Genomic DNA, 72,089 nt, shown 5'->3' on the forward strand with positions numbered 1-72,089 from the left:
GAAAATATATATATATATATATATATATATATATATACAGAGACGCAAGGAAAACACAACAGTTACCATTCTAACAGCCAAGCAAGACAAATAGAAAGTTTGATCGAATAAAAACTAACCCTTCTCAGAATGAAAGGAAAAAGTGTGATTTCTAACGCGTCCAAGTCTGAACTGAAAATGTCAGCGAAAAAATCTCTCTTTCACTTTCTCTTTCTCTTCTCTCGAATAAAAAATCTGTTCTGATCCTTTTTTTTCCCTTCTTTCCTTTATCAGTCCATAAAGTTTCTTTTGCTCAAAGAAGAGTTAGTGTATGATTTTGCTTCAGCGATGTAAGTGTAAAAACGAGGAGAATAGAATTAGACGGACAGATGCACAGAGGACGTGAAGAAAAATATTAGAACTCTGCGACTGACGGCAAAAGTTACAGGTTCCGAGAGTAAACCGCCGACACCACCATTCGATGCAGACTGTGGGACCCGAGAGTACGAGATATGTTGGGCTCCACTTTTGCTACTGTTAGATCAGAATCTAGGAGCGCGAGATATTTGGGTTTTTTCCGTTTTCGTTTTCACACTAATTGCACTTCGTGACGGTGATAGAGTGTGACGCAGCGTAACGGCATATCCATTGCAGGAAGCTGTCTATTTATTTGATGGGAGGTTGCGATGTGACGTGGGGCATATCTTTGTGGGTCCCCTGGGGGGACCAAAACGTAAATGTCAGAGAACTGGGGTTTGTATGATTGATTGATACAAATTTTAAAATGATAAGCAATGATGGAGGGGTCCAGTCAATGTGGAATCAGATCAGAGTGAATGGATCCACGGAGGTACAATACACTTGCGTAGCTGCAGCAAGAAAAGATGTGTAAAGAGTAGTAGTATTTAGACAAGAAAACACTGAAGATATGAACTACAAAAAACAACGCTCCTTCAGTTGACTTGTTGGCCTTGGATTTTACCCCCTTTCAACAAAGTACTTGCCAAACACTCTTTTGTTGTCATTCTCTAACTTTCTAGGCGCAGCCAGGCATGTGCCCATGTGGGAGGGGGGGACCATTTATATGGATGGCTCTGATCTATCCACAGACGTGTATATATCCCTTTAGATTGTGCCACGTATTCATCAGAGATTAGGGATGCTAGATTACTAGAGAGAGAGAGAGACTCTGTCTTGGTCCATGGAGACAGAAGTCACAAAATTTGGAAAAAAAAAAAAAAAACTGGGAATTCAAATAACAACCCACAAGGCCATACAAAAATTAGACTTCCATTCTAGTGTTTGTAGTGTTTCACAAGGCAAACTGTTTTGAAACCTTTTTTGTCCACATGTTGCTACTTGCTAGAGTTTCCATCTCAACTGCTGGGCTTATTGATGGGCCTACTACAGATGTCAAGCTACAAGGACCCATCAATCAACCCAAAAACGAACGAACACTTGTCCAATGGTATAGTGGGCCCATGCATTCTAGTCTACTAAACATTCTTCATAGATAGCAATTGAACAAAGGGAAACCCATTTATGCACTCTCTGAGAATTCATCCTTCAGCCCCAAACACAATGGAACCAACCCAACAGTATTCCAGAGCTTACTTCTTTAATATAAAAGAGTAAAGAGGAGTGTAAGCATGTGCCAGTGCCACCACTACCCCATTTATTAGAGAGAGAGAGATTGAGAGATGGGCAACAGAGAATAAAATAATATGAGATTACACGCTCGGCCCCACGCGTGCATGCTGGATCCTCTCTGGAAAAGTGGTTAGCAGAAGTGAGAAACCAAATGCACAGTCTTCATTGCTAATAATGAGAGGCAAATCCCTTTGAAATTTCCTAGTGTTTTCCTCATTAACATCTAATTTATCAAATCATGTAGCTTAATTAGGGTGATAAGGCTAATAATAAACAAGATTATAAGGCTTAAAACTTAAATGATAGGAGGGCACGAGACCAACTCTTTGAGCAGCCAGTAAACAAACAAAGTGAGCATGTGAATGTTACTTTTCTAGGATGCTTTAGTTTCTTGGGTGGGGTTTAAAAAACACAAGAGTGAAGCATTATTATATAAATATCTGTTGGACTTGTACATGTGGGAGTGCATATTACCTATGCAGTAGAACATGCCAGGATGGTTTTAATATTTGGGCAAAACCTTTTGTCCTTATCTCTTAGGGCTTTATTTAACTCAAACAAATCCGGGTACTTAACAGTTGTTTGGTATATCAAATTTGTTTATTTCTTAAACAGATTGCCTTCTCTTTCTTTCTTTCCTTTTAGATTGGATTTCTTTCTTCTTTCAAGTTTCAAATAAACAAGAGATCTCTCAAAAGAAACACCAGAGGATATTTGAGTTTCTTATCTCTCTCTTTCAGCTTCAATTCAAATTCAGACAAGATAGGGGGCCATCCTTGAACCCTTTTAGTCAAGCTGATTTTTATCAGTATATATCTGTGGGCGTGGGAGAGTTTCAACTTTCAAGTATAAAAGGACCTTTCTTTTCTGAACTCTTCTTATTCTTTACCAAAGGAAAAAAAGGAACTCTTATTGAGTTGGTTTTATATTCTTGCCAGATGTGCCAATTATGTGCACGTTAGTTATGTGATAGCTTGATTTAACATTAATCAATCACAATCATTGAAGGTAACTCAGGAAAAAATAAAAATAAATAAGAAAGAGGAATAATGATTTGGGCTTACTCTCTTTCTTAATCTAACATGGTACATCCCTCCTGCTGAAAAGACATATATATCCTTCATCAAACTGGCATCATATGAATCTTAATTTGTCTTTTCATGCTCACAATCATAATCTATTGGTAAAGTTTCAAACTGATTGTAGTGGAGAGATAGGATCAGTCCTGTATTCAGATGTGTTGGAGGAACTAGGGTAGGCGTGTCAATTGGACTGGAATCCAGTCCAATGGGAGTACATTACAAATGGATCATGTCCAATTCAATCTAATAAATATTTTGGACCATCAAATTTATTTTAATTTAGATTGGTTTTTATCTTTCAATGGACCAGATATTGACTTAGTCCAACCCAATTCAATATAAATTCATTACGGGAGGATCGGGTCCAATCCAATCCAACAAACGCTTTGAACCATTAAGTCTGGACTGGTCCAATTAAATATGCCTTGTTGGTCTGTCCAATCTGTCCAGATTGATTTTGGTTTAAACGGGGGTTCAATAAAAAAATTGGTCCATTGACAGCCTTAGTCTATGGGTTTGGGGGAGGAGGGCTACCCCTATTGTGTAGCCTATATGCCTATCCAAAAAAATGAATATATATACACTTAAGTGTGTGTATATATATACACTTAAGTAGAATGATGCCACATCATGGCCTGAGTTTTCTCCATTACCCCAATGGAGAGCTCTCAGTCCCTCTTATTTTTAGGGGTGGTCACAAGCCAAGCCTTTCACGAGCTATTCGAGCTCAGCTCGACTCGGTTTAAACCGAGTTTCGAGCCAAATTCGAGCTCGATATATAAGCTCATTTTCTAATCGAGTCAAGCTCGAGCCTAGTGAAGCTTGGCTTGTGAGGCTCGTGAGCCTAGTATTAAATAAATAATTTTTATTACATATACACACACATACATACATACATACATTCATACTGAGAGCTCTCAATCCCTCTTATTTTTAGGGGTGGCCACAAGCCAACCCTTTCACGAGCTATTCGAGCTCGGCTCGACTCGGTTTAAACCGAGTTTTGAGCCAAATTCGAGCTCGATATATAAGCTCATTTTCTAGTCGAGCCGAGCTCGAGCCTAGTGAAGCTTGGCTCGTGAGGCTCGTGAGCCTAGTATTAAATAAATAATTTTTATTACATATACACACACATACATACATACATACATTCATACGGAGAGCTCTCAGTCCCTCTTATTTTTAGGGGTGGCCACAAGCCAACCCTTTCACGAGCTATTCGAGCCGGGCTCGACTCGGTTTAAACCAAGTTTTGAGCCAAATTCGAGCTTGATATATAAGCCCGTTTGCTAATCGAGTCGAGCTCGAGACTAGTGAAGCTTGGCTCGTGAGGCTCGTGAGCCTAGTATTAAATAAATAATTTTTATTACATATACACACACATACATACATACACACATACACACATACATACATACACACATACACACATACATACATACATACATACATACATACATACATACATACATGCATACATACATACATACATAAATATATTTATATAATAATTTTATTATATATATAATAATATTTTTATTTTTGATTTATAATAGTAAATAATTTTTATAATTATTAATTTTTGTCTAAAAAATAAAAAAAATATATATTTTATACATATAATTTTTATTTTTCAAAAAAAAAAGGCTTATTGTCGAGCTTGAGCCAAGCCGAGCTCAAACTCGCAAGCTATAAACCGAGCCGAGCTCGAGTTCAAGTCTCTATCTAAATCGAACTCGAGCTCAAACTTGCCAGCTATGAACTGAGCTGAGCTTGAGCTCAAGTCTCTAGCTCGAATCAAGCTCGAGCCAAGCCGAGTTCAAGCCAAGTTGCTCGAACTTGCGAGCTATGAACCGATCCGAGCTCGAGCTCAAGCCTCTAGCTCAAATCAAGATCAAGCTCGAGCTCAAGCCTGATACTATTCTTGTGAATCGAGCTTGAATATCCAAGTATTCTGCTTGGCTTAGCTTGAATCCACCCCTACTAAAATTAGTAGGGGTGCTCATGGCTCGGTTAACTATGGGCCTTTTTTTGTAACCAAACCGGTACTACCGTTTTTTGGAAAACTGGTAGCCGAAACCAAACCGAAGCCAATTGGTTAACCATCGGTTTTTTAGTTTTTTAATTTTTACAATATATACTATAAATATATATAAATATAATAAAAATTATAAATATATATAATATTTATATTTTAAATAATAAATAATATATCATATATTATAAATATATATTTATATACAATGCATATTTATTAATTTATAATATAAATAATATACATAAATAAATAAATATATATATATAGTATAGAAGTATATGTATACCATTGGCACCCTTAGTCTACAGGTTTGGGGGAGGATGGCTACCCCTGTTGTGTAGCCTATATGCCTATCCAAATAAATTGAATATATATACACTTAAGTAGAATGATGCTACATCATGACCTGAGCTTTCTCCATTACCCCAACGGAGAGCTCTTAGTCCCTTTTATTTTTAGGGGTGGCCACGAGCCAAGCCTTTCACGAGCTATTCGAGCTCGGCTCGACTCGATTTAAACCGAGCTTTGAGCCAAATTAGAGCTCGATATATAAGTTTGTTTGCTAATCGAGCCAAGCTCGAGCCTAGTGAAGTTTGGCTTGTGAGGCTCGCGAGCATACATACATGCATACATACATACATACATACATATATTTATATAATAATTTTATTAAATATATAATAACATTTTTATTTTTGATGTATAATAGTAAATAATTTTTATAATTCTTAATTTTTTGTCTAAAAAATTAAAAAGAAATAAATTTATACATATAATTTTTTTTTCAAAAAAAAAAGGCTTATAGTCGAGCTTGAGCCGAGCCGAGCTCGAGCTCAAGTCTCTATCTCGAATCGAACTCTAGCTCGAACTTGCGAGCTATGAACCAATCTGAGCTTGAGCTCAAGTCTCTAGCTCGAATCAAGATCAAGCTCAAGCTTGAGCCTGATACTATTCCTATGAATCGAGCTCGAATAGCCAAGCATTCAGCTTGGCTCAGCTTAAATCCACCCCTACTCATTTTAATAGGGGTGCTCATGGCTCGGTTAACTATGGACCTTTTTTTGTAACCAAACTGGTACTACCATTTTTTGGAAAACTGGTAGTCGAAACCGAACCGAAGCCAATTGATTAACCATCGGTTTTTTAGTTTTTTAATTTTTACAATATATACTATAAATATATATAATAAAAATTATAAATATATATAATATTATATTTTAAATAATAAATAATATATCATATATTTTAAATATATATTTATATATATAATGCATATTTATTAATTTATAATATATAATATATAATATACATAAATATATATATATATATAAAATATATAGAAATATATGTATTCCAGTCAGTTCAATTAACCATCAGTTTTCTATATCGGTTAACCGAAACCAAACCGGTACCTTCGGTTTTTTAAAACACTGAACCAAAACTGAACCGACCGGTTTGGTTAACCGATTTTTCGGTTCGGTTTCAATTGTTTTTTTGTTTTTTTTTTTTATTTTTTTGCTCACCCCTAACTGGATGTAAATATTTGTCAACAGCTAATGAAGATGTAATTTTTTCTAAGGGGGGCATTCATTTTTTGGATTTTGAGAGGGGGTAAAGTTGGTTAATGTGATTTTGGTTCTTATTTACTGAGTAACGAGTAACCCATGTTCTTCTTTCAAATTTATATAGGCAACCAGAGAAAACTTATTTTCCTGGGGTAAGTGATACCCATCTCCTAAGTGGGTAAATAACTTTCCCACCCAGGGGAAAGTTGCCAACACTTGGACTGGGATAAAAATACCCCTTTTAATAATTGATTTTTATGACTAAAATGGTCATTACCTTATTTACTTGAAAAAAAAAAAGAATAAATGCACTTAACTAGATATACCTAACTAAATAACCAAAAAGCGAGCGGGGACTAAATACTATTTAATGGTTAAATTTAATGTGTTACTGTATTTATTTTGTATTTTTTTGAAGGTTTTTGCCAGGGTCCACCTCTATCATAATCTGCTCCGAAATCCAAAATCCACTCTCTCTCCTTGGTCCTTTTTATGTATCTACTCATACCTGTGCAAATGTGTGGCTCTCCAGCTAGGTGTTTTTAAATTAAGAAAATTTATTTAATCTTCTTTCTTTCTTTTCAGAGAGAATATTAGCCGTCTAAAGAAAAAAGTACCCTTAGAGGAACCCATTTGACTACGTTGTTTTTATGCAAATTCTAGTAGGAGAGCCAATGCATCTATAAGAGAGAATAAAAATTAAAAATTAAAAGTCCAATGAGTTTAACAAATAAAGAGTACAGAAATAAGGAGGATTTAGCTGAAGGAGCTTCACTTCGAGCTTTTTTTTTCTTCTTTCCTCTACCTCCCAAAAGTAGGAAAGCAAATTTTTTGCCTTTTTTTAGTTTGGATTTAGGGAACGCCATCTAAGGGGCCAGTGTTCACATTGAGATCGGCTTCGGTCAGGGCAAGTCCATTCTCACACCGTCCCAACAACCTCTTGAATCATTATATCGGAAATATCTCCCCATAAAATAAAATACATGAATGTAAAAATATTCCCAATGCAAGGCTGTAAAGACTGCTCAAATGAATATTGCTCTGATGGAAGCCGAACTCGTTCACATCAGCCCCCACAACGGGGCGCCCCACAACGTCCCACAATACATCTCAACCATATATTGAGATGTGAACTCCTAGGGCCAAAATCCGCTGATCGTGACATACCCAAAATCTCATTCACGTTATCTTATCATCTTCCCAAATTTATTTAGGGCAAGGAAAACACAAATGGAGATTATGGGCTACGATGATGTATTGAACAGAATAAGCTCAATTTCACTTGTACAAACCACAAGAGCCACTACATCTTGCACCTTGCACCTAAAATTAATACGAACAATTTTTTTTTTTTTTGCTGTATAATTATGTACACTTCGTATCATATTATAATTGGCTTGGTCTTCTTTTACCAGCATCTGTCCTCATTTTCTTTACAGGCTTCGCCCAACCCTGACTCCCGCCATCACCATTGGCTTGTGGTGTTTTGTGGGGCCACCCATGCTGAAGGGTAGAAGACTGATTCAACCTCACGTCCTTCTGCGTTGGAACTGGGCCTGGACCTGGACCCCTAACATTGCGGCCCATGTTGGGCGGTGATGCTGAATCTGATGCAGGGACAGTCCTTGACTTCGACAGACACTTGTCCCTGTCTTTCCTCTTCTTCTTGCATATGACTAACTCCCCTGGATGAGTAAATGTCATTGTCTCATCCGGCTGCTGCTGACCTTGCTCCCGTCCACTACTGATTACAAGCCACGAGTCCTGAAACTTTGACATATGGCCTCGAACCCTTGTGTCATCATCAGCAGAGGTTGGGGCATATGGCAATATCTTCGAGAGAGGATTCGTATCGGGCCCCACGTCAATGATCAGTTTCTGACGCTTGCTTTGGCCAGTGACACCCTGTTTCGGAGACAGGACTGGGGAAGCTCCCGGTCCAGAAAATGAGATCGCATTCCTCGCTTCCCGTAGATCTGCATCTGGGAATGCAATCTTCATAATGTCAAAGAAGAGATCTTGTACTTTTCTTGCTTCTGACCTCACCTGTCAAGTTACGGTTTAGTCATCACTGATCCATGGGAAAAAAAAATGACCATCACAGTTTTACATTGTTCCTCCTATGTTGTTAAGAAGATACACACCCTAGAATGTCTCTAGGGAGACATCCCATAAAATGGAAACCATACTAAAGATTACCCCATAACAAAGGAAAATCTAGGATTCTTCATTGTTCCAGTCAGCAGAATACCCAGTATTCTAAACTACAATTTTGAATTCCATACGTGGCACAATAGCTGGGAAACAAAAGGGCTCCACGTGTTCCCCACTATTTCAGCCCAAAAACATGAACCAGTGCAGAGATTCCTCTATATGATGGGTCATGGATTACTCACATCATACCCTTGTACATGGCTACAGAAAGGTCATCTGTGGTGAGGTGCCCCCAAAATTAGGTAAACTGAAAAGATCAAGGATAAGCCCACCTATTACCATCACATAGGGGATACTCTGGTTTGCAACATGTTTAAACCTCCAATCTACATCAGCCCTATATTCCACTTTGTATTCAAGTTTCACAAGGGATGTTCTATATCTTAATTTTCGTTTTTGTAAATTAGATATTGCTCAATGAAAATGGAAGACAGTAATATGTGGTAAAGGCCTTTCGGCTGAAATTTACCCCATGAACAGCTAAACATTACTCAAGGAAAACACCAACCTTGGTGGATATGGTGCTGATGTAGACTCAAGGATTGAATGCCCCATCCAGAGGGCCCAATCTTGAGGATGGAACCACCTACCACCCAACCTGCATAAGTGCGCCCCTTTTTCTTTTCATTTGGATACTAATGCCCCGTTCGCTTTTCAGTAAGTTACTTACCCAGTAAATGCAGTTACTTGCGTAAGTGTATTTACCCATGTTCTTTTATTTGTCATGTAAATAAGGCAATGACCATTTTAGTTATAAAAATTCATTATTAAAAAGGGCATTTTTGTCACATTCAAGTGTTAGGCAACTTTCCCCCTAGCTGGAAAAGTTATTTACCCATCTAGGAGATGGGTATCACTTACCCGGGTAAGTGTTACCCGGGAAAATAAACTTTCCCTGGTCCCCGTATAAATCTGAAAAAAGAACATGGGATTCTTGGTCAATGGGAACCAAAATCCCATTGACCAACTTTCCCCCCTCTCAAAATCCGAAAAAAGTACACCCCCAAAGAGTTCCAAGAGAATAATTTTCTGTTGACCAAACTTATTCAGTAAAACCTTAAACAGTTATAATCATTCTTTGGGACGGTAATTGGCCAAGAATGTCCCCAAAGTGGGACATGTTTAAGTTGAGTCTAGGTGACATGACAAGTTTTGTGGCCCCTTGGCCCCAGGTCCAAGCTTTTCCCAGATACAAGTATGCCAGTTTGTTCTAAACAACAACTTAGCAAATCCAAGGCAAGGGATTTACAAGGAGAAGCTAAAGTCAATAATCATACCTCATATGAAAAACCAAAGTACTGCATCGCATTCTTCAACATGGACTGAACGTCTGCAACAAATTCCATCACCGCATTATACTCTAATCTGTCCACACGTTGATCAATTTTCCATAGATCCAAGAAATCAGTCCCTCCATCATTACTGTTGTGACTGGAGTTGTCACTCCTTTTCCACAAATCCGTTAGCAAAGGTACAATTTGATGACCATCTTTATCAATTCTTCTCTGAAGCTTGCTGATTACATTCTTGTACTGAAACAAGAAAAGCGGCATTTATACATATGCACAATTATCATTTTTCATGCATGAAAATACAGGGTAAAATATATATTGCCCTGTCAGTGTTTTATAACAAAGATTGAACCAGCTGACAAGATTAAAGAAACCAAGAACCATTTGAGGTTGCTTGCTGACAGATGTCAGCTGGTTCAAGTTAATCATTGAAGGAGATGGTCAGATAGCGATAACGTGGTTCCTACGAGGGACAGAAAATCTATGGATCATAAGATTCCTCACAAGGGAAAGGAAGGCATGGACTTCCAACTTTAACTGCTCACTCAAGTGGAGTCCCAGGTCTACCAATATGCTGACTGACCTTTTAACAAAGGAGGGGGTAGAGAAAAACATGTTGGTATTGGGGGTAGGTACCGGGCCCTGGGATGACAATGTACTTCTGCTAGTACTACATCGTTTAGTATACATGAGCTTTTTGTCTTTTGACTTAGCGCCTACATCTCTAAAGACATGAGTGTAGGTAATGGACAGGTAGGACTACAACCTATAGATCTAGGGGTGGGCTTTCTACGGTGAAGGAGGGTAATTTGAGTGATAAATGATGCAACACAGGCAGAGAATAAAGTAGATAGCTTTGCTTTCTACCAAAGAAAAAAGCAGGAAATTAGATTCTAGCAAGGAAGAATAGAAGAAGATGAAAGATAATTCCGGTTGTTAGAAAATCAGAGAGATATATTGCTTAAAAGAAGAAACCGGGGGAGGGCCGGAGGGGGGGAGAGAGAGAGAGAGAGAGATTACAATGAACCTATTTCTAGAATCAATACGAGGGCTTGAATCTCCCTTTGTGGACTCCAATTCCAACTACGAAATTGATAAAAGATTACTCCTAATCACATTAGAGTTTTAGAGTTAAGGTAAACCCATATAACTCATAGGAACACCAAACACTCAATAACCTAATGACACCAAAATCATGTAAAACAAAATATTGACCCCTTAAAAATAGGATAAAAGAAAAGTTACGTTGTTTCATCTTCACCTATTTCAAAATTATAAAAAAAAAAAAAAAACTCTTGCAAGACTATTCAAACTAATTTGACCGTTAAATAAACTGGAAAAAAAAAACTTTTAGAAAATTTAGATTAACAAAATTGTCAAAGAAAGCGTATGACACAAGATGCAAAGGAGCCCATATTCATAATCATCTCTAAATTAGGATCTAAAGCTAGAGGGAAAAAAAAAAGTATCTCAAAACCATCATTCTAATTGTAGCAAAGATTTGGGTAGGCAAAACCTACATAATTGCATTGATATTAGTATCATTTAATAGATAATTTCATAATCCATCCAACAAAGCCTTGCCTCTTTTTGCTTGTATATGATGCACAATAACTTTCCTTTTATGATGTGATCATTCAACGTCTCATATTGGGTTTGCTGTGACTCCAAACCTGATTTGTGAATATGTAATGCCTATATTATGTAAATAACTTTTTTTCTTTTCCATTGTAATGTTCTTTATCTTTGAGAGGTTTGTTCATCCCAAGGCTGCCCCATATATCAGCCTATCCCATTGTACGAGGTAGTTACACAAGGGTATATCAACACAATTTCGACTTAGCCAATAGCCACGCTTCAGACAAATCTTATTATCCAATATTCTAGTTTCTAAAAGTCGACCACTCGTCTTACAATAAGACAACTACAGGACAAGATAGACTGTTCTTACAAACATAATATTTTCTATATAATTAGATCAGATTGGCCGTGGATTAGATGGACTCCTCTACCATCAGGCTTTGGTGTTGCTTCAGAGGTCATGAAACTGAAGCCGTTCTTGTTTTCTCAGGACCTGCAATCATGGTGGATAAAGGCCATTTTTAGAGCTTTGCTTGTATGTCTGATTCATTGGTTAGGTTGATGACATCGGGGTGTAAGCATGTCAAGGTAGAGGGGGATTCCCAGTCTAATTTGTTGGTTATGTAGATAAGCAGATGGTCCTCCTCATTGGAACCTAACCTAGTTTTTTTTTTTTTTTTTTTGACAAATGATAAATGAACCTAGTTAAGAGAGGCCTTAAGAATGGCATTTAGAGTGAAAATTACATTTAAGTGGATTCCTAGATTTACTAGCTACTTCATAGATTTTTTTATTATCAATAACAACATTTCATTAATTAAACAAAGAAGCAACTACATGGAGGAAGATAAACTTTCTTATCTTCCTAATGGAGTTTGAGCTCCCAAGAGCAGAAAAAGGAAAAAATTACACTTGTGCCCAAAACATTTACTCCCTCTCGACCCCTTGCTTAGCTAACCCATCAGCAAAAGAGTTAGCTGATCTTTTTACCCATTCAGCCACCCTACCACCAGCAACAGAACTGGGGGACTGACTTAAGACTTTGAAAAAAGAGGCACAAGAAAATGAGCCGGTGGGGGTGGGGGTCCAGATTCTAGAATCCAACTTAGCAAGGTCCAAAAAAACATTATCAAGGATACCAAGGAGGCTCGAAATACTATCCAAGTCTAAATCTCTCATAGCCCTTCTCAAGCCCAAATTCCACCCAAACCCAGAAGAGGAAGATGAGGGGGTAATGAAAGAAGAAATTGGTTCATTTTTTAAGTCAGAAAGGGCATACAAGGAAGGAGACAAGTCCTTAAGAGGAGGGGCATTTCCCACCCATGTTTGTTCCCAAAATTTTATGGAGTTATCTGAGTTCAAATCATACCTAATGAGAGGGGAGAACGTTGGAAGCAGATCATGAATGGCTTTCCAAGGTGACGCACTTGTGGTCCTAGCTCGGATCCCAGCATCCCATCCATTTTGCTCCAGCCCATGTATGCATACCACTACTTTAGCCCATAGTCTCTGCTTTTCTATTGGGAGTCTCCATAGCCATTTCCCCAAAAGAGCCAAATTCCTTTTCTTGATGTTCCCAAGCCCCAAGCCACCTAGATTTTTGCTCCTAGTCACCACCTCCCAACTCACCCTATGGTCCCTTTTGTCCTCTCCCGGCCCCCATAGGAAATCCCTCATCATCTTCTCCAATCTGTTAGATACCTTTGCTGGGATTTTGAACACTGAAAGGAAATAAATGGGTAAGTTGGCTAAAGTAGCCTTTATCAGTGTAATTCTCCCTCCAAGGGAAAGGTAATTCTTCTTCCAAGAGGCACGTCTCTTTTCAAATCTTTCCACCACCGGATTCCGGAAACTCTCTTTCTTTGGGTTGTCACCCAAAGGCATCCTTAGGTAATTCAATGACCATCCTAAAGCTTCACAGCCCAACAATTCTGCACTTTCCCTGATCTCTCCCTCCAAATTCACACCCACTACACAACTTTTCTCAAAATTCACCTTTAGGTTGGACATTTGTTCAAAGAGTTGTATCACCAATTTCATGTTCTTGATGTACCTCAAGTTCCCTCATTCACTTAACAGAATTGTGTCATCTGCAAACTGTAAGTGGGCAAGGGGAATCTCCTCCCTCCCAAGTCTCCAACCCCTTAAGAGGCCCCTAGAATCTACTCTATGAATCAGTTTCCCCAGGACATCAGCAACCAGAGTGAACAAAAAGGGAGATAGGGGGTCCCCCTGTCTTATTCCCCTAACGACTGGAAAGAAACCCACCATTGTCCCATTCACTAGCACATAATAATGACAGTTCTGAACACACCCCATGATCCATTTACACCATCTACTCCCAAACCCAAATTTGGTCTAACTTTCATCAAGAATGAGCACTCCACCAAGTCAAAAGCCTTTTCCAAATCCAGCTTACAAACCACTCCCTTCTTCCTATCCTTCCTAAAATTCTCCACACTTTCATTGGTAATTAGGATTTGATCAATAATTTGTCTTCCACTCATAAAAGCTCCTTGATTTGGAGAGATTATTACTGACAATACTTCCTTCATCCTCAAAGACAAAACCTTTGCTAAGATCTTATACAAGCTATTCACCAGACTGATTGGTCTAAAGTCCTTTGGATGGGATGCATCTTTCTTTTGGAACCAATGCTACGAAAGTGGAGTTCAGACCCAGGTTAACCACACCTCTTCTATAAAATTCCTAAAACACTAGCAATAGGTCACCTTTCACGTATCCCAACAATCTTGATAGAAAGCACAGACTCCTTAATCTCCTCCAATTCAAACCTTCTTTCCAATCTCTGCCTATTGTCCGCCCCTACATCTAGCCAATCTAAGTCCTTCTAGCCACATCCCCCTACTTGATGGCCTTCTTAATATGGACTTAAAGTGTTCAACAAAGGCCCCTGCTATTTCATCCTGTTGTGTTAAAGCAACACCATCCACTTCCAGTCTTGAGATAAATTTTTTCCTTCCCCTCCCATTTTCCACAGAATGAAAAATTTTGGTATTTCTATCTCCCTCTTGCAGCCATTTGCATTGAGATTTTTGCCTCCAATTTATTTCCTCCTTATGTAGACAATCCTCTAATTGCCTTCTCAGACCTCTTCTTTGTTCCTTATCTACCTCTCCAAATTCTCCCCTTTCTTCTTTCGAATCAAGGAACTCAATTTGATCCGTCAAGGTGCTTTTCCTTACTTCATAGATATTCTGTTTAAAGATAAGTTTGAAAGGAGAGAACTGTGAAGAGGTGATAATTTTATTGTGTAAATTCTTTGAGCCATGTGATTTCTCATTGTTGTTGTTGTATTTGTTGCTTTGGTCTTTTTAGTCTCTCTTGTGGCAGTGGGACTCTTTGACCCTGCGATAATAATTCCCTTGTTGCTATTAATGAAGTTTCAGTAAGTCAACAAAAAAAAGCATTTTTATAACATATTAGTAGAAAATACTTTGAGGCATTAACCATGTAAGCCAGATCTCTCAATATGCCCTCATTCAAAATCAAGATCACATGGTGAAGAGCTGGAATGACCCTAAGGCTTCATTTGGGAAGAGTAAAAATACAAATATGTTCAGTACAAATGCAAAGTTTAGAAATACAGATATAGACTGTATGCAAGGTTTTGCACTGAACATGTATTTGCACTCTTTCCAAACAGAGCCTAAAGAAAATCTAGAACTTACCTTCTTTCAGATCATCAGAGAAAAGTTGACAGATCTCACAGAATACCAAACCAGGTCGTGTTCTAAAGCATATCAAGCAAAACCATACATTCCAAAGCCCATAAATGTTCAAAGTTACCATTAAAAACATCCCTTACCCAGTTATTTTCACAAAATAGAATTAATTCGAAAATAGTTTTTTCAGTGAACCAATTTCCACAACCAAAATTTAGCCAGAAATGGAAGAATATTTGAAAAAATAGAAAAGAGGGAAAAAGACATTTTAAAAACTCTAGGGGGAAGAATATACTCTTTGGTTGCAGCTCACAGATTCTTCAGGAACACTACATATAATCTTTTTATTTTTTTTTTGTCCATGATATTTTTTGTAAGTAAAACAATTTGATATATATTATTGGGCTGCACAGCTCCTGGCTGTGCTGGTTGTAATGGCTGATTAAGTTTTTGTTATTCTTAATACAACACTTTACACTTTTCTCAAAAATGGGGGGAAAAGCCATGACTGTACATGGTACATTAAAAATCAATTGATTTTGTTTAATTTTTCAAAATTAGTAACTTTTGGTTTATAATTCTTAGAATGAAATTAACCAGATCATATCCCTAAGTATGCTAATAAACCAATCCACAAAAAGAAGCACCCCATGGGAAGGGAGAGTTAGAATATCTTATCAGTAATATCACAAAAAGACTCAAATATTCTTCATGTACTGCCAAGTCTAGATAGAAACAACATGACAGAGACAGTTTAAAAACTGCATACCTTTCTCTGCATAATGTCAGACATCTTTGAGCTAAAGAAAGCAACACTATTTGTGTTCATATGTTTACTATCCCAACTTTCTTTAGAATGTTCAGTGTCATCCTCTGTGGGCCTCAATGTACCATTTAATTTGCTACCAGATTTTGGAATAACATGCAACTTCAAAGAATTTGCAACTTTTCTTGCTGGCAAACTCCGCCTACTTTTCAAAATTGAATCATTTGGATCTTGCCTGAGATCAACAGGGTCTCCAAATACCTCTAGTTTAGGACCAGTTCTCAATTCTGCTTCATAGTCACCATCCACACAAAATGCCAACTGAGAAGAACTTCCATGCTGGAGAAAAGACTTTTCATTGCTAAGCTTCTCTTCACACCTCTCCAAATTATGTCTGGGGCGAAGACGAATGCTACGCTTCCGTTTTATTTTGGGTTGCAAAACCTGCTCATCTTCACCCTCATCACGATCATGAGCCCAACTTCCAGATTGTTGGAGGTCCATGTGAGAGTCACCTGAAACAGCAATCTCTCCCTCCTCCAGTTCATCTGGCTGGAAAAATTTTAAAGAAGGTCCATTAGCAGATACAATAGGCTTATTCAATAATAAAGAACCAATATAGCAGTCATAACATATACCCAAAGAAAGAAGCCATACCAGCCTTTTTGAAAGAGAACCTGGCCTTGCATCCAATGCAGAAAGAGATCCAAACTTCTGGGAAGATATGGAAGGAGATAACATCTGCACAAATCTTCGACTCTCTGGGGACGACCTTGATGAACCAGCTTCTTCAAAGATATGGTTATTTCTAGCACCTTCTGATGCCCGGGAATACTCATAATCACCATCATAAACTGGGCCATCTTCTGCATGGTCCTTATCGCATGGTGGTATACCAACAGCACCATTATATTCTTCATCTTCAAATTCACCAATCTCTCCCTCTTCTTCATGCAAAGAATATCCATTCTTCTCTTCTGAACTTGCTTCTGAATATTCCCCATTTTCATCATCCAATTCCCTATAAATGGGGAGCTTTTTTCCATTTGATGATCCCTTTGGCCGTCCCCTTTTCCTCTCTGTTTTGCTATGAGATAAATCGGAAACCAATTCACTGGATTCCATGCCAAGACTGGCAGACAAAATATTCTTTGATGGCTTCTTAGATAAATTAGCGAGAGCTGCATTTACATCTTTAGAGCTGGCTCGAAGCCATTCTGGTACCTGATCATACCTTGTCATCTCCTCAGTCCAATCCAGTTCTTCATCCATTTGATCAAATAGCTCAACCTCTTCTTCACTACGGGCAATCATGCGATTCACCTGTTGCAGCGAGGGAACATCATGCACAGTTTCTTGATACCTCTCCTCATCATGCAATAATGTCTCTAAGGTCAAACGTCTCTCTTCATGTGTTGTCCTCTGATCGAAACGCCCAGCATTTATGACCTCATCCGCCATGTCAATCTTGTATTGTTGAATATTATTACGTATAAGGCTTTCTATTGAGCCCATATATCGATTTTTACCTGCAAGATCATCTTCTAGCTCAACTGTACATCCACTCCTAAATTCATCTTCTTTCTGATGGCTTGAAATTTTGTCAACAACTGCTTCCATGTAGATGACTTTGACCTCTCTCTTCTGTCCAATACGGTGGGCCCTCGCAACTGCTTGTTCTTCATTTTTAGGATTTGGGTCAGGATCATAAATGATAACTGTATCTGCAGATTGTAGATTTAGACCTCGGCCAGCAGCACGTATGCTAAGTAAAAAGATAAAACAATCAGAATCAGCACAGTTGAAGTCGACAATAGCTGATTCACGGTCTTCTAGGCTAGTTGTCCCATCAATTCGTCTGTACACAAGCCGTCGCCATTGCAGGTACTCCTCCAGTATATCAAGAAGCTTTGTCATAGTACTAAATAGAAGCACACGATGTCCTGTTCTCTGAAGTTTTATCAGGATTCTATCTAGGACCCAAAGTTTCCCACAAGACCGGACAAGAAACTCTTTGGAGAAATCACAAAAATAAGGATAATTAAGCGAAGGATGATTGCAAGCTTTACGGAGCTCCATACATCTGTTATTGAGAGTCTTATATACTTTAGGCTGATACATTGGGTTTTTTTGAACTCTTTGCATCTCATCCTCAGGATCAACCTTAAGGGTCCCTGTGGATTTAATCCAATCATATATGGCACCTTGAATGGCTGACATTCTACATCTCAAAACAATGGACACCTGCAATACAACCCATACCATTCATACATAACCCAACCCATAGTAGTTAGATGAATCTTCATAAAGTGACTGAAGCATGGCAAGCACATAACAACTTGTAAATGCCAAAATATTATTTTAAATTAAATATTGTACCTTGGGTGGAAGTGACCCTTCCACATCTTCAACACGACGTCTGAGCATAAAAGGTTCCAAAATCTGATGAAGTCTATGGATAATGATCACCTTCTTTTCAGTCTCGAGCCAGTCATCCTCCACATTATGTGGAGGTCCATCCCTCTGAAAGGGCTTTGAGAACCAATCATGAAATGCTTTGTGATTATCAAATACTTCTGGAAGGAGTAAATTTAGAAGTGACCAAAGCTCCTTCAGATCATTCTGCATGAAGGGAGAAAATCCAAGTTCAGTTCAGCCATGCATAATATGCCAGGAAAATTTGATAGGAGGAAAAACACCCTAAAGAATGGCAATGAGAGGAAAAAAAAATTAAGTGAATAATATCTTATGTATATAAAAACAAGTGCTTAGAAGCAGATATCATCATAATTTTATGCACAAGTTAACAAATACTAAACCTATTAAATTTCTTTTTATGCTACCAGTTACCACTATTCATAGCACTGCAGAAATTATAACCAAAGCCATTACCTGATTGAAAAACTCCACATTACAAAAATAAACACTGATATCATACAGTTCAGAGCTTTCATTTATAGAACAAATCTAATTGATTTGCCTCTTGAGGGGACAGAACTCACTTGGAGTAACCTCCAAGAATCCATCCCTCTCCAAGGTGGACAAGTTTCTGATTAGCAGCAGTTCTGAAGATTTATTTTCAGACATAGAGGTAGCACTCCTAAGGATGACATCTGATCAAACAGTTCTCCAAACTGCTGTATAACATCACACACCAGGTCTATTCAGATTTGAGGTAATGTATTTCAAAGTGCCAAACTTTGCAGAGGAGACAGCAGAATGGTGGAAGGAAGCTTCAGCTTCAGGGGCACCTATGTGAAAGTTTTCTGAGAAGGTTAAAAATTTTGTATGGGGGAAATTAGGAGGTGGAATAAGGAGGTGCAGGAAAGTATCACACTCTTGCAAGGAAGGACGTTCAATCAAATACAAGAGTTAGATGCCAAGGAAGAAGGCCACCTTTCAAAAGAAGAGTGTATGCAAGGTATTTGACAAAAGAGGAGTATATATGGTTGGTGCAGATGGAGATCTCCTGGTGGTAAAGTCAAGGATTCAATGGCTGATGGCAGGTGACAGAAACACACATTTCTTGAATCTAGTAAATTCAACTTTTGAGCTTAATTTCAAGAATGTGTTAAGATGTAGGTGCCACCATCATTTTGGATTATCAGAGCTAAAAATGCAATATGGGCATATAGTCATGAATCATGATAATTAACAGACCTATAAATCAGCACTTATTCTAGTGATACAAATGGATCAGATCGGATTCGAATCAGGGTATATCTGAATCCAATCCAACACTGTTAATTGCAGATCCGATCTGATCCAAAGATCTGACCGGATCTGAATTCAAATCCGATCAGGAAGTCGGATATTCGGATATGATCCAATCCGATTTGTCTTCTTTAAAAATTAATAAATTATTAAAAGAAAAATAAAATCTTCCAATTTAAATAAAGAAAAACAAAAAGTACAAGTATTTTTTTAATTATTTTCATTGTATATATACATGTTTTTATAAATAAATAAATAATATAACAAATTTACAAAAACACAATATAAATAAACAAATAACATATATATGTATTATATATTTATATAAATAAATATATAGCATATATACCGGATCAGATAGGGGTGATTCGAACCCGATCGGATATCTTATCGGATCCTATTATCCGATCTGATCTGAAGAACTGAATTCGACCAAATAGGATCGGATCATGATCCGATCCATTTGCACCCCTAACTTATTCAACCAAGGATAAACATGCAGCCTTTCATATGAGAGGAGTAAGGAATAGACATCTAAAGATAATATTATTAGGCCAATTGACAGACCTGTAATGGAGTGCCTGTAAGAAGTAGACGTCTCTGGCAGCGATACCTATCAAGATCACGTGCTAGAACTGATTCCCTGTCCTTCATCCGCTGTGCTTCATCAATTATGATGTACTTCCAATCAATTCTTGATAACTTTGAACGATCATACATGATAAACTCATATGTTGTAACAAGTACATTAAATTTTATTGCAGAAACCTCCTGTATGGAAAGTATCATCAAAAGGCAGTCGAGGAAAAAAATAAGTATCTACAAGTAAAATATCAGTAAAAGTAGCAAAAGATTGTCCCTTACTTGAGAAAATAACTTTGACCTTTGATCCTTCCCCCCAACATAAAAGATGCATGACACAGATGGAAGCCAGTTATGCAATTCACTCTAAAATAATAAACGTGTCAAGTTAGAAAAGAAAATTCCAAAAGAAACATACATATATCAAAGTTTGTAACTACAAAGGGTTGAAAACTGACCTTCCAATTAACCAAAACAGCATTTGGAACAATTATAAGATGTGGCCCATAGTTACCTTTGAATTCCATCAGATAAGCAATCAACGCCATGACCTGTTTAGGCAACATACCATGTATTCAGTTTCTTCTATAGCACTAGGTCAATATCAGAACATTCTTTTTCCCTCTTTTTTTAAAAACAATAACAATATAAGACAGACATGATAAACTCTAAGTTTAGAAATTTCTACATAGAAATAAGTTTATTTCTTGTTTATGTAGAAAGAGGGAGGAAAGAGAGAAAGAATAAGGATGAAGGGAAAATTGAACAAAATTTCTTAAACAATAACCAGTATTAACAAAAGATAACCTGCACAGTCTTTCCCAAGCCCATCTCATCAGCCAAAATCCCATTTAATTTATTGTTGTACAAAGAAAGCATCCACTGCAACCCAACCTGAAGGGAAGGGAAGGGTACAAACAATTAACTCAAAATGCTAAATTAAAACATGAGATAATGAAAATGGCAAAACAGAGACAGATAGAACCCAAAAAAGGGGGTTGCAACATACAAGTTGATAGTCACGCAAAGTTCCAGCCCGTAACATTGAAGGTTGCCTTGTGACCTTTTCGTTCACAGCATGTGCAAGATTGTAATACCTGATGAAAATACAAATACAAGTTAAGCAAGTAGCAAGTGAGCAACTTGGAAAACAGTGCACTCATTTCAAGCATAGCAAGAAGCCATTAATTTGCACCAAGGGACGACAACCACCAATACAGTTTGAAGTTAATAATAATAGCAAATAAGTAAACCAAGCATAAAACCAACAAGAGGAAACAAGCAATTCCACAATCAGATTAATTGTAGTTACCACGAGCATGCCAAAGAAGGAAACTACTCTTGTTAATTGTAATGACAAAAAATGTTTAGCCTTGATGACACTATATGTATTCAAAGCATCATTCAGCTCATTTGTGGATTAATCTTAGCCAATAGAAAAGGAATATTTCATTAGTATTGATAATTACAACAGGCTTACTTGTTGACAGAAGAACTATCTTTTGGTGCATTCATCTCAGAGAACCTGTTCCTTATCATAACTTCCTCTCTAGCACAAGCTGCTGCAGCCTTAACTTCTTCCTCTGATAGACCCTGTTGTAAAAATAAAATATATAATAAATAAATAAGAAACAACAAAAAACACGGTTAAGTAACCTAATTTATAGTTATAAATAAAAAAGCAATTACCATGGAAGACACTGGCATCTCATTTCACAGTTTTTTTTTTACCAATAACATGATGTTTTCATTAAATAAAGATGAGATACAATGGAGGACCACGGAGAGAGATAAACTCTCTTAGCTCTCTCCAAGGTGGCATCGAATTACATAGCTTACAGCATAGCCCAGAACATCTGATCCCTTCCCACCCCTTGCTTTGCCAAAGTGTCAGCAATCTCCCACATCTATTGGGCCCGAGTATAGACAATAAATCTTCCCTCCTCAATCTGGAAAACACCCCCAATGCTTGAAGGACCCAGATTCCCCTCACTACTACCATCGTAATTCAACTTGACAAACCCAAAAGGAGGTGGGAACCAAATCGGCAAGAGGAGTCCGCCACCTCCTTCCACTTCCTAAGCAAGTCATTTGTGGAGATGTCATCGACTTGAACCACTGGATCACCCTAATAGTGATGGCTTCAATGATTCCTTCTCTGCTTCTTTCCCTGTCTGAAAAAACTCTTTGGTTCCCTTCTTCCCATATTGTCCAGCATACTGCTGCTCTTGTACACCTCCACAGAATTCTCCCTCCCCCCCCCCCTCTTTTTCTCCAACTAACAAAAGAAGAATCAAACAAGCCTTGTGCATCTGGTGGGGGGTTCCACCTACACCCAAACAAAGAGAAAAACCAATTCCAAATAATAGAAACAAAAGGACAAGAGATTAATAAGTGGTAGCAAGTCTCACTATTTTTTATCGAAGTCTCACTATTAGCTTTACAAAGGATAAACCAATTTGGGGAAAGGCACAAATTTTGTCTCTTTCTTTGAAGATCACAAGTGTTGATTCTTTCCAAAAAGACTTCCCAACAAAAACCACTTACCCTAGGGGGGATAGGCTTTTTCCAAACCTCCTTAACCAAAAAGGGCAACACAGAACTGTCCGAGGGTTGGGTCAGGGCCGAAAGAATGAAGCGCATGAAAATGAGGCAGATTAAGCATACCAAATCCTACTATCCACCTCTGAGGGGTTCAGGAAAACTCTATCCAACACTGAAGAAGATTTGAAATACTACTCAATTCAGCATCCTTGAGCCCCCTTTTAAACCCCAGATTCCAGGCATAGCCTGAACTTGATTGAACTAGAAAGCAACAAGAAAGAAGACACAGGCTCATCCTTAGGGTTGGATAGGTTAAATAGAGATGGAAAATTGTTCCTTCAGTGGAGATTCACCCACCCACACATGTTCCCAGAACTTAACAAGGTTTCTTGAGCCAAGGTTGTACTTGATGAAAGGTAGGAACACTAAAAGAATATCATGGGTAGATTTCCAAGGTGAAGCTTTTGTTGCTCTGGACCACACCCCAGCATCCAATCCATTAGCCGCAAGCCTATGAATGCGAACAATCACCTTTGCCCATAACTTATCCTTTTCATCTGGCAATCTCCACAACCATTTCCCCAAGAGAGCCATGTTTCTTTTATGAATATTCTTTACACCTAGACCCCCCAAATTCCTTGCTTCTACTCACCACATCCCACCAAACCCTATGATCCTTCTTCTCCTCTCCTAGCTCCAAACAAAATCCCTAATCAAATTTTCCAATCTTCCACTCACCCCTTATGGAATTTTGAATACAGACAAATAATACACTGGAAGATTGGCCAAAGTAGACCTAATCAAAGTGCTCCTCCCAGGGACAGATAGTTTTTCTTCCAAGAATCCAACCATTTAGTAAATCTTTCCACCATTGGATTTCAGAAGCTAGCGCTCCTTGGATTCAGATCAAAGGGCATTGAGACACATCACAACCTAAAGCTTCAGCACTGTTCGATATCTCCCTGTGATCCATATTTATCCCTGCAATACAACTCTTGTCAAGATTCACCTTTAAGTTTGACGTCCTCTCAAACAATTGAATCACCAGTTTCAGGTTTTTGGTCTTTCTAACATCCCTCTCTTCACAGAACAAGATGGTATCATCTGCAAATTGTAAGTCAGTGATTGGCACATCCTCCCTACCCACTCTCTAACCCTTAACCAAGTTCCTACAGTCTGCCCTCAAGATTAGTCTTCCAAGAACATCAGCAATCAAAGTGAAGAGGAATGGGGAAAGTGGGTCCCCTTGCATAATACCTTTAAGGGCAGGAAAATTATCAACAACTATCCCATTCACCAATAAAGAGTATCTCATCTCACAGTTGATAGTGTTAGATGTGGCAAGACCCCAAAAATGTAGAAATATCAATATGATATATATGTAGGAAAAACATAAAAACTATTATGAATAAATTTCTTTTGCAAAAATAAGTACACATCATCCATACCTCATCCCAACTATAATGGGGGCAGCTACATAAATCCTGTTTTTTTTTTTTTTGATGAATGAGCATGAATCCTGTTTCACCTATCTGTTCTATTTAAAGCCTATCCATTGTTAAATTATTAGTGCTTAAATCATTTTTTACTACTACTCATGTCCCTTTTTAGTCTACCCTAGCTCTTCTAGCCCCTTCCAGTTATAACAAATCACTTCTTCTAACTGCAGTTGTTGGTGGTCTTCTATGCACGTAACCAAACCATCTTAGTCTACTCTCTCTCATTCCCCTTGGTTTCTACGGATTGCTTCATTCCTGATCCTGTCCTTTCTAGTTTTTCCATTCATCCATCTTAGTCTTTGCATTTCTGCACACTTATTTTCTGAACATGTTGTTTCTTGACTGCCCAACACTCTACTCCATAGTCCATACAACATAACTGGCCTTACAACTGTTTTATAGAATTTAAATTGAGTATGCATATATGGAAATATATGATTCTAAATCTTGTACGTTACAATGTTTAAAATAAGAATAAACATAGTGGATTACAGTTGTTGGTGGTCTTCTATGCACGTAACCAAACCATCTTAGTCTACTCTCCCTCATTCCCCTAGGTTTCTACGGATTGCTTCATTCCTGATCCTATCCTTTCTAGTTTTTCCATTCATCCATCTTAGCCTTTGCATTTCTGCACACTTATTTTCTGAACATGTTGTTTCTTGACTGCCCAACACTCTACTCCATAGTCCATACAACATAACTGGCCTTACAACTGTTTTATAGAATTTAAATTGAGTATGCATATATGGAAATATATGATTCTAAATCTTGTACGTTACAATGTTTAAAATAAGAATAAACATAGTGGATTACACAACATAAACTTCATAAGACATGATACACTTTTTGAAGGACACATTTGATTGTACAGAAGAAAGTGCAAGAAAATGAGGAATGAAGAATATTTTCTAGAGAAAAAGATATAAAAGGTGATTGGTCTTAGAAAATACGTGCATCCCATCCACATTCTTAATGCCTACTTTCCAGAAGATAGAATGTAAGATTTGCTTACTAGGTTCTCTTTCCTTAGTCAAAATTCAGTATCTCGCATTAAGCATCTCTTTATCACTTCTTATATAAACCAAGCAGTTGTCATAAATAAAAGTGACTTATTTTACAACCAGAGTTGATTAAAAAAACCAAGTCATGGGTATACAAACTTGTTGGACGCATATCAGTGTGTGTCGTGTAAAACATGCTTTGTAATGCACCAGATATCTATGGAGATAAACATCCTATCTATATAAATAAAGAAAAAGAAAAAAAAAATGAACAGAAAGTCAGCCTCCTGGGAAAGGGAAGAAAAAAGAATCTCAGAATTTGAACAAAACATACCTGAGATCGTGCAGCAGCTGCAGCAGCTGTAGCAGCCTCCTCCACTTCCTGTTGATTCTTGGCAGCTGTTATCTTCCCACCCAATTTATGAAGGTATTCCTCTGTTTGAGTCAGAAAAGATGATAGAACAGCATATCTCTGAGCAGCATCACCTGGGATGCTGGTCTGCTGCTCCAGCAACATTTCACGATACCTATCAACATCATTGTTCTTTAATGCTTCCATCCTTTTATCACGATCATCATCTTTTCTCTTTGAAAATTCTCTCAACATTCTCTCATGATATTTGGCAACTCCCCTGTTACGAGCTGCCCTTGCATCACGGATTGCACAATGAGCTTCAAGAAGCTTCTTACGCCATTGGAAGATGGATTTTAATTGCTTCTCTCTCATGACCTTCTGAGAGAGCTGCACTTGCCTGGCTAGCTCCATACGTTGTCGTTCACATAACCGAATAAATTTTCGGTAAGGCCTGTCTGGCATTGCCATTATCTCTTGTTGCTGTTGATCAACTTCATCTCTTACACGTGCCTGGAGATCCAAAAGCCGAAGCTTCTTTTCCTCAATTTGCAACCTCAGAACGAGATCTGGCCTGATCCTCTTCCTTTCTAAATTCACTGCCAGCAACCCACCAATCTTTTTGAGATTTTCTTTCCTTTTCTTGTTCAATCCTTCAATTCCTTCCTCAAATAGAAGATCCTTCACATCATATGCCAGTTTTAAATTACCTAAGTTACTGATAACCATGGCTGAACCAAGGGAATCATGTTTCCTGGTAAAAAATGGGAAATCAAACAGGGGTCCGTGGTACTTTCTTATGGGGCTAACATCTTTTGGCTGTAGCATACTGCTTACTTCATTGGATTTCTTAGTTTGCATAGCATCTGATACAGACACCTGAGGTTGAAGAGTTCCCCTATCTGCTGTAAAATCCCCTTTAACAGGAATCTTCATACCCACATGTTCAACTTCTTGCTCTGACTTGACAGAAAATGTAGTACTTTGCACTTCTTCCTTCCCAGAAGATCCCATATGAATAGGCTCCTTTGTTACAGCCAACCCCCCTTGAGCATGAGGAGCAGATGTATGTGTTTTCCCTTCTCCTGTCAAGGGTTCACCTTCTGGCAAAATCTGACCCTTGCTTAGAGGTGCAACCTGTGAAGCTTTCCCATGAGACTCCAAATGCCTTGCATGTTCTTCAACATTCTTCCCAGCAGATCCATCATGGCTCACCATCACCTGAGGGGAGACAAATACCTGCTGGACCTGTGATTCAAGGGGTGGTGGGGCAATTGATTGAAGAACCTCTTGAGGTAGACTGCCTTCCCCACGCTGATAAATAACACAAATAAAAGATAATTAACAGCGCAAAGGCAAGATCCATTTATGATATCATATCATTATTAGAAACCATATGAAGAGTCAGTAGGAGAAAGGGAAAAAGAGAAGAAAAGGATGCCCCATACCTTCAGGCGTCTGAATGCTAATATTTGGGCCTTAAGGACATGCAGTTGTTGCTGGGTAAATCCAAGACGCTGTTGTGGTATCCGGGTCATTCCACCATGAGATGAAAGGGGAGAGCTCATTGACCCTTCAATGGACTGAACTGCAGGTTGTGAAGTGGATCGATTCAATTGCTGCAGCTGCCTGAAATATTGCATTTGTGAAGTCTCTGACCCATTAATAGCATTGTTTGTATGCATAGACTGATCTAAGCCCTGGCTCATATTCAGAGGAGACTGTGGTGGATGCATGGGGGGCATTCCATTTCCAGATGTTGCAGATTGCCTAGGAACCTGGTCCTCCCGACTGTGAGGAGCAACCTGTTGCATCTGAGTATTATTAGAATTTACCAATGCAGCAGTTATGGTAGGTGGAGAAGGCCCAGAAACAACTGATTGTCTTGTTTTGGCAGAGCCCAACTGGCCAGATACATCATTCGGTGAATTCCCATGTGTGGAGTTCTCGCTGGCAATGGGAGGAAAAGAAATAGGTTGTTGTTTCGACATTGTAGCCAGACATGAAGTCTGTTGAGTATTGCTCTCATTTGGCTTCTGAAGGCCAGCCATTCTGGATTGCCAAAGGGGAAGGAATTGGGAGATCAGATTGGCATTGGCAGGCAGAGATAGATCAATATTGTGCTCCAATGCCCAAGCCTGCATTGCTTGCAACTGGGCCATTACAAGCTGGTTATTTACAATGTTTTGGACACTTTGCTGAGCTTGTGGTGCCTGCCCAGACCTTACCATGTTTGATGCCATCATCTGTCCAATGGCTGCCACCTGGGGTAGAGGCTTCAACTCACCCCTTTGATCAGAAGCTGGTTGCTGCCCTTTCCCCATCTGCTTCTCACCATTTGCAATATGTTCAGCTGACTTCTTGGGTACAGATGCTTGAGCCTGGTTAGCTGCCTGAATAGACATCAGGTCCTGCATTTTCAGATTGCCCATACTTAGATCCTGATCTTTCCCAGCAGAAGGGCTCACCATTCCCATTTTACCTTGTTGCTGTTGTTGGATACTTGCAAAAGCTTTCTGCTGGGCAGCCTGCATGGCATACTGGACATATGCCTGATGAGTTGAGCTTGGAATATGCTGATCTAGGCTGTGACCCTTATTCTGACCCTCCCCACAAATCTGAGAGGGTCCGTGTTGCTGAGACAAATCAATGAACTTCCTAGGTTGTTGAGGTAAACGTATGGAGCCAGAGGATGGAGGAAAGTTGTTGCCACCCATGACTCCATGGATACTGCCTGCCTGATATGCTAGAAGGGCTTCATCACTTTCAGGCTTTCTAAGTTGTTGCAATGACTGCAATAAGATATGCAATAAATAAAAAAATAGCTACATGCCATAATCATTAGTATAAAAATCAAAGAAACTTAAGCACGACACAGAGTCCAATAGAAAAGACCCCACAGCGCAACAGTAATCTAATATAGGATGCTTTGGAGGGTAATTTTCATTCTTGTTCTTCAGTGCTGGATAAGTTGGGAGGTTGTTTCCTTTTATCATGGAATTAGGTAGTTTGATAGGCGGTGTTGTTGGGAATCAGTTGTTTGGGGAGTTTTTATTAGGGTTGGTGTGAATATAAGTCATAGCCTTTTGTTCTCCTCCTTTGGTGGTGTTTTATCTCCAGCTCTTGTATTCTATTTTTATTTTGGTAATAAATTTTTCTTTTGATATGAAAAGAATGATCTAATATAGGGTGCAGATGTATGTGAACAAAAAGAAACATTTTAGTCTGAAAAAGTAAACATAAGAAAAATAGAATGGAGAGAGAGAGAGCGTTAGGAACATCATAGAACATCCTCATAAATCAGTACACGATATACCTTAGGAATAATAGCCTCTCAGGCCATACAGAGGATTTTAAGTTCACAGCAACCTAAATTGATTTTATATAGCCTCTCGGGTCATGCAAAGTATTTAAGCTCACAACAACATAAATTGATTTTATAAATCCTCTCAGGTCATGCAAGGTATTGTAACTTCACAACAACCCAAACTGATTTTATCTCCCACCTCATATCAAGACATTACGATGAAAACATTATTATTATTTTAAACCCATCACGAAATTCAAGAATATCATGACCAAAAAAACGCATTGATACACTCACTCAAATGCATAAGTAGAAAGGAATACAACCTGCCTAATTCAATATTTTTATGTCCGATTATAAGTGTAGACATAAATCAAATTCAAGAGCAGGTAACAAAATGAATTTGTATAGACCTTCCACCAATAAACCCCTCCACACTGATTCAACCACGATAAAATTTCCATTCCTTAAAAAGGGGGCATCAAATTGAATTAATGGAAACCTAGATAACAATGTTCACGGAAACCTATCTCTGAGAGAGAGAGAGAGAGATGAAGCCATTCTCTAACAGGGAAACCTGTCCGTGTCAACTATAAATACTAGGTTCCAAATCGCTTCCAACAGCGTCGGTACAATTTCCAACTGTTTCTTAAGACAGGAAGAGACAAATTGCCTGATTTGACCACTGAAGCCACTAAACTGCTCTCCACAATTCGCGGAGTCATAGTGAATTAAGTAACTGTACTCAACATTCACTACCTCCCAACGTCTTTAAAAAACTGTGCTAGCGTAGTGCAACAAAAATTAATTAATTTAATCTGAAAGAACTCTTCATCAGAGAAGAAATATTAACATTCAAATTACCAAAAAGTCAGAGACCAGCGGGTCCGCCACACTGCATATAAATGAGCAAAGCATCCACCCACCTGCCTAAACGCGAGTTGCTGCTGTTGTTGCTGCTGCTGCTGCTGAATCGAATCAAACCCTCGATGTGGAGCCGAAACCGCCGAAGAAGACGAAGACGGTGATGCCGAAGAAGAGTATGACCGGCCGGGCGGGACCATCGCCGGATTCCGTCCATGTCCAGGGGCGCCAACGCCCTGTTGCGTGCCACCAGATTGCATACACGAATTCAAAAATAACAAAAAAGGTCAAATTACAAAAAGCACCAGAACTTGCGATTCGGAAAACCGCTGTTCAAAACCACTTTTTACGACTCTCGGCGCCTTTTTGGTCTATTGATCCCGACGTCAACAACCCCCTTCCTCTTTCTCCCCTCAAACAGCATTTTCGCTGCACCTGAGTGACAAGCTACAGGATTAAGCAGTTTCTCGCCGATTTGCCCACAAATGCACGATCGATACCCGGTTCCCGGAGAGCCAAAATTGCAAATCGTATTATTAGAGATTCGCCGGGATCCCGCGAACTTGCCGGAATCCGGTAATTAACCCGACAATCAACCCGGTTTGCGTTATCAGTCAAACCCTAAGCAGATGTTTTTCCTCTTTTTTTATTTTTAATTATTATTTTTTCCCCGCGTTTCAGTTGTGGCTGACGAACCGCCCTTTACATGAACTTGAGGGTTGAGTCCGCAGTCCGCTAACTACGGTTAAATGCCCTTTAAAGAAGGAGTTTCGTTCGAACGTTCGCGGCACCTTAGTCTATCCAAATTACAAAAGTGCCCTTCTTCCATTACATTATAATTACGATTCTGCCCCTTGTTTTGGAAATCTTTATAAATAGTAAACTCACCTAACGACTTTTTTGGGGGAAGGGGGTGTGAAGGTCTTATCGTGAGTTGTGACTTTTCTTTGTTCGGATTGATGGAAACATAAATTAAATAGTTGAATACTATTTTCTTGGTATCTAAAAATCTTTTTTTTAATACTCAACTAAATAAGCACCGTGCGATGCACGGGCTTTGTTAAACAAAATGTAAGTTGAAAGACCTTATGACAATTTCAATTGAGCAAAGTAAACCAAAGTATAATCCAAACATTATTTGCCTTCAAAAATAACATTATTTTTGGATCATTAAACTTGTATTAATTTTATATTAATGTTTATTAATTTTTATTATTTCTAGATGAATTATTATCAATTTATTATTATTATTATTATTATTATTATTATTATTATGATGTTAAATAAATTCCTTTTGACTTTTACTAATTTTATTAGATTTTATTCATTTTCATTTATTTTAAATGGAATTTATAGAATTGATAATTTTCTCCATAAAACTGGGGCCCCACTCTGCCCCACCCTAAATTGGGCATGTTTCCCTCAATCTTAAATGGGGATGGGGTGGGAACAGGGTTTGCATATAATCCCCCTTAACTTTATGGTATATTATTAAAATAACCCAAGGTTTAATATTAATTTCTAAAATATCCTCAAATTTTGATGTATTTTTAGATGGTTGCCTTGAGAGCCAAGGAAAATCCAAGAATTCCCCATTCCTAATAGAGAGGGGTGTCCAACCTTTAGAGGTGTAAATCAGATTGCAATGTACCAAGCCTCGCCCAAGGCCCAACTTACGGCCTAGCCTAGCCCGCGGTACAACATGGCTTGACCTAGGCCTACCTAGGCTTGTGCCATGGGTTGTGTCGGGCCTAACTTGTTAAGGATTCTAGAGGAGGAAAGCATGACCCATGTAGGCCTACGGGCCAATGCAACACAACCCACAAAGTCATTCCATGCTGACTGGCATGACCCAATTTGCACCTCTACCTACCTCACCACCAAGGATGGAGTGGGGATGGCATAAAGGATTTTGGCTACAAGGTGGGGATGGGAGAGGGTGCCCCACCCCAAACCAGGTTGGGCTTATGTTGGGGCCACAAAGTTGCACCCCTAAGTCATTTTGCCTCAAATTCTTTTAACAAAGCCCATACATCGCACGGGTGGGGATAGGCTAATTTTTAGATTCACATAGATATTAATGGTATTAATATGAACTTAATGAATTTATTAACCATCAATAATTTTAAAACAAGGGAAATTGTCTAAAACTCACCATGAGTTTTCAACATTTCTCTTAAACTCACCACAACTTCTCAAAATGTCTAAAACTCACCATGTCACTAACTTGATATTAAACAGACTAACAGGTGTTAATATATTACCATTTTAATATTTAGACATGAAAAAAGGAAAAAGTTCAAAAAATATTTTCAAATATAAAATACATAAAAACATAGAAATTACAAAAGATAATAAAAATTGTAAACAATAAAAAATTATTTTCAAATTATAGAAACTATAGAATTTGAAAAACAAAATCATGAAATAAAAATTGTAGAAAAAACACCAAAAATTATAGAAAAACACAAAAATTGTAAATAAATAAAAAATACAAGAAATTTTATAGATTGTAGAAAATAGAAAAATGTAAAAAAAAAACAGAAATTATAAAAAACATTGGAAATTATAACAAAACACTAAAAATGCAAAAAAAACAAGAAATTGAAAACTGAAAATGACTATTTTTCCTCTAACTCACCATTCAAGGGTAATTTGGTCATGAAAATTGTTATTTATGCTAACATGGACACCTCTGTTAAGAAGCATTAACGGTGCACTAATGGAATATGAGTTTTGGAAAATAAAAACTTACTTACGTGGTGAGTTTTAGACATTTTGAAAAGTTGTGGTGAGTTTAAGAGAAATATTGAAAACTCATGATGAGTTTTAGACAGTCTCCCTTAAAACAAAAACAAAAAATACCATCCGGCCAATAATTTTAGAATTAATGAAATTATTTATTTACAATAATCATCTAATCATTTCTGATAATTATCAAGAATCAGTTAATTTACTAATAATTATTAGTAATTAAAGGTAATTACTGATTATTAATTGTAAATTATTATTACTAATTTATTAGTAAGGATTTTATAAGTAATAATATATGTATTAATTAATGTCAATTTGTTAATGATCACATTAACTGCACTTTTCTTTTTCAATTTTGATGCAGCACAATCTGGGCACTCTTAGTTGGCTGAGAGTTGGCTCCTAGCTATGATGGACGACACCAGAGAGGAAGAAGAAGGTGAAGGGTTCCCGATGAGCTCTCCCGGAGGGAACACTCCGATGGCTAAGTTAGAACTCTGGGGAAAACTTAAAGAAGATACAGAGAGTTAAGAGTGCTTAAAGTGCTAGCTTCAATACCTTCGCTTCATGAGGGTTGGGGTCCTTTTATACCGGAGCTCGGTCACATCAGGTGTAACCACCACTGCCCTAGCCGTTACCGCCAGGGCAGAGGTGGCAGGTGCAGGCTGCTACTGCAAGGTACGAACTTCGACAGGCATGCCATGCTTTTCAGAGATGGCAAGCAGAACGCCGCCTGGCAAGGGATTCAAGCACTGCCACCGGATCCGGTAGTATAGATGTCAGGTAGGCACAAATGTCAAGTAAATCTCCCTGCAGTCTGCCGAGCTACCGTACACCGAACTACCTGGGGCAAATTTGTCTTGCACCGAGGTGCCGAGGTACACCAAGGTGCCCACATTGGAGGCGAGCCTTAAGCAAGTTCGAACAAGAATCTTGACAGTGCTACCCTGAGGTGTTTCTCCCTCGGGACACTTAGCCAAAAGGCGGGGTGCTCCCTTCTTAGGAAGGAAGAGCTCGGGACCCAAGAGGAGCTCGAGCCCTGAGAGGAGTTTGGGATTTCTCACACTTGGTGGAAGTCAAGGTTGGTCGGGTGCTAGTCCCCGGCGAGTCGCTTAACACGCTAAGCGGCCAATGTTGGACTCGGCGGGTCCCTCCTATCGAGTCATAGTTGTGCTATTAGGCTGAGTTGTTCGTTGAGCCAGGTCATGCACACGTGTTCCTGTGCTACGAGGTCGGGCCAAATCACCCACCATCAATTGCCCCCCACTCCCCGTGCTTGGGGTGCTGACCCAGCGTAGGGAGTTCACGGTGCGCCAGGTGGATTTGGCTCGGCACTTATGCCACCCTAACGAGCAACCCATTGGCCAGACCGGTCTGACACTTAGTTCACTCAAAAGGAAAAACCCGGGCTGCGTACAACTCATGCACGGACATCACGCGATTTGGACTTCATAGACGCCAAAAAATGCACTAAACTGATTTCACCTTGAGAGCCTCGCAGTCGATTTTCTTGAGAACCGTCAAATTGCTTCGATCTTGACCATTGGTGCCCGAGCCTAGCGGCTATAAATAGTGGGGGACCCTAGTCATTTTCTTCCGCCACTAAGTATCCTTCATCTAGCTTGAGCTAAGGTCTTCTAACTCCTCCAGTTCTAGTTCGGTTGCGTTTTTCCTCGATGAGTCCCCAAGCCTCCCTTTCTCTTTTTTCAGTTCATTTCATTCAATGTCTAGTGGAGATAGTCTCTTAGACGAACCCGAGGTGGGTATCTCGGGTCAGGGTGACCTCACTGTTGCCCAGCCTTCCCACGAGGCACGGGTGACCTCGAGTAGGCTAGTGTCCACCTCCCACTAAGATTGGGTGCCAGATCAGTTCGGTCTGTCCACTATGACGCTGGAGAGACTTCAGCACCTCATCCAGCACTTCAACCTACCTCAGGAATACTCATATAGTCTTCCTACCAGCAACTTCCCTTGGAAGCATGTTCTGGATGAGATCGTGATCTTTAGGGAGCAACTCGTCGGCGGGCTTTGTCTCCCTCTTCACCCCTTATCCCCGAGGTGTTGAGACGCTTTAACGTCACGCTGAACCAGCTCCACCCAAACTATATTCGAAACGTCGCCGGGACTATCTCCCTTCATTTCGAATACAACATTCCCTTAGATATAGATATCCTTTGTTCTATTTTGTCAATAAAGAAGAGTGCCTCGGGTGTTCTGCCCGAGCACAGGCGGACCTACTATGTGTCCCATCGCCCGGGCTTCAAATTGTTACAGAAATTTCCAAGCAAGGTCCCGACCTGGAAGCGGGACTACTTTGTAGTCCGGAGCAGCACGGGGTGGCCCTTCCTCACTAGTTGGAGGGTGGCTACTCAAGACTCAGGCATTACGCTCGACAGGAAGACGAGGGAAACAGTCCATTGATGGGCTCAGGTCAGGTTCGATCACAAAGATTACATTGCCGAAGAGAAGCTCATTCAGGCCGGTTTGAGCTCGGGTAGGTCTATTTTTACCTTAGCGTCTCGCTTAATCAGCTAAGTGTTTTCGAGCTTACTGACGCCGAGCTCTATTGCAGGTCCCATGGAGGAAGAGAGGATTATCGATCAAAGGATCCTTCGCCAAATGAAGAAGAGGAAGAAGCGAGCTACCAAGAAGGCGCGCATAGAGCCCCCAAGTACCCCCACCCCTAAGCCCGACCTCCCACAGGTTCCTTCTTTGGGGCCCGAGCTCCCACAGGCTCCCATCTTGGAACCCGAGCTCCCTAATGCCCCTCCAATGATAGATTTAGAGGGGGACTTACCATCTCAAGAGCCTAAGGTGGCGGCAGAGCCAGTCGCTGAGCCAGCTGGGGCTACTGCCGAAGTTCCTAATCCCGCCGTGGCTACTGCTGAGGCTTTCGAAGAATCGACTCATCATGCTACTGAGACGACGGTGTCCAACTCGGGGAGCCAGGAGGAGGAGAGCATCTTGACCCCCCAGTGTAGCCTTGAAGAAAGTAAAGGGGTTGTCTACCCCACAGAGGTTACAGACTGGGCCAATCTCACCCCTGGTCAGCTCGGGGCCCACGCTGCAACCCACGCTATGGTGGTGAGTTCACACTCTAAGAATCATCATTTTTCCATTCTTTCGCTCTTTTCTCTTTGGTACTGACCGATCTCCTTTTGCCAGGTGAACACCGCCGTGCACTCGTTGACCCTTCAATCTGACATATATCTAAAGCGGGCTTTGGTTGTTGAGGAGTCATCTCGCGCAGCTCATACTGATCTAAGGGTAGCTCGGTGTAAGATCCATCAGTTGGAAGGTGACGTTGCAGCTCAGAAGAGCTTCATTGAAGTTCTGCTGTCAGAAAAAGAGGAGCTAGCCCGCGAGAGGGACAGGTTGAAGGCTGAGGTGAACAGGCTTAGAGCAGGCCAGGAGGCCTTAAAGCTCGAGGTTGAGAGCCTCAAGGCGGGTCAGGCGGCTTTGCAGCTCGAGGTACAGAAACTTAAGGAAGCCAAGGGGGCCCTGGATAACGAGGTGGAGTACCTCAAAGCTGATATTAAGGAGAAGACTGAGATCTTCGAACAAGCTCTCAAGGAGACGAAGGCCCAGGCTGTCATCAACTACGTCAAATCATCTAGGTTTGACGACGTGATGTCGCAGGTCTACCGTAGGGGGTTTAAGCTCAGCAAGTGGTTGATAAGGCATACATACCTCGACCTCGACACAAGTGCCATCACCACCTGGAGGATCACAAACGACATGACCCGCCAAGCCATGGATGACCCAGACTCCGAAGAGGAGGGCGGCGATGAGGAGGCTGGTGTTACCGACCTGGCTGACACCCCCGAAGAGGCTCCGAGTGAAGTCGACAAGCCTTCGGAGTAGTTGTGTGCTCCTTGTACTCTAGGTCTGCGAGCTCAGTTTTACTTTCTCTTTTTTTTATCCTTTGTACTAAGGTTTTCGTAATGAAAGCACATATTATGTAATGAAAGTACATATTTTGTTAAGTGTTTGTGTAATTATCTTCTGTCGAAGTGTTTGTCTTACCCCGAGCTATCGAGCTAGCGAGTCAAGTTCTTGAGGTGGGCGTCCCTTTACCGCTATCACCCCGAACTGTTTCCATGTACTTAGTAGGGGTGACCATAAGATTTTACAACATACGCCGAGGGGGACATAGTAAGGTACGTGCCCGACCTATCTACTTGGCTACTTAGGTTGGTGTTTTACCCCTATCAGCGTATACCGAGGTAGGCTAAGCTTCAGGGAGTTCATACCCAAGACGCCTTTTGTCCTTAGCATACTAAGCCTATGCTGGCGAGACAGTTAAGTCATGCATAGTGCCGAGATCTTCAGTTAGCTCGGCGCGTTGGCCCTTAAGCTAGAGGAGCGACTCATGGTCTACTCAGTTCGGTGATTTATGGGTAATATTGTCTTAGGTTGACAATATTCCATGCCCGAGGTACTTGTCTCCCTTCTAGCATCTCGAGTTCGTATGTTCCTTCCCCGAGCACTCACTTGACTCGGTAGGGTCCTTCCCAGTTCAGCCCAAGCTTATCAACATCGAGCTCAGGTACCATAACTTTACGGAGTACTAGGTCATCGACTTAGAGGTTCTGCTTCTTGACCCTGGCGTTATAGTACCGAGCTACCTTCTGCTGGTAGGCCATGATCCTGATGTATGCGAGGTCCCTTACTTCATCAAGTAGGTCAAGGTTGGTGTGTAGCTCGTCCTCGTTTGCCTTGTCATCATACGCTTCCAACCACTGTGAAGGGACTTCGATCTTGGCTGGGATGACTGCTTAGGTGCCGTATGTAAGGTTGAAGGGGGTTTTGCCTGTGGCGGTCTTCTCAGTGGTTCAGTAAGCCCATAGAATGCTGGGCAGATCGTCCGCCCAATGGCTCTATTCGTGACCTCTGCCTAACCATTTGCTTGAGGGTGTGCGACTGAAGTGAAGTTTTGTCGGATTCTCATGTCTTGGCACCAGTTCTGGAATTTAATGTCCTTGAACTGATTTCCATTATCGGAAATTAATACCCGAGGTAACCCGAAGTGGCACACTATGTTCTTCCAAAATAAGTTCTGGACGTTTCGGGTTGTGATTGTTGCGAGAGGCTCAGCTTCAATCCATTTCGTGAAATAGTCAACTACCACCACAAGGAACCTTCTTTGTCCTGTGGCTGGTGGGAATGGCCCAAGTAAGTCAATCCCCCACTGTGCAAATGGCCACAAGCTAGTGAGGTATTTTAGGTTGGCAGTAGGCCGGTGTTGGATGTTGGCGTGCTTCTGACACTTGTCGCATTTTTTGACGAGCTCAATCGCATCTGCCTTCATCGTTGGCTAGTAATACCCTTGTCGTAGTGCTTTCTGAGCAAGGGCTCTACCCCCCAGGTGTCCACCGCACAGGCCCTCATGAGTATCACAGAGGACGAGCTCGGCTTCAGAGGGTCGCAGGCAGCACAGGTAGGAGAGCGTATAGGATCTTCGGTACAACCGTTCGTCTATTATGACGTATTTGGCTGCCTAGCGCTCTACCCTCCTGGCGACATTATGATCTGCAGGGAGGGCCCCGTGTAGCAGGAAGCTCGTGAGCGGATCAATCCAACTCAGCTCTGCTTGAACGATGGGAGCGACCTCCTTTGCCCCCCTGAGAATGCTAGGCCGAGGCAAGTTTTCTATATACACAGTCCTCAAGGTATTATCTCCGGTGCTGGCTAACCATGATAGGGCATCGGCCTCAGTGTTCTCTAATCTCGGGATTTGCTGCATTAAGTGTGACCAGAAGTTTAGTAGAGCCCCTCTTACATTGGCTAAGTATGCTACCATGGTTGGCTCGCGAGCTTCGAACTCACCAAAAACCTGATTGACCACGAGCTGGGAGTCACTACAGACACGATGTGCTTGGCTTTCACTTCCTTTGCCAGATCCATCTCGGCTAGCAGTGCCTCATACTCTGCTTCGTTGTTGGATGCTGCGAACTCAAAGCGTAGTGCATACTCCAGTTTCACACCGCTAGGCCCATACAAAACGATCCCAGCCCTGCTGCCCTACCGATTTGACGAGCCATCTACGTGAAGGATCCATGGTTCTTCATCCCAGTTCGGGCTTGGCCTAACTAGGAAAGATGTCGCACTGGTTCCTACTTCATGGCGCTCGAGTTCAACCAGCCCGGGAAACTCCGAGCTCTCCCATACTAGGGGCCTCGTGTTCCACGAGCCAGGGGACTTCAGAGCTAAAGGTGCATTCTACGATGAAATCTACCAAGGCATGGGCCTTGATAGCAGTTCACGCTTTATACTGGAGTTGGTACTCGTTGAGCTCAATGACCCACTTTGTCAACCTTTCCAAGACTTTGGGCTTGAGCAAAACTTGCCTTAGAGGTTTGTTGGTAAAGACAACGATGGTGTGAGATTTGAAGTATGGGCGGAGCTTTCGGGCTTATATAACCAGTGCATAGGCTAACTTTTCTATCTCTGGGAACCTTGCCTCTGCTCCCTGCAACACTTTACTAACATAATAGACGAGTCGTTGGACCTGATCTACTTCTCTTATTAGTACCGAGCTTACCACCTCGTCACTTGCCGAGAGGTATAGCTCTAAAACATCACCCACTTTGGGTCGGGTTAAGACTGGAATGCTGGCGAGGTGTCTTTTGAGCTCGTCAAATGCAAGCTGGCACTCTTTGGTCCATTCAAAGCCTTTGCCTTTTATGGCCTTAAAGAAAGGCAGGCAGCGATCTGCTGACTTGGACAAAAAGTGACTCAAGGCGGCTAACCGGCCGTTCAGCTTCTGAACCTCCTTTAATTTCCAGGGTGGTTTCATTTCTAGGATGGCCTTGATTTTGTTTGGGTTGGCCTCAATGCCTCGCCAGTTAACAATGTATCCTAGGAATTTACCCGAGGTGACACCGAAGACACACTTGTTTGGATTTAACTTCAAATTAAATTTACATAGAATTTCAAAAACTGAATGTAAATCTTGTACTAATTCATGTGAAAATTTGGTTTTGACGACCATGTCGTCTACATAACACTCTACTTTTTTTCCGACTAGTGGCTCAAACAGTTTATTTACAAGTCTTTGAAAAGTGGCTCCAGCGTTTTTCAACCCGAAGGGCATGACCTTGTAACAGTACAAGCCGAACTCAGTTATGAAGGCAGTTTTTTCTTCACATGTCGGGTCCATTTTGATATGATTGTAGCCCGAATAGGCATCCAGGAAGCTCAGCAACTCGTGCCCCGAAGTCGCGTCCACTAGGCAGTCTATCCTGAGAAGTGGGAAGCAGTCCTTTGGGAAAGCTTGGTTCAGGTTGGTGTAGTCGATGCACATGCGCCATTTACCATTAGCCTTTTTTACCAGAGCGGGGTTGGCCACCCAGCTTGGGTAACAAACCTCCCTGATAAAATTGGCTGCAAGGAGCTTCCTGACCTCCTCGTCGACTGCCCTCCATCACTCTAGGGCTAGGTTGCATTTCTTTTGTTTAACGGGCCTAACTACAGCATCAGTGTTGAGCCTATGAGTTATAATGTTGGGGTCTATGCCGGGCATTTCTGTCGCTGACCATGCAAAAACATCTAAAATTTTGAGTAAGAAACTTACTAGTTGAGATCACAGGGGTTCTTCAACAGAAGCACCAATCTAAAGTACCCGAGTTGAGTCCTCTGCCGAAGCCAAGACGGGGACGGTCTCTTCGGTAGGCGCAGATCGCTCCACAAACTGCTCCGCAGGCCATTCTAGCTCGAGATCATCTGCCAACTTTGCCTTTTCTTTGAGGGTGGCTACGTAGCACTTGCGGGACTCGAGTTGATCACCTCGCGTCACTCCGACTCCGAAGTCTATAGGGAACTTCATCGCCAGATGGTAGGTGGAGACTACTGCTCGTAGGGCGTGGGTGATGGGCTGACCTACTATTGCATTGTACGGAGAGGGGGTCGCGACCACTAGGAACTCGTGGTTGATCCATACCATGCTAGGCCAGGTGCCGACCTCTACTGGTATAGTGACTCTCCCCAAAGGCCTGACCTCCTCGCCACTGAATCCCACAAGTGGAGTGTTTGCGGGCTTCAGGTCGCTTTTCTGGAGATGTAGTTGATAGAAGGCCGTCTTAAAGATAATATCTGTCGAGCTGCCTGAATCAACTAGGACGCGCCTGACCTCGAAATCGTTGATCTTGATCTTTATGACGAGTGAGTAATCATGGGGATAATGGACCCTTCGCGCATCATCTTCGGTGAAGAAGATCAGTTCCTCCATCCTGGGTCACTTTGGGGGGTTAAGCTCTTCCCTGGCGGCCTCGCGGGCTGATGACCGAGCTGCTACCGAGGTGCAGCTTGCGACAATTGATCCTCTGACAATTACATGGATGGTCCCCCAGGCTGGTCTCTCATCGGGAGGCTGCCTCTGCAGTTGCTCCGCTTGTCTGCTGGACTCAGGAGCTTCCTTACTCTGCTCCCCGTGTCGACCTGCTTTATTACTATTATTATGCTATACAAAATTTCTCAAATATCCATGACGGATAAGTTCTTCTATCTCGTCACGGAGATTCTTACAGTTTTTTGTACTATGACCGTGATCTCTATGAAAACTACAATACAAGTTTTTGTTCCTAACATTGGGATTAGCCTTAAGTCGAGGTGGCCACTTTACATGTGGGGTGTCCTTGATCGCCATGAGGATCTCGGCCCGCTTCGTGTTGAGGGGTGTATAATCCCTTTCTACTGCTAGAGCTCGAAAAGGCTGAATTGGCTTTGCCCCCCAAGCTAGGTCCTTCTTCTTCTTGCTGTCACTTGGAGTTGGGGGCTCCGGTTCCCTTTTTCTTTTTTCAAGGACCCGCTCGCCCTTCTGGTTGATCTCCTCCTCTATCCCTATGAACCGATCTGCCAGTTCGAGGAACTCGGTCACAGTCTTGGGTTGGTTGACCACCACGTAACACCTGAACTCCTTGTGGGTAATGCCTCGCTTGGCCGCAGTGAGCCAAACTGCAGGGTCTAGGTCGGGTATCTGCAGGTGACGAAGTGGTGGAGAAGGTTTTCTTGGGTCCTCGGACACCTTTTGCTGGTGACGAAGTGGTGGAGAAGGCCACGCACATGCAAGACTCACTTGCTCTGGCCAGATACATCTGAGACTGAAAGGCATCCACATGGTCATTGGGATCAAAGGACCCATCATACTTGTCCAGCGGGGGGAGCTTGAAGTCCCTTGGCATGGGGACAGCAAGGAGCTCTGGTGACAGGGGGAGGGAACTGAAAGAAGCGGTGTAGCTTTTACCTTGCTCGAACTCACCTCTACCTTGCCTCTGAGCTCGGGCAGGTCGCGAGTGACAGCTCAGCGAGCTCGATGATGCCTTCGCTGCTTCTTAGCCGGCTCAGCGTTGGTATTGCTGGCCTTAGTATTACTAAGCTCGATGGGCCCAGGGAAATGCTCGGACGACTGTCGGTAGCTGCAAACAGAGGGACCTTGTTCCAGGTCATCGGCTAGCACTTCGAACTGGTTTTCAGCAAGCAGAGGTTCGAACTGCGAGCACCGAGGTGATACCAGCTGGGAGGCCCCCGACCTAGCTGCAGGACGTGAGGTGGGGGTAGAGGGTCTTTCCTTCCTTCCATGGGATGATACCGAGGTCTCTCCTCGGCGGGAAGGAAGTTCACTTCGGCGGTGAGGCTTGGTTGGTTGCGCAGCTGGATGCCTAGGAGGGAACGAAGGAAATTGTTGCTGATACTAGTGCTAGCACACTTGGTGCAGCACTTGCTGCTGGTGGAACCAAAGTTGCTGAAACTGTTGCATTTGGGCCTGCATGGCTCGCATGCACTGCATCAGGTCTTCGAGCTGACCTTGGCTGGCCACCGGAGGGAGGATGGTGGGTTCAACAAAGGTAGTTCCAATGGCAGAGGGTAATGAAATGGTCACGGGTGCCACTGTCAAGGGCACATTCAGACTAGGTACCCCATCCACGGAGAGGGGGACAGTGAACTGCCCGATGCAGACAGTGGGTAGCTGGAGTTGTTCCTCTGGGGTGTTCCGGCGTCAGGAGTTGCTGGAGGAAGCCATGGTGATGATGAATTCATTGAGAGAAGTTTCACAGAAGTTAGAGGAAGGCCTTTTGAAGTGATCCCACAGACGACGTCAAATGATGCAGCACAATCTGGGCACTCCGAGCTGGCTGAGAGTTGGCTCCTAGCTGTGATGGACGGCACCTAAGAGGAAGAAGAAGGTGAAGGGTTCCCAGGGAGCTCTCCCGGAGGGAACACTCCGATGGCTAAGTTAGAACTCTGGGGAAAACTCAAAGAAGATACAGAGAGTTAAGAGTGCTGAAAGTGCTAGCTTCAATACCTTCGCTTCGTGAGGGTTGGGGTCCTTTTATACCGAAGCTCGGTCACATCAGGTGTAACTGCCATTGCCCTAGCCGCTACCGCCAGGGCAGAGGTGGTAGGTGCAGGCTTTTGCTACAGGCTGCTACTGCAAGGTACAGACTTCGACAGGCATGCCATGCTTTTCAGAGACGGCAAGCAGAACGCCGCCTGGCAAGGGATCCGAGCACTGCTACCGGATCCGGTAGTACGGATGTCAGGTAGGCACGGATGACAAGCAGATCTCTCTACAGTCTACCGAGCTATCGTACACCGAACTACTTGGGGCAGATTTGTCTTGTACCGAGGTGTCAAGGTACACCGAGGTGCCCGCATTGGAGGCGAGCCTTAAACAAGTTCGAACAGGAATCTCGACGGTGCTGCCCCGAGGTGTTTCTCCCTTGGGACACAGCCAAAAGCCGGGGTGCTCCCTTCTTAGGAAGGAAGAGCTCAGGACCCAGAAGGACCTCGAGCCTTGAGAGGAGTTTGGGATTTCCCACACTTGGTGGGAGTCAAGGTTGGTCGAGCGCTAGTCCCCAGCGAGTCGCTTAACCCGTCGAGCGACCAATGTTGGACTCGGCGGGTCCCTCCCGTCAAGTCACGGTTGTACTGTTAGGCTGAGCTGTTCATCGAGCCAGGTCACGCACATGTGTCCCTGTGCTACGAGGTCGGGCCAAAGCACCTTCCATCAAATTTCATTAATTTATAAGCTCTGTAATTAACAGGGTGACCCGATATGTCAAGTTAATTAATTAATAAGTTGTTAATTAACATGTGACCCGATCCAGGTTATAGGTAACCCAATCCAAGCATTCCCCTCACTGTATTTCTTCATTGTCTTTTTTCTTTCTCTCTTCTCCTTGATTAAATTCAGCATTGGAAGGCTAATAAGCAAATAACTCGTTTCAGGCTTTCATAGTATCATAGTATCATTGGACTGGTATACAACAGATGCACCTCTATTTTCTCTTTCCTTGGTTTCCTAATGTGATGCTATTGATACATTACACTATTATTTGGGAAAATTCCCGATACTTTGGGCCTAGTGCCATTTTGGTCCTCGAAATTTAAAATGCAACTATTCAGTATCCAAACTTTCAAAACGTGTCAATCGAGTACCTGTTAACCAGCCCGTTAAGTGGCATTTGAAAGGACACAACTGCCCTTCAAGTGTCATCTAATTCTCTTTGTCAACCATCCAAGTGATGACAAAAAATGAACAGTCACCAATCCTTGCCTCTTCTATTCAAGAAAGTTGGTGTCACGTCTCAGTGGGCATTCTGATGACCCCAACTTTCTTGAATAGAAGAGGCAAGGATTTGTGACTGTTCATTTTTTTATCAATGTTTGGATAGTTGATAAAGAAAATTAGATGACACTTAAAGGGCATTTGTGTCTTTTCAAATACTACTTAACGGTTGGTTAACATGCTAGTTAATAGCAAGTACTGGATTGGCATATTTTGAAAGTTCCGGTACCACCGAATTATTGCATTTTAAAGTCCAAGAACCAAAATGGCACAAAGCCCAAAATACAAGGTCCTAATTGAGAATTTCCTCTTATTTTTATTACTTGACATAGTACACTGTCTTCTTCACCCAACGCTGCTACAGTGCTCGCAAATTGCAGATTGAGAGAGAGAGAGAAGTGCATACCTAAAATGTTTTAGGTTTGCCAATGTGATTATGTGCAATGTCTGAAACCAAACACTGCAGAAATGCTAACATTAACTAATAACTTTTGCAGTTGAAAAAAAAAAAAAAAAAACATGTTCCAATGGGGCGGAGCCCCTGTTTTGTCATCCAAAACTGAAAGCAAATTGTACCTCCTCCACCTCTATTTTTGTGGCCAAAGCTGAAAGAAACGATGAGAATATTATCATGCTCGGCTCTTGTTTTCTCACTCAAAACTGAGAAAATATTATTTATTGGGTGGGGTCCTCTCCCCACCCCACACACACACCCCACCCACACTATATATTGTAGGGTTGGATTGAAACCAAAATTTAATAGGGTTCACATTTTTTAACCTTATCAGAAATTTTAAACCAAACTTTCTGGTTGGATTTTAGTTGTAGAATACATTTCATAGGTGCACTTTAGAAATGTTCACCTAGCCTCCATTCTCCATTCTTCCTCATCTCTCATTCTCTTGGCCCCCCTAAGAGAAAATTCCTAGCTCCGCCACCAGAAGAGATAGGTGTCATAGGGAAGGAAGGTTTTCTAAGAAGCATAGGTGTGCTACAGGAAAGGGAAAGACGTAAATGTGTGTGAATTTAAAAATTAGCAAAACATTAGAGGCAGGAATGGAAAGAGGCCCTGTTGAGGTGGCTTCTTAAGAGTGCAAGAAAGGGTATTTTGTGAATGCACGAGAAGACAGAGTTGGGGTAATAGAGCACAAAGGGGATGTTCTAAAATGTAGATGAGAAATTGGGTGGAATGTTTTCATCCACACCATACATGTGGTATGGATAAGAATACACCACACCCTAACAAGGTAGTTCTGAACCGTGGACAAAGAAGTGTGGATTGAACCACACTACACCTAGGCCTATAAATGGATCGAATTTGAATCGAATCAAACTATATTCGAATTTGAAATTGATTATGAACAAGAATATTCGAATTCGATTCGATATTCAACGGATATCAAATATTTCAATTCGAATTTGATTTAGATTATCAAATTGAATATTCAATTCGATTCAAATTCGACTAGTGTGAATGTGATGGCAGTGTTGGCCGGTGATGCTAGACTGTTGGCACAATGGCACTCTCACAGTATTAACTTGGGTTAAGGGCCTTGAGGCATTGAGTAGTGGTCAAGGAAATGGTAGTGGTCGGTGACCGGTGCTTGACCGCTATCACTGACATTGTTGTCAGTGATGGTGGTTGCTTGGGCAGCAGCAATGCCGAGTCTCTATCTTGAAATATGAAAGATAGAGGAGAAGGTGAGAGACAAGAGAGGACTGAGGAGAGGCAGAGGATGAGGGGTGGTGGCCGATGGCTGGTGCTCGACTATCAACTATTGACTGCCAAATCGGCAATGGTTGCTTGGTAGCGGTGATGTTGAGTCTCTATCTCGAAATATGAGAGATAGAGGAGAGATGAGAGACGAGAGAGGACTGAGGAGAGTTAGGCTTAGGGTTAGTGATGTGGCTGGTGATGGTGGTTGCTCGGGCGATGATAACGAAGGGAGGGTTAGGCTTAGGGTTTGAAAGGAGATAGAGATTGAAGGAGAGGTTTGAATGTTCATCAGTTTATGTTCGTTTGATTCAATGAGATTCGAGAATCGAGAATCAAGAATCTCAAATTGTTTATTTACTTTTTTAACCTTATATATATATATATATATATATATATATATATATATATATATATATATATATATATATATATATATATAATCGGTTCAGATATTTATCGGATCGAATTAATGCATATCTGAATTTAATCCAATAATTTAATTGGTATTTGAATTCAACCGAATATCCAATTCAAATTATCCGAATTCGATTCAATTACGCCAAATCTCGGATTCGAATCCAGATTTTTGAATACCGTTTACAACCTAACTACACTGCATAGGCGTTCTACAAGGTGTCATGCACTTCAATTCACACCATGTGTTTTGATTCCATGCATCTTACCTACAATATGAAGGGTTGTAATTGGATTGGACTTGGATCGGATGCATCCTATTTGATTATTGAAAACCTACATCTGAACCCGATAGGATTTAAAGACCCATATTCGAATTTGTATCCTAACAGGCTTGGATTGGATTCGGATTTAACTCGACTATGCTTTAAAATTTTAAAATACAAGAAAATTAAAAAAAATAATTATTTTTAAAATTCTATATATAATAAATTAATGTAAATATAACATACTAAATTTATTATATACAAATCCATATATAAAATATATTTTTATAATTTTAAATGTACTTATATTAAATTAATAAATATTACAATATAATTAGATATGGATGTGTCAAATTTGAACTCGATAGGATTTAAAGACCCATATTCGAATTCGTATCCTAACAGACTTGGATTGGATTCGGATTTCACTCGACTATGCTTTAAAATTTTAAAATACAAGAAAACTAAAAAAATAATTATTTTTAAAATTCTATATATAATAAATTAATGTAAATATAACATACTAAATTTATTATATACAAATCCATATATATTATAATATATAAAATATATTTTTATAATTTTAAATATACTTATATTAAATTAATAAATATTACAATATAATTAGATATGGATGTGTCAAATTTGAACCCGATCCGATTACATAAATACATCATCCAAATCCAAGATAATTGGATTAAATGTCAGATGGGCCTTAGATTTTTGGGTGTTAATAAGGAAAAGCAATATTTTTTTATAAAAATAAAAAAGAAATCATTAGGTTCCCAAGAGTACTAATTTTATACAAAAATAATAATTAATTAAATATGTATATATTTAATTAAAATTTAATAAAATATACAAATATTGAATTAAAAAATGTACATAACATTAAATATTACATAACACGAAAGAAGTAATATTTTATTTTGTAATAACATACATAATTAGGGGTTCAAATGGATTGGATCATTATCCGATCCGAGCTCCAATCCTATTTGGTTGAATTTGGATCACCCCTATCCAATCTAAGAAGATTCGATCTGATATATGTTATATATATATATATATATTTATATATATATTTATTTATTTATTTATAAATATATTATTTATATTGTATTTTGTACAGTTGTTATATTATTTATTTTTTACAAAAAACAAGTATATATATGATGAAAATAATTAAAAAATACTTGTATTTTTTGTTTTTCTTTATTTAAATTGGTATATTTTTCTTTTAATAATTTATTAATTTTTAAAGAAAACAAATCAGATCGGATCAGATCAAATCCAAATATCCAACTTTTCGATCGGATTTAAATTCAAATTCTTGCCTATCGGATCCAATCAACTCTTTGGATCGGATTGGATTTGCCATGAACAGTGTAGGATCATATTCGAATATACCCTAATTCGAATTCGATCTGATTTGTTTTCATCCCTATAGATAATAAAAATATTTTTTAAAAAATGACCCAGAACAAGAACCATTTTGGCCACTGGTTCCCAGGTTGACGGCTCGACCATCTAGTTCGAACAAATGGCCTAGTTTGACAATAAAATCAAAAAATATATATAAAATAACTAATTAAAATAATAAAAATGGTTAAAAATTATTGAATGGGTTAAATTGGTCAATGGTTCAATTGCCTTGGTTTTGTTGACCAATTCAATGGTTTTTGGCCAAGGATTGAGTTTGGGGTAAAACGGAACTGGTTGCTTGGACTGTTCTCAAGTCAAATGGTTCGACCGTACGAATCAACTGTAGTTCAAAAACATTAATAAAAAATGTGAGATAAATTGGGTAAAACATACCATGTGAACCATGGGACCATTCTTGATAAAAAAAAATTCCACAGTAGTGTGGATCAATCCACGACAAAAACATGTGGATAAGAAATTGGCTTGTGGTGTGCTTTAATCCACGAGATTTTGTGGATCAGTCCACAGCACAGGTCAACCGAACACCTTAACTTACTGTAGTGCATTTCAAATGCAATATATCATGGTCTGACCACTGTACCAAACACCTACGAAGAGGCCATCTGATGTAACACAACATTAATTTAGTATATATATATATATATATATATATATATATATATATATATATATATATATATATATGCATGCTAGAAAGCACTATTTTTTTTATCAAAGTGATGTATAACAATTGACCAGTTAAGAGGAAGAAGGGAAGAGAAGCATGAGCAAAACAAACTTTGGGAAAATTCCCAATTAGTACTCTTTACTTTGTGCCACTTTGGTTCCAAAACTTTAAAATGTGACAACTCAGTACTTGAACTTTCAAAATGTGTCAATCCAATACCTACCGTTAACCATCCCATTAACTAGCTATTAAGTGGCATTTGAAAATATATAAATGTCTTTTGAGAGTCATTTAATTCTATTTATCAGGCATCCAAATGTTGACAAAAAATAAACAGTTCAAAACCCTTGCCTCTTCTATTCAAGAAAGTTGGGCATTCTAGTCACTTAGTGACCCCAAATTTCTTGAATAGAAGAGGCAAGGATTTGGGATTGTTCATTTTCTATCAATGTTTGGATGGCTGATAAATAGAATTAAATGACACTCGAAAGGCATTTATGTCTTTTCAAATGCCATTTAACGGCTGGTTAACGATAAGTACTGGATTGACACGTTTTGAAAGTTCAGGTATTGAGTTGTCGTGTTTTAAAGTTTGGGGACCAAAGTGTTAGTAGGCCCAAAGTACTAATCGGAAAATTTCCCAATTTTTTTTTTCTATTGGAGATATCGCTTTTTCTGAAATTTTATGTTATTAAGAAAAATATTTAATGACACCATGGTTTAGTTGAAAATTTTGAAACTCACATCATATAAAAGTTTTAAAGAAAATATATAAAATTATGCCAAAAACAATATCTATATAATTCAATATTATTAGAAAGAAAAACCTTTTTTTACGTCAATTGGCATTTTGAAAAACATATAACCTAATTACTTTATAAATATATAGAGCCAACCGTGGATGCATCTTATAAACAAATCAACTAAAATTAGATGATCCAAAATAAAAATGCCAATATCTCTACTATAGACTATTTTGAGCTAGGGAACATTTTCCTTGAATAGCTATTGATTAAATCCCATTAACAATGTAATTGTAAAATGCACTTATAAAATGTATGCTAACTTAATTACTTAATCTCACTTAATATATTTACTAAAAAAATTATTTATTAATTGTAATTGTAAAATTATTTCTTATTTCTAAATTAATTTGTTTATTTTACCTAATTGAAATATCTAAAAAATTAATGTTATAGCTAGGCCAAAATCTATAATACATTGTATGAAAATTGATGTAATATATAAAATTTTCCTTATAAATATTATAATTTAATTCATATCACACATTTTCTCTATCCCTTAGTCTCTCTCTCAATCTTTTAAACCCATGTCCCGTTGAATATTTAATGTAAGCCCGGTCTCTCTACTTAATGAATTGGGACGATGTCACTTCACCCCTTAATCTCAAAATTGGATTCAACCCCTGATTCATTTTCTTGATGATTTGGTGTAATATTATTATAAAAAATTTTGATATTTTTTCTTGGGAGTAGAAAAGAAAAGTCTGTAATGCAATAATAAGATCACAACGCAAGGGAGATAAGACCCTCTTGAGTGATATAAGCAATACTGTAGATTGCAACTGGGTCAATAAATTGTATTCAGATGAGTTTATGTACAGTTAAGCATGTAAATGAACAACAAAATATGTTAGCTCATGAAGTAGCTAGCATGTAGGAGGGGGGTTCAGAATTGGTCTTTGTATTACCCACAAAGGACTACATGTACATATTTTCAAATCAATAATTTAAGTTTTTTTCTTTTTCAAAAAAAAAAACATATAAAGAAAAGTTCAGTTTGTTCAGATGCCACAAGCAAAGGGTTTGGCATCCACTCACATCCATCCGACCCGGAATCAATTTGATCCAAGATCAAAGTGGTTTTCAATAGGTTCATTATACGTACAGCTCAAATCGACCAAACCGACCAACCTAGTCTGACCCAACTTGAATCAGCCAGTTAGGTTAGACACATTGGTTTCTCCTCATGGAGGACATTCATATACAATAGAACACAATAAGCCATTGATTTTCATCGTTATTACATGTAACAAGAAAAAGAAAGAAAAAAAATCCGTCGTTTTGCATTCAAAATCCGAAATTTGAAACAAACAAAGAACTCCGATCACTGAGCCATTACCCATTAAACTTTAAAAGGGAACAGAAATAAAAACAAAATTACCTCTTTTTTTAATATAGGCGTTGATGTGAACTTCAATTACCTCTTTTCTAGATATTGGATCTTTAAGGCCAAAAGGTACTTTGAATATCACAAAACTGATCCAAACCGATCAGATCGGTTTTGCTTTGTACAGGGTCAGTTTCGGTTTCATCTTTAAGCAATCCGAACAGGTCGGATTGGTTGGAAAAACATCAGTAAACCGACCCAACTTGACCCGTGAACAGCCCTAGTTACATGTTTTGGCCCTTTTAAATCTGAATTAATTCTAATGAATGAAATTCATAAAACAACTCTTTTGTTTTAAATTAATATTATTTATTTAATTTTATAAATATGTGAATGTAATGATAACAATTGAGTCATCTCTAAATAAATAAATGAGAAAGATCCTCACTAGTACCTTGTACTTTGGGCCTAGTGCCACTTTGGTCCTCAAACTCTAAAATATGACAATTCAGTACCTAAACTTTCAAATCATGTCAATCTAGTATATGTCATTAACCAATTGTTAATCAGCCATTAAGTGGCACTTGAAAAAGACACAAGTGACCTTCAAGTGTCATCTAGTTTTATTTGTCAACCATCCAAGCGTTGACAAAAAATTAACAGTCCCAAATCCTTGCCTCTTCTATTTAAGATGTGACCCCAACTTTATTTATATATTATATATTCAAGAAGATTCAATCCGATATATTTTATATTTATAAATATAAATATATAATACATATATATGTTATTTATTTATTTATAAATATATTTTTTATATTATATTTTTATAAATTTGTTAGATTATTTATTTTTTTTATAAAAAAACATGTATATATACAATGAAAATAATTAAAAATACTTATAGTTTTTGTTTTTACATTATTTAAATTAATATATTTTAATTTTCTTTTAATAATTTATTAACTTTTAAAGAATACAAGTCGGATCGAATCAGGTCCGAAGATCCAACTTACCAATAGGATTCGAATTCAAATCGAGTCCTATCAAATCCGTTTGGATCTTTGGATCGGATTGGATCTAACATTAATAGTGTCAGATATATCATATTTGAATCCAATCGATCCGTTTGCATCTCTATCTCCAACATGAGACCGAGTTCGGCTTCTATTAAGGTAATGTTCATTCCAACAGCCTTTACAACCTTGCATTGGGAATATCACTGCATTTATATGCGCCATTTCTTGATGCAAGGTTGCAAGAGACTGTTCGCCAGGGTGTGAGCATGGACTTGCCCTAACCGAAGCCGATCTCCATGAGACCTAACATCAGAAATTGGTAAATCCTTTTACTCTTTTAACATGCAATATCCTTGAAGACATTTTTTATGTGTTCAGATCAAAGCCCAACATAGGGTTGCAACAACCTGACATAACAAAACAACTTTTGCAATTGTACATTGGGAATATCTCGCCATGAAGGACAAGGGTATGTTACATGATGTACAGATGCAAAGGCTGTTGTGACCAGTTGTTGGGGCCCTAGTTGGGACTAGATCAGGTCTCATTTTAGATTTGGCCTCTCTGTTCCCTTGAGTAGTATTGTAGGTTGTTCCCCATAGGGCTAGCAATCTTGATCCCGACTCATTTAACCCACCCAGACTATTGGTGGGTCAATATGGGCTGAGCAACCCATTAGGGTTAGTGGAAAAGGGTTGGGGTGGGTTGGGTCAAAGTCAACTCTATCTATACTCACCAAATCTCAAAAACAAGAATAGTAATTGAACTTACTCGAACTTAGACCTCCTAACATGTTTACATCTCATTACAGTTCAAAACCACCATGCCACATTTCATTTTGAGATTAAAAGTGAAATAAAATAGATTTTATTAACTTGCATGTTCACATTCAATTTTACACAAAAGCACTTCTACAAAAACAATTTTATAAATTATTTTATAAAAATGACTTTTACTAAAGCACTTTTACAAAAGTACATTTATACGAAAGCACTTTTATAAAAGTAAAGTTACAAAAGTACTTTTACACAAAAGCACTTTTATGAAAATACTTTTACGAAAACACTTATGAAAGCATAAAAGCACTTTTATGAAAATACTTTTACGAAAACACTTTTATGAAAATATAAAAGCACTTTTATAAAAGTACTTTTATGAAAGCATAAAAGCACTTTAAAAGTGCTTTACGAAAGTACTTTTATGAAAGCACTTTAACAAAAGTACTTTTGCAAAAGCACTTTTATAAAATTTATGCATTTTTGCATTTTCTGTAATTTTTCTGCATTTTCTGTAATTTCTTGTGCTTTTCTACATAATTTTTGCATTTTTCTTGTGTTTTTCATGCATTTTTTGCATATTTTTTTATTTTTCTACAAAAGTTCTAAATTTTCTACAATTTTTAGTTTTTTTTTTTTTTGCCCTTTCTACAATTCTTTACTATTTTCTGCATTTATCTATAATTTTTGCATTTTTCGGGTATGCGAGTTGATCTCATTTTTACCATATGGCAGTCTTGAGAGATTATTCTCTCAAAAGTTATTATTTTTTAGTATACGAGTCATCTCGACCCATTTTTGTATTTATAGGTGAGGGTAGGTGGGTTAGTATGGGTGAGGGTGGTTAAGGGTCAATATGAATGGATCAAGTGGATCAATATGGGTGGATCAGGTGGGTTATGACTTTTTAACAATAATTGATGATGGGTCATGATGGGTTGGTGGATCAATATGGGTGGGTTGGTATTCAACCCTTACCCAACCCAACCCAACCCAAATCATTTGCCACCCCTAATACCGCATTCAGCAAATGACATTCATTGCCCATACTGTAACCGAATTTGCATCTAGTCCCCGCACACAGGACCAATAAGCCATCTAGTCCCAACATGCTTTGGACTTTGCTTACAATTTTAACCATACCATGGTGGGGGCTATTAAACACACCACACATTTTAACACTACCACAAAATGTGCCTTTAAATAATTCCTATTATATGTTGTTCATCTTCTATAATTCTTTTCTTGCCAATATGACCGGTTTTTTTTGGCTCGACAGGGTTACACAACCAGGGGTTGCTCATCCCCAAACCCATAACCCCCAACCATGGTGCACACAGGATTTGATCCCAAGTCTACGCTAATTACTAACCAACCGGTTGGCACTTTGCTTGCCAAACATGAAGCTGGTTCATAGAAATTACTACAAGCATGCAATAAAACTTATAGCGATCATTGCATTTTGTTATTAAATTCTTGCAAGTCTTTCATTTATATCTAAATTCTTGCTAGTCAGTTATGGAAGGTATGGAGATAGAAAGAAGTCAATAAGGGTCTACTGGCTTTTAGAATTTTGAGAAAGAGAAAAGTTAATCAATGAAATTTTGATTCCTATTAACTGAAAAACCCATATTCTTTTTATAAATTTATACGGAGTCCACGAAAGATATCACTTACATTGGGGGCAAGTAACTTAATTTGTGTAAATAATACCCATCCAAGTGGGCAATGTGATAAAGAATCTGTGTTATAATACACAGGAGGGATAAAAATCTCTGCAATTAAAGATGATCCGAATTCAATCCATTTCTGCAATTAAAGATTATCTGAATTCAATCCATTCATCAGGAGGAATATAAACCCACCACCATCCAACCTGAAACAAGTCCAATTTACTTTGATTTATTGCATATCTACAATTCATATTATACCAACAAAGTGAGACTTCAGCATGAATGTAGCGTTTTTAATCGAGGATAATTGCTTAAACTTGCACAAAAATTATTTTTAAACATATTTTGTTCTCGTATAGTTCAACGTATTGATTGATATACAACACCTATCCATCTGAAGGGTATTAACGTTCAGAAGTGATCAGATGTCCAACACTCCAGTTTCGGTGACCCCAAAGATACAACAATATCAATACTGTGAACCTTGTATTCATGATATATGACCATTTAATTTTAATTTATTTATTCTAATCAATAAATCTGATTGCAATTCAAAATTATTTACGGAAGCCCACGGCTGAAAAGTACTACTCATTAACATGTAAAAATCATTTAGTGTTTTCAAAACTAGCGAGGCTACACGGGAAGTCTCGAATGACTACTAATACACGACGTTCTGAGACAAAAATTAGCAATACAATAAAACTATGCAGCAGTCTTCTGTTTCTTTGGCATTCTATACCCACCAACTACACAAGCATGGTCTCTTTCAAAAGGCTCAAGTGTGACTTGTTCAGATGGTTTAAACTGATCCGCTTGCAATTTCTTCACTTCTTGGGCAAACACTGCCTCCGCAGGAACCGTTGAATCTATGCAATTTGCCTAAAAACAAGAACAAAATATATATTCAACTTCAACCTACATACGATGAGATGCGAAAGAAAACTTTCTAAAAAAAAGTATAACCTCAAGCAATATATCATGATTTGAACTTTCTACAGTGGCTGTAGGGATGTAGCAAGAACAGACCTTAATTGATATGACAAAATGGCCTCCATTCTTCAGGAAATACGAGGCATTAAGTGCTAATATCCTTGCCTACAAGAGGAATCATGTCAGGTAAATAAAGAAACTATCAAATAAACCAAATAGCCAATGCAGATTTTGAGGCCTGCATGGCTGCGTGCTACTTTCCTTGTTGCTTAAAGCTGAATTAACCACAGAGAGAAAATACATTCTCCAAGTTATAAGCTGAATTAAGCACAGAAAGATACCTGTCCAAACAAAGCATTCAACATATAAAAAATACATGCACTGATCACTGACAATAGAATATAGTTACTATCGGCTGCGTGCTACTTTCATTGTTGCTTAAAAGCTGAATTAACCACAGAGAAAATACATTCTCCAAGTTAAAGGCTGAATTAAGCACAGAAAGATACCTGTCCAAACAAAGCATTCAACAGATAAAAAATACACGCACTGATCACTGACAATAGAATATAGTTACTATCATGAGTCCAACTATGCTAATGAAAATTCATCGTAAAATAACCAATGATCAGCTATCATCTAATGAGCAACCAGTCAACTGGCATTCCAGATTCTTGTGGGTTTCTGATTGGTTGAACTTTTTCAAGTAGCATGCCTTTCTTGTACCATAGAAATTGTTTACGAAGCTCATATTGGATTTGATCCTTGATAACCACCAATCCCAAATAGAAACCTTTTGGGAGTTTTTATTCAAGGAATGCACTTTAAAACCATCCAATAATAAGGCCATTGAGAAAATCACTGATTTTGCAGCCTTTGTTATCCAATATGTTCTTCCAAGTTCCAAGTTGATGAAATAACGTGTACAACTCCAACAAACACAAGCAGAGAGGGATAAACACTTTGGCACAGGTAAGATGCGACTCAAAATCCAAGTACAAAAAAGAAAGATGATATTAAATATTAGCAAGGAATGGCAATTGACAAGGTAAAATAGCATCTCAAATGTTTTGTGAAGCTTTTCAATAAGAAAATAAATAGGATATGGTAAAGAAACAATTTGGGGTCTCATTTAAACAAATCCTGTTCGGGCATCGTGCTCAAATTGCAAAATGATTCAGGGTTCATCTTCACATTGGATTGGTTAAAGGATTTTATGCTGGCAACAAACCAGACATAACCCTCCTTTTTCAGGCCTTAGACCAGTAATGTAACAAACAAGGAAGAAGGCCAAAAATTTGTTTACAATAATGCGATTTCAGCATAGATGATCCCTTACCTTTCATGCTTTACCATCCAATAGCAATCAAAGAAAAAGACAAAGACCTCCAAGACACTTCAAAGACATTGAATAGAATAATATACTAGAATTATAAAAATTAAATAACATGAAAATACAAAAAAAAAAGTAAACCAGAAAAACAATCATCACAACTTTTAAAGTTGAATAGATGTTTGCATCAGAAACTCGAGTTGTACATCACCCAAAATGTCTTGAAGGGGAATCCGAGTAATTCATCATTTGCCTGATTTCAGAAGCATGAAGAAAATTCAGAGAATGGATCTTTTGCATCATTTAGTATGCTACACGGAATGCTGATAAAAATCAGCAATACAACATAACCACAAGGGATGTGTCATCAAGATCCAGAAAGAACAAAAATACTCGTAAAGAACAAAAAAAATCAAATCACGGTATTTGAAAACATTTAAAGGTGGTGAAGGAAACTTTCGACATTCTACAATGTGTTAAACACAGGTTTCTTAAGAAAAGAATAGAAAAGCAAAGAAAATGGAAATGGAAAAAGGCAATTGGGAACAAAAGCAATCACTGACATTTTAACATTTTTGCATCAGAAACTCGAGTTCAACATCATACATAATGTCTTGAAGGGGAATCCGAGTAATTTCATCATTTTCTTGATATTGAAACAGCAGTTCATGCATCAAAGAGAATGGGCTAAGTAAAGAAAATGGACTCATCATTGTGTATGCTTCACTGAATGTAAATAACAGAATTCAGAAATATGACTTGGGCACCAACATCAAAAAACGGGAAAATTACCATTGAAAACAAGAAAATCAACTCAAAGATCTTGATAACATTTTAACATCTACTAGAGTGTAAACCTCCGAACATTTACAATGTGTGCACCACATGATTCTCAAGTATCTTCCCAAAGTGACCAAACGTTGCTTCAAATATTAAGAAAAACTGTTCAAAAATCAAATACACATAATGGGATTAATTAAGCCTGGAAATGTGATAAAAATTTACGCCATGAAAAAAGTCCATTTTTACATATAAAATGTTCTGTAACTTGACAACAAGCAGGAAGTGAAATTAATCAAGCGCTAGTGCAATAATTCTACATAACACAAAAACGTGCAGAGCACTGAACTAAAAATCTTAGAGATACATAATCTAAATTTCATATATCATAAATAACAAATACCATCTTACTTTTTTATCATTAGCACTAAGTACATTTTGTTTATTTCTTAAGGGGACTCTTCAGTTTGAATAAAACAATAGAACTACTACAGTGGAGAATATTATATGAATTTAACAAGTAATGGATAAAGATGGAACATATGATTAATATACCTGATCTGGCTGAGCAACATCGGAGAAAATGACATCGACCATGCCAACCAACATTCGATACCTGACAGGATGTCTAGCATCCTCGATGATAGGTATAACATTTGTTCTCTTCTTCGCCATGTTCACCAAGTCCCTACCACTTCTATGAGAAAATTCCACGGCATATACAACTCCGGTCTATCATCATGCAAACAAACGAAAATTTCAAATTTTGAAAAAAAAATGGAAAATATGCTTTTATTTTAGAGTAGACAATAGAAAACAAGCACTGCAATATTAAACAGAATCTCCACCTACAGGTCCAACAATGTCAGAGACATGTGAGACCGTCGTTCCTGAAGCAGCACCGAGGTAGAGAACCCGAGACCCAGGAACCTTGAATAAAAACATTCAAATGAATGAATAAATCACACCGTTCATAAATAATACAGGAAACAATTGAAATCAATAATAAATAAATAAAAGGGTGAAACAACAAAGCATTTAGGATAACATTTGAAAATTCTCGATATGCACAAGAGAGAACACTTACAATCCAGACATTATCAACACCACCAAGAATGGCAGCTGCCAGCTTCGAGCGGAAGGGGTTCCAAACCCTGTACTCAACCTTCGACCCGTCTTCATTCTAATAAGCAAAAGTTTGTAAAGAAAATAAGACGAATCAATAGTGGAAGCAGATTCAATAAATTGGTACTAATTTCACATCCAACCAAGTTACATTTCCCTCACATCTACTGAGGTTCCTCTTTAAAACGTGAAATCGGATTTACCTGCACAGAAATCCTCTTTTCGCCATAAACTGCTTCACCAGGGACCATATTCTTCGTAACAAGAGCATCTTCTTTGCCCTTAGCAATGAAAACACCTTCGTGTCTATGGGGCTCGATGACGACCTTGCTTCCACCTTTCATTCCAACGCCACGACCACCGCGACCACGTCCGCCGCCCCGGCCACCGCCGCGACCACCACCACGACCTCTGCCGCCACCCTCTCCACCTCTTCCGCCACCACCTCTGCCTCTTCCTCTCCCTCCATCACTCCGGCCTCTAAACCCACCCCCACCGCGGCCTGAAAGTCAACCATAAATAGGAAAAAAAAATACAACGTTGAATTTAGAAAAGCTTGTTAATCAATGCAGAGAAATTTTTCGATAAAACACCAAACGTAGAAACCAAGTGATTGAACAAACCAAAAGGCCAGTTTACCTCTTGGAGGTCTCATACGACTTCGAACAGAGAAGAAAATGATTTATGAAGAGGAAGGTTTTTCCTTGAAGTAAAGGTGCCGAGTGTAGACTGTGGACCGAACTTGCTGAAGAGTGGATGATTTATATAGATTTTACGATTTTAGGGTTTAGTTGAGACTTGAGAGAGAGAGAAGGGGGGGTTGAAGTAGGGTTTATTGGAGACTACGAGTTTTTTCATTTGGGATTTGGGAATTCACATCTGCGCCCCAGAGCATAATCACAATCGTGTATGGAGAACATCACCCACTGATAACATCGGAAGATTCTAAATGCACGCTGAGATGCGCTTGTGTGGCCAGATATGAAATCGGAAGATTCAATTCTGTTAATTTGGTGCTAATCCAGTTATCCTACTAAATTTACTTCCTAATGTTTGATTGCTAAAAAATTATGCAGGATGCATGAATTCATTTTATATTAACGAATGATAATTTCTGATTCGATAATACAAGAATTGTTTTGGGGATGACATAGACATTGCCACATGTCATATTGATATAGCACAAATAAAAACTCCTATGTATTAAAGATATAGCCTATTGTAATAATTAACATAATAATTCCATCAAACACAAATGTCACAAGTTGGTCTTAGGGTCATAACAACCAAATATTTGAAATCATCATTTAAACAAGTATAAGATCTACATAACCATCGAACTGGTAATCAATACAAAAATTAGAGGTTCTTTTACCTCCGTGTTGGTGTTCTCTACATAGACCTTAGACGTGTTCCCAACTATTGGGTGTTGGGGTATTGAATATATATTGTATTGATACTGATGCAACTGAAATACCAAAAAAAAAGAACTCTATTAAACCTATGCACTAGGACATTACACTCTGAAATAGATTCTTGGTTAGTGACATTTGAACACAATGTAGTATTTATCTATAAAGACATAAATACATATTTTGTTAAACCTGTGAGCAAGAGCATAAATTCACAATCAAACACCACCATGGCAAGATGTGAATAACAACCATGGAATGCAGTGGATTAAATCCAATGCATCTCATCCTGTAACTAAACCTGCAAATATGTCATACTCAAACTACAAGGCTAATAAACCTATGAGCAAGATCATAATTTCACAATCAAACACCACCATGGAAAAATGTGAATAATAACCACGAAGTGAAGTAGGTTAAACCCAATGCATCTCTAACCTATAGCTAAACCTGTAAATATGTCATATTCAAGCTACAAGATGTTTGGTTTCACTGAACAAATGCTAATAAACTCGTGAGCAAGATCATAAATTCACAAAAAACTACATATGTATATCATCTATTAAGTTGCAACAAACTTCAAATAGTGATATATCACAATACCATATGTCCAAGTATATGTTTGTATCACCATCACCATGTATATGTCTATATACTATATCAAACAACATCCAATGCATCCCAAAAAGACAGGAACAAAATGATGCAATGGATATCCAATAAGCTTATGTGTTTATCAAAGTCTAATTAGAAGACCAAGTCCAATCTAGTATTCAAATACAAATTTCATGTCCAACCATGTTTTCCTCGATTCAGGACCAAGAACATAAAATGTTATTGCCCTATTCTCTGGCTGAGATAGAAAATCTTTGGCCTTGGTGAGGAATTATGGGTTCTCATCCCTAAGGTCATATACATCCTCAAATATTTTGTCCTTCTTTAAGAGAGAGATGGTCTTCTCAGCTGCATTTGCAAGTGTAGATATGCTACAAGCAATTATTTGCACTTCATCAGAAACAATGTTAGCATTAGACATGTTCATGGGACGGGTAGCCCGACATACTAGCCCAGCCTAGCTTGACCCCCAGACGGGCTTGCACATGGATTTTAGCCCGTAAGCTCGGGATTTGTCACAAAAGCCTAGCCCGGCTTGACATTTGTTTCTTCTAAACCCTAGCCGAATAACCCTTTCCTATTCCCTCTTTTCATCTTCTATCTTATCTCCTCACTCTCACTCTCAAGAATCGGTGCGAATCTAGACAGACAACCACTGTTCCCAGTCTCAAAGGTGACAGGTGAGCTCAGTCCCCGATCGTCTCTCTCTCCAGTGGTGAGTCTTCTCTCTCTCTCTCTCTCTCCCTCTCTCTCTCTCTCTCTCTCCCTCTCTCTCTCTCTCTTTCCCTCTCTCTCTCTCCCTCTCTCTCTCTCTCGTCACTAGTCCTCTCTCTCACCTCTCTCGCAATTCTCATTCTCACTCATTGTTGCATATTCTCAAGAACCAGCGAACTCAAGCACCGGCGCTAGCCACGCCACCAACAAACTCAGTCGCCCCTCTCTCCGACGGTAAGTCCTACATTTCTCAACTTTGTACAAATCATGCATTTCAACCTCTGTTACTATATAGTTTGTAGTCTATGCAAGTCATGCATTTCTCAACTCTATACAAGCCATGTCGGGCTTTGGGCTCGAGCCCAATCTTCGGGCTTTCTATGAGGGCCAAGCTCAGGCCCAAGTTGTAGGCCCGTTGGTCGGACTGAGCTCAGGCTTGGGCCTGAAAAAATCCTGTTAATGAAGAGCAAAAGCCCGACCCAACCCATGAACAGGTCTAGCTAGCATTTGACTTCCTTTTTCCCTAATGAGTTCCTTCCTTAAGCAGAGCTACCCTCTTTTGGTACCCTAACTTGCAGGCTAGAATCATCGGCATTTTGTGTTATTGGGAGTCATTGATGTTGTTGCCTCCCGTTTAAGTGCCTCTCTAGCAATAAAATCTCTAGCCCCGATTACTTTATCATTACACAAACTATAGCAAACTGATCATAGTTATTGATTGCTTTCCTTCTAAATTGCTTTGCCTCATGGTGTGCCTCGTCATTTTTTTATAAAGCATTCCATTAATATCATAATATAATCAAATATGTCAACTTTGTTACATTAAAAAAACACTAGTTGAACCTTACTTGGATGTATTATGCCCATACTTTAGGCTCTGCATCTACAATCATTGTAAGGTCATTCCAAGATAAACCACTCGAGTTAAGGATGTTTGAAATGGTGCTGAAATTTTTCTTGATTGTTTTCAAGCGGTTTCTAATGTTGTTACAAGTGAATTCCACCCCAAGTGTCAAAATTATGGCCATAGCAGTAGCATTATATGTTGGAGCCTTGAAGCTCTTGTCTACCTTGTTTACAAGGTTTGCTTGCTCAACGAAGGTCTCTATTAACAAGTTATCCATGCTCATGGTCCAATATATATTGGGCTTGGTGGATCTAACATCATCTTGAAAAGGTACAGAATTCATTGCTGGCTCACATCAATCAAGCATAGTTCAATCAGTTATTTCAAACATCCAACACAACATAACATGCTATCAAACAATTACAATCATGATAACAAATACAATAGTTTAGAATAAATGTACTAATATAAGCTATTAAAATCATCAACCCAAATGTAGAAGGGCATAGTATTAAAATTCTATATAGGACTACATTTAATAACACAAGTTCAACAAAGATCCCAGATAAAAAAAAAAAACCACACACACACTGAAATTAATTCCAACACTTAGATTGAGGCACTTAGTAATCTACCCAAATTTGGTTAGCTCTTTGTTCTTTGAGTTGGTTCCCTTATCTACTTTGTTCATTTCTGTTGATGCGTTAGGATGGTTGAGATATTTGGGTATCCATCCCATCATCTGATTCATCTCCATCATCTGTGATGTAGCGCGATCTGATCACTCCTAGCTAGCACTCACGTGGCTCCTAGAAGATACCTGAGATGAAGAAGAAGAAGAATCCCCGGGGGCTTACTCGGCGGAAATACTCCGATGCTTAAGTTAGTACTCTGTAGGAGAAGCAAAGAGAAGGCAAAGGCTAAGAGTGTACATAGCGCGTTATCACTATACTCGAGAGATTAGAAGTCTCAAGAAGAAGTTTTTCTTCTACCCTAAGGGCTTTTTAATAGAGCGTTCATGTCAAGTCGGGCATAACCACCACTGGGCTCCTGCCACAGCCGTTATCTGGCAGGGCTGCGCAGGTGGCCATTCTGACGTACTTCTCGCCTGGGTGAGTGACACGTCTCCAAAGTGGCAGGCACTCCTCCACCTGCTGAGAGACGTGGATGTAGACTGTCGAAAGGACGGGGACTGTGCCATCAGTAAGGGACGTGGCGTAGTTTGATCGGTACAATCTATCAGATATAAGCTTCCTGAGGATCCCTTCAAAGTTGGTCCTTGGGATGACTTGTCTGCTTGGGAGCTTGGGCAAACTAGTTCCCCTATCTCGCGAGCTAAAGTTTACTCGGAGTATCCCTTCAAAGGTAGCTTGGGGAACCCGGAGCTCGCATTGTGGCGAGCTCCTCCTTTTGTGAGCTACAATGTAGCGAGCTATTTTATGTGCCCGTCGCTTGGTCGCACTAGGCTACAATTTTGAGCTGTCGCTCGTGTTGAGTTAGTGTCCACATGTCACCTTTTCATAGGTCGGGTCAAATCATCCTCAATCAATTGCCCCCCACTCCTTGAGCTGAGAGCATTGCCTTAGCGCGAGGAGTTCATGAAGCGTGATAGACTGGTTTGACCAAAATTCAAACTTGATTGACTACTCACATTAAATGCATTTGCGGGAATCAAGAGATTTTCTGACTTTCCTGACTTTTCGAATTTCGAAAACGTACTGAAGTGGCTCTTAACTCCGGACGCCGTGCGGCTGTCGTTACCTTAATCGTGAAAGATGTGTTGCCAATCACCTTCAGTTTTCAAAAGGCATGCAGTTAGTGTGTCTGCTAGCGGTTGGATCTGCTTTGATCTGGGCCATCGATTCGGAAGGGTGGAGACTATAAATAGGAGGGCCCTCTGGGCCTCATTTTCTCTCACGCCATCTTGTTGTCTTCAAATTCTGAGGTCGCGCATTCATCCAGTCTACCCGAGCTCCTCACTTTACTTCGTTTTGTCTTTTCTGGTGAGTCCCAAGCACTGTCAATCATGTCTGGGTACCCATACCACACCTACCTCCGGGGCGATAACCAGGACGACGATGCTCCCTCGAGCTCGGGAGCAGGTCCTGGAGGCTCGGGAGGCCTCTGGTGATGTAGCATCTACTTCTCGGGGGAGGGAGCCTAACACTTTTGGCCCTTCCTCCATGATAGCAGAGAGACTTAGGTCTCTAATCCGCTACTTTCGCCTCCCTGGGGGCCTAGCCTACAGCCTCCCTACTGGCAACTTCCCTTGGGAGCATGGTTCCAATGACATAGTTATCTTCTAGGAACAGCTCGAGGCTGGCCTGCGTCTCCCATGCACCCCTTGATAGTGGAGGTGCTAAATCATTTTAACGTTACCATTGATCAGCTTCATCTCAATGCCATTCAAAACATGGTTGGGACTATATCTTTGTATCATGAATACTGTCTTTCCTTGAACCTTGACAATTTCACCTCCATTCTTTGTATAAAAAATGCCGCTCCTGGGGTTCCACCGGAGAGGCACTTTTACTACCTCTCTCCCCGCCGCAGCCATAAGCTCTTGTATGAGCTACCGAATAAGATTCCTGCCTGGAAGCGGGATTACTTTGTGGTCCGTAACCCCGAGGGTGGCCCTTCCCAACTTCTTGCAGGGGCGCCATCCAAGGCCCCGGGGCCGAGCTGGACCCGAAACTCGAAAAATGATGTTGTCTTGGGCATCGATAGGCTTCCTCTATTCGAACTACTTGGCCGAGGAGAAGCTCATGCAGGCCGGCCTGAGCCTGGGTAGGTTGTCCTTTTAGGTCGTGTAGTTTTTGTCACGTCATTGTGATCATATGCATATATATATACATTTCATTCTTACCGAACTAACATTGATTTCTTTTTAGCAGCCATCATGTCTGGTATCGACTCGCGCCGCCTTCTCTCAAGCAAACAGAGGCGCCAAGTAAAGAGGTCGCGCCCCAACCGGACTCCCCCCTCGGGAGGTACTGAGTTTGGATCTACCAAACTGGTTTTATCCTCCCCTCCGCCTGAGATCCCGACACCTCCATCTGAGGGAACTAGTGGGGTTGGTTTCCAAGAGGACGAGCTCCCTCAGCAGGGGCAGCTCCCTGTAACCCCCTCTAGCCACGCCCTTACCCTCCGTTCCCAATGGGGAACTGGGCAGGGGTGAACGACTACCTCATGGCTCGCTGGAGGAGCTGGAAAGCGATTAGTTACGACGAGGTCGCTCACTGGGGAAATATGAAGCCCAGGGACCTCGCCGCGTTTGCCTCCGCCCACTGCATGGTGGTAAGTGATTCCTTCCCTTTTTCTTCTCTCATTTTGCTCCCTTTTATTGTCCTCTGATTTTCTCTTGCAAGTGAATTCCGCCATCCATGCTATGGCTCTCCAGGCGTGCATCCACCATGGCGACGCCCTCGACCAGTGGGCTACTAATAAGAAGCTCCAGGGCGAGCTCCATCACACTCGCAAGGGAAGTGAGTCTCAAGAGTTGCTCATCCACGACCAGGAGGCTCAAATTGCCCAGCTTTCTAAAGAGAGCGCACGTTACAGGGAGGAGTCGTTGAGGGTGGCGGCGAAGAGGGAGCTCCTCCGGTAGAAGGTGCGAGACTTGGAGTCCACTCTTCTAGATCGGACTCGAAACTTTGACCATATGGTGGAGGCTGAACAAGAGAAAGAGGTCTGGGATTTCAGAGACTCCCAGGAATACCACGACCTCCAGGTGGAATATGGCTCGAGTTCGTACCGCTCTGGGTTTGAGCTCTGCTAGTGGCTGGTTCAGAAAAAGTTCTCCGAGCTCAGCCTCGACGACATCACTATGAAGAGCTTGTCTCTTGAGACGACGGATCAAGCAGAGGAAGAGGAGTCTAACTCCCCAGAGGATGAAGATGAGGAGGCAGATCCCTGAGACGGTGTTTCTCTGGACTTCTGGTGGCTTCCGGGTGCCATGAACCCAGTCTTTCAAAGGTCTTTGGTTGGGTAGTTGTGCCCTTTGATAGTCAAACTTTCCTGGGCTATTTAGCTCGGTTATTGCATTGTCATTTTTCTTTTTTTTTTTTAATGGTAATGAAAGTTCTCCCCTTTTTTCTCCCAAGTATGATGTGCTCTCTTTATCTTTGCTAAGGCGATCTCAACACCCAAGCTATTAGAGCTACATACCCAAAGTAGGACTCCTTGATAATCGTTATCTCGAACTGCTCCTTAAATCATTTAAGGCATCTCTATGGTGCACAACAAAGTGATTACCACGTGTGCCCGAACTATATGCTCGCCGGTTATTCTCTAGTTCGATCATCGTACTAGAATGAGCTATGCTTGGCGGGGTTTAAGCCCAAGCCGTTTACGCTTCTCATACTTTACCTTCATCAACGAAATGGCTAAGTCTTTCTTGATGTCGAGGTGTTGGTCAGCTTGGCACTTGAAGTTCGCCCATGTCATGGAGACGACTGGGTCTTATTGCGCCGATGTCATGTTAGCTCGGCATTTTGGCCCTTAGGCTCTGGGAGTGGCTTAAAGTCCACTCTTGGAGTTCGCCCATGCCATAAAGGTGACTGGGTCCCATTGTGCCAAGGTCATGTTCGCTCGGCATCTTGGCCCTTAGGCTTTGGGAGTGGCTCGTGGCCTACTTGGTTCTTACAAATAGTATTGTCTTAATTTGAAATATTCCATGCCCAAGGTACTTGTTTCCCTTTGAGAGTCTCAAGCTCATATGTTCCTTCCCCGAGCACTCGTTTCACTCGGTAAGGTCCTTCCCAATTGGACCCGAGCTTGCTAGTGTCAGATTCAGGTACCATAACTTTGCGAAGAACCAGGTCACCGATGCGAAGGTTCCGCTTCTTGACCCTAGCATTATAGTACCGATCTACTCTTTGCTGGTAAGCTGCGGTCCTAATGTACGCGAGGTCTCTTACTTCGTCGAGTAGATCGAGGTTGGTACGAAGCTCATCTTCATTCGTCTAGTCGTTGTATGCTTCTAGTCACAATGTAGGGACTTCGATCTCTGCGGGGATAACTGCTTCGGTGCCATTGGTGAGGTTAAAGGGCATTTCTCCCATGGAGGTCTTCTCCGTGGTTCGGTAGGCCCATAGGACACTGGGTAGCTCATCTGTCCACAACCCTTCAGCCCGGTCCAGTTGTGCTTTCAGTTCGCGAAGGATGGCTCTATTCGCGACTTCTGCCTGACCGTTTGCTTGAGGGTGTGCGACTGAAGTAAAATTCTGTTGGATTCCCATGTCTTGGCACCAATCTTGGAATTTGATGTCTTCAAACTGCTTGCCGTTGTTAGAAATCAATACCCGAGGTAGCCCGAAGCGGCACACGATGTTCTTCCAAAGAAGTTTTGGATGTTCCGGGCTGTGATCGTTACAAGGGGCTTAGCTTCTACCCACTTTGTGAAATAGTCCATAGCTACTACTAAGAACTTCCTCCCACCCGTTGCTGGCAGGAATGGCCCGAGTAGATCAATCCCCCACTGTGCGAAGGGCCATAGGCTAGTGAGATACTTGAGATCGGCAGCAGGTTGGTGGTGAATATTGACGTGCCTCAAGCATTTGTCACATTTTCTAACGAGCTCAATAGCATCTGCCTTCATTGTTGGTCAATAATACCCCTTTCGAAGTGCCTTTTGGGCAAGGGCCCTGCCCCCCAAATGTCCGCCACACAGACCCTCATGAGTGTCACGGAGTACGAGCTCGGCTTCGGTAGGTTGCAAGCAACGCAGGTAGGGGAGCGTGTAGGATCTTCGGTATAGCCGTTTGTCTAGCGCTGCACCCTTCTGGCTGCATTGTGATCTGCTGGGAGGGTCCCGTGTAGCAAGAATCTCGCGAGCAAGTCAATCCAGCTCGACTATGCTTGAACGACGGGAGCGACCTCCTCTGCCCCCTGAGAATGCTAAGCCGAGGCAGGTCCTCTATGTACACGGTTCTCATGGTGATGTCGCTGGTGCTGGCTAACCTGGACAGGGCGTCGGCCTCAGCGTTCTCTAACCTAGGGATTTGTCTGATGAAGTGTTACTGGAAGTTGAGCAGGGCCTCTTTGACTTTGGCTAAGTAGGCGATCATGGTTGGCTCGCGAGCTTCGTACTCGCCAGTGACCTGGTTGACCACGAGATAGGAGTCGCTGCAAATAATGATGTGCTTGGCTTTTACTTCTCTGGCTAAAGCTAGTCCAACTATCAATGCCTCGACCTCCGCTTCATTGTTAGAGGTCACGAACTCGAAACGTAGCGCGTACTCTAGTTTCGTGCCACTTGGGCCGTGTAGAACTATTCCAGCTCCACTGCCCTGTTGATTTGAGGAGCCATCTACGTGAAGGATCCAGGGCTCCTCATCCCAACTCGCGCTTGACCAAACTAGGAGGGATGTCGCACTGGCTGCTACCTCACGGGACTCAGACTCGACCAGCCTGGGTGCTTCGGGCTTGCCCGAGCTGGGAGCCTTGTGCCCAACCGGCCTGGGGACTTCAGAGCTAAATGTGCACTCGACGATGAAATCTGCTAGGGCTTGGGCCTTAATTGCAGTTCGCGGCTTGTACTTGAGGTCATACTCGTTGAGCTCAACGGCCCATTTCGTCAACTGACCAGAGACCTCGGGTTTAAGTAAGACTTGCCTCAGAGGTTTATCGATGAGGGCGATAACAGTGTGAGCTTGGAAGTATGAGCGAAGCTTCCGAGCTGAAATTACCAATGCATATGCTAGCTTTTCTATCTCTGGATATCTCGTCTTTGCTCCCTACAATACTTTACTAACATAATAGATGGGTCGTTGATCCCGATCTACTTCCTTTATTAGTACCAAACTAACCACTTCGTCGCTTGCCGAGAGGTACAGTTCTAAAACATCGCCCTCCTCGGGCCGGGTTAAGATCGGTACATTAGCGAGGTACTTCTTGAGCTTGTCAAATGCGAGCTGGCAGTCTTGGGTCCACTCGAACCCTTTGCTCTTAATTGCCTTAAAGAATGGTAGACAGCGGTCCGCCGACTTGGACATGAAGCGGCTCAAGGCGGCTATGCGACCGTTCAACCTCTGAACCTCCTTCAGCTTCCGGGGTGGTCTCATATCTAAGATGGCCTTAATTTTGTTCGGGTTGGCCTCAATGCCGTGCCGGTTGACAATGTACCCTAGGAACTTGCCCGAGGTCACACCGAATACACACTTGTTTGGGTTTAACCTCATATTAAACTTACGCAAAATTTCAAAAATAGAACGCAACTCTTGTATTAGTTCATGCGAAAATTGAGTTTTGACGATCATGTCTTCTACATAACATTCTACTTTTCCGCCGATTAATGGCGCAAACAACTTATTTACAAGCCTTTGAAAGGTTGCCCCTGCGTTTTTCAACCCAAAGGGCATAACCTTGTAACAATATAGACTGAACTCCATGATGAGGGCAGTCTTTTCTTTGTCCGCCAGGTCCATCTTGATTTGGTTATAGCCCGATTAGGCATCCAAGAAACTTAGTAACTCGTGCCCTGAGGTCGCGTCCACCAAGCGGTCAATTCTGGGGAGCGGGGAGCAGTCTTTTGGGAAAGCCTGGTTTAGGTCGATGTAGTCGACGCACATGCGCCACTTGCCGTTGGCTTTCTTTAAGAGGACAGGGTTGGCTATCCAGCCCGGGTAATGGACTTCTCTTATAAAGTCAGCTGCGATGAGCTTCTCGACCTCCTCGTCGACCGCTTTCCACCGCTCTAGGGTTGGGTTGCGTTTCTTTTGTCTAATGGGCCTAACTACAGGGTCAGTATTCAGCTTATGAGTTATAAAGTCGGGGTCTATACCGGGCATCTTCGCCGCGGACCATGCAAAAATATCTAAATTTTGAAGTAAGAAACTTACTAGTTCGGATCGTAGAGATTTCTAGACAAAAGCAACGATCTGAAGCATCCGATTCTAGAAGGTCTCAATGAACCAAGGCATCGAGCCTTTTCTCCTTCACACTGAAGGTCTAGATGCAAAAGAAAAAAAAGGACAACAAAGGTCTAGATTCTAGAAGAGCAAAATGAAGCAAGGCATCAAGCAAATCAATGAAATACACTAGTGAAGAATGGGTCCCACGCAACTTACCCAACTAATCTTCACCTTTCAGCATTTCTTGGAGTTAAATAACCATAAGATTTGCAGCATCTGTGTAAAAGATGTATGCATAACACTATCACTTGAGGGTCAAATCATGTTGAGGTCAACTCCAACCCAACTAGAATTGTTGAAACCCCAATTCTAACCCTCATTGTTTTCTATTTAGTAAATGAAATTTCAGTGAGTTGATTTGCTTTTCACTTTTCACTTTTCTAGTGAAATGTTTCTATTTCTCAGACTTAAAAGCCTGGGTTGACCAACTAGTATTATCTGGGGATGATTGGCTTCACATCCAAACCAACATGCTAAAAATCAAATTCATTAATTCTTTTCCCTCTTTACTTTACTAATCTCTATCCACTTCTATCCAAAACAAATTCATGCACCTTCTACTCAACCAGTACATATACTTCACAAATACCATACTTATGTCACATTAGAAAATGGTTAACTAATTAAAAGCATTATATATACATTTGCATTAAAGAAGAAGTTAAAATCTAATTATTATATACCAATTACTTACGCACATGTGTATAGTATACATCTTTACACTAAATTTAAATACACATACATATGAAATTCACTAATTAACTTTATCACTTTCTACAGAAAAAAATAGGAAAAAGGTTCTCTTCAGATGGGGTTGGATTACCTGAGATACAAATATGAAGGAATTGTTGAAACAGTGCATCAAGTCTCTTATGAGAAGGATCAGATGATAAGAATGTTTCAAGAGGCTTTTGGAATTGGAGTGGACAATCAAGAAGGTACTGATCATCCTGCCTTTGACTTTGCTATGTTAGTAGAGAAACGCATTGGGAAGCTTAAAGAACAAACAGACACATAATTTCAATGTTGACTTGGAGAAGTGAGAAAGAACCAAAGACCTTTTATATATACGGGATCAAGAAATGACATTGTGTCTCAAGTTATTAGAAGAAGATATGCTGGAGAGGTCAGAGATGACTAATCTGACAAATAAAGAGAACATCCCAAGAAATCACAACATTGAAATAAGAAAATGATTTATTACAAAAGGACCTTGAATGGTCTGAGGAGAAATCTTCTCTAGTTAGGAAAAAGTTGTGGCAAATAAATGCAGAGATGAAATTAATAGATTGTCTAATGATTTGAAACACATCCAAAGGCTAGAATCTGAATGGTATTCTCTTCAAATTTTCTCTTTAATCTAAATGGTATTCTCTTATCATATAAGGCTATAGATGAACCCTCCATTTTGTCCATTATACTCTAATTTTATGGATGACATCATCATTGATAGTCTCCGGTCATAAGTGTACCCTGATTTTCACTCCTAATATTACTATTAAAATTGCATTGCACATTTTCTTGTTCAAAAGCTTCTTGTTTTTAAGGTATTTGTCCATGAAATTAAATTTGCATGTAATCCCTTTCTTGTTCATCAATTAATTATTTGTCATCAAAGAACAACATACAGTTTGGTACCTCCTAAATATGTTTCTCAATTCATCAATGACTAGTGCAAGCAAATAAGGGCTCAGTGCTGAGACTTGGTTGTATGACTAGAAGTTTTTTTCAAGCCTGCTTGTCAAACAGTTTTATAGGTGTAACTGCACTCTAGGTTCTTCATTATTTTATTATCTATTGAGTTCCATGGCTACTGCAAACGAATAAGGGACAAGTGTTTTTTTTTTTTTTTGATAAAATAAAATACAAATGAGGGCCAAATGCTGCCTTGGTTGTATGACTGAAAACTTTTAACATGTAAGACTAAAAGTTTTGCAGGCCTGCTTATCACACAGTTTCATAGGTATGCATGCACTCTAGATTCCATTCTTTTTATTACCTATTCAGTTCTCATTTTTTGTAATCTAAATATTGCACTCCATAATCCATATGATGTGAAAGAAGTGGTCAAAGAGAAACTTCTAGCAAAAGACTACATGCAGATGTAAAATAGGACCACCCACTCTGTTTTTTGTTTTTGTATCATTTTTTTTTTGTTAAAAATAACTCGTGCAATCAAAGCCAAACCTCCTAACATGTGAATTCTTAGAAAAAAACAAAGCATAAACTGATGGACAAATGCCTCTCTTTCTTTCTCCACACACACA

At 40.1% G+C, this 72,089-nt stretch overlaps 3 protein-coding genes and 2 non-coding genes across 8 annotated transcripts in view; all 5 read right to left on the reverse strand.

Moving 5' to 3' along the window:
- The window catches only part of LOC148879884 (Disease resistance protein (TIR-NBS class)), a 10,217-nt gene extending 9,600 nt beyond the window's left edge, over positions 1 to 617 (reverse strand). For 2 of the 3 annotated variants that reach the window (XM_088961615.1, XM_088961617.1), the window contains exon 1: positions 120 to 617. The gene's annotated coding sequence lies outside the window, so the exon portion shown is untranslated. The remainder of the gene's footprint in view (positions 1 to 119) is intronic. The other variant, XM_088961616.1, reaches the window with a different exon arrangement.
- A 6,928-nt stretch (positions 618 to 7,545) lies between these two features.
- BRM (transcription regulatory protein SNF2) lies at positions 7,546 to 30,448 on the reverse strand. 2 transcript variants are annotated; one of them, XM_088961618.1, is made up of 14 exons: positions 29,782 to 30,448; positions 26,997 to 28,340; positions 25,531 to 26,862; positions 21,630 to 21,742; positions 21,159 to 21,246; positions 20,957 to 21,043; positions 20,608 to 20,700; positions 20,432 to 20,515; positions 20,135 to 20,338; positions 18,233 to 18,475; positions 16,511 to 18,097; positions 15,857 to 16,405; positions 9,806 to 10,060; positions 7,546 to 8,360 (listed from the first exon to the last, which is right to left on the reverse strand). In XM_088961618.1, exons 1-14 carry the CDS (start codon positions 29,977 to 29,979, stop codon positions 7,701 to 7,703), a joined length of 6,837 nt encoding a protein of 2,278 aa, XP_088817744.1. In that variant the 5' UTR covers positions 29,980 to 30,448; the 3' UTR covers positions 7,546 to 7,700. The 2 variants fall into 2 exon arrangements, with proteins under 2 accessions (XP_088817744.1, XP_088817745.1); XM_088961619.1 differs by having other exon boundaries at positions 29,720 to 30,342.
- A 24,259-nt stretch (positions 30,449 to 54,707) lies between these two features.
- LOC148879887 (rRNA 2'-O-methyltransferase fibrillarin 1-like) lies at positions 54,708 to 59,344 on the reverse strand. Its single transcript, XM_088961620.1, has 7 exons — positions 58,961 to 59,344; positions 58,525 to 58,823; positions 58,284 to 58,379; positions 58,049 to 58,126; positions 57,752 to 57,928; positions 55,180 to 55,248; positions 54,708 to 55,032 (listed from the first exon to the last, which is right to left on the reverse strand). Exons 1-7 carry the CDS (start codon positions 58,974 to 58,976, stop codon positions 54,856 to 54,858), a joined length of 912 nt encoding a protein of 303 aa, XP_088817746.1. The 5' UTR covers positions 58,977 to 59,344; the 3' UTR covers positions 54,708 to 54,855.
- LOC148879888 (small nucleolar RNA snoR60) lies at positions 56,600 to 56,671 on the reverse strand. The gene has a single exon (XR_016105971.1). It is a non-coding gene; the product is annotated as a small nucleolar RNA snoR60 (small nucleolar RNA).
- LOC148879889 (small nucleolar RNA snoR60) lies at positions 56,993 to 57,065 on the reverse strand. Its single transcript, XR_016105972.1, has one exon. It is a non-coding gene; the product is annotated as a small nucleolar RNA snoR60 (small nucleolar RNA).
- Positions 59,345 to 72,089: the final 12,745 nt, after the last annotated feature.

The sequence above is a fragment of the Nelumbo lutea genome, chromosome 1 (assembly GCF_056320005.1).
Source record: "Nelumbo lutea isolate HS-2025 chromosome 1, American lotus-T2T, whole genome shotgun sequence".
Lineage (NCBI taxonomy): Eukaryota > Viridiplantae > Streptophyta > Magnoliopsida > Proteales > Nelumbonaceae > Nelumbo > Nelumbo lutea.

Excerpts from the sequence above, each read along its gene's own strand:
- BRM (XM_088961618.1), bottom strand. The coding sequence starts at position 29,979 with ATGCAATCTGGTGGCACGCAACAGGGCGTTGGCGCCCCTGGACATGGA. Across the intron at positions 26,863-26,996 it reads TAGCATTCAGACGCCTGAAG|CGTGGGGAAGGCAGTCTACC; the intron begins GTATGGGGCATC and ends GTTATTTATCAG. Across the intron at positions 10,061-15,856 it reads CTGACATTATGCAGAGAAAG|TACAAGAATGTAATCAGCAA; the intron begins GTATGCAGTTTT and ends TTCTTGTTTCAG.
- LOC148879887 (XM_088961620.1), bottom strand. Across the intron at positions 58,127-58,283 it reads GTGTTGATAATGTCTGGATT|GTTCCTGGGTCTCGGGTTCT; the intron begins GTAAGTGTTCTC and ends TTTTTATTCAAG. Across the intron at positions 55,249-57,751 it reads ATGTTGCTCAGCCAGATCAG|GCAAGGATATTAGCACTTAA; the intron begins GTATATTAATCA and ends TTCCTCTTGTAG.